Source organism: Gossypium arboreum, chromosome 11, assembly GCF_025698485.1.
Source record: "Gossypium arboreum isolate Shixiya-1 chromosome 11, ASM2569848v2, whole genome shotgun sequence".
NCBI classification, from domain to species: Eukaryota; Viridiplantae; Streptophyta; class Magnoliopsida; order Malvales; family Malvaceae; genus Gossypium; species Gossypium arboreum.
Window position 1 is genome coordinate 20,481,124 of NC_069080.1, and position 72,089 is coordinate 20,553,212.

At 33.8% G+C, this 72,089-nt stretch overlaps 1 protein-coding gene across 1 annotated transcript; it reads right to left on the bottom strand.

Moving 5' to 3' along the window:
- Window positions 1-16,585: 16,585 nt before the first annotated feature.
- On the bottom strand, window positions 16,586-22,335 carry LOC108473927 (cellulose synthase-like protein B4). Its single transcript, XM_017775751.2, has 9 exons — window positions 21,962-22,335; window positions 21,551-21,875; window positions 21,187-21,312; window positions 20,983-21,090; window positions 19,839-20,051; window positions 19,630-19,744; window positions 17,739-17,905; window positions 17,307-17,657; window positions 16,586-17,226 (listed from the first exon to the last, which is right to left on the bottom strand). The coding sequence occupies exons 1-9, from the start codon at window positions 22,216-22,218 to the stop codon at window positions 16,660-16,662; spliced, it is 2,229 nt and encodes a 742-aa protein (XP_017631240.1). The 5' UTR covers window positions 22,219-22,335; the 3' UTR covers window positions 16,586-16,659.
- Window positions 22,336-72,089: the final 49,754 nt, after the last annotated feature.

Genomic DNA, 72,089 nt, shown 5'->3' on the forward strand with positions numbered 1-72,089 from the left:
AGACAGTGAAAATAGGCCCAAGGCCCATATTACGGGCCCACGTGGGCCCACACGCTCGTGTGGCCTACATAGCCCAGAAATGGCCTTAACCGTATGGATTACATAGCTTGGCCCAATATTTTTCACACGTCTGTGTGGTTTACCTGTTTGGGGCCCACACGACCCATTTCGGCCTATTATGGCCCCAAAACAGCCTCAGGCCATAAAATCGCTCATGAGGGCCTTAGCAATCTTACGCCCATATCTAGGCGTTTGTTTTACCATACGAGTGAGCGTACGCTCGTGTTGCATCGACAGTCACTTATTTCGGTTTTTGCCGATTTACGAGTAGGATAGTGTTTTTACACACCTTGATGCGGAAGTGTGCGAATAGACCACAAGCGCTTCAATCCTAAATTCAACATAATACACCATTATTCCCTTAACAACAGGATTTAACAATCCCTTTCTACAACACTTATCAAAGAGGTTCTAATCACCTACCTTGGTCGATCGACTGAATATCTCACACTTAATCTATTACAAGCGATTATCTACAAACCCCTTTAGAGATATCCTGCAATATAACTGAGACTTAATAACCTAATCCATTTATTAATCAACCAAAAGTTTGCACCAACACTTACCGAATGCCCCAAACTCAGAATAGGAGAAACAACAATCGGCCCATACCCCAACGAAACCCGAAAACACACGATTCAACAGGGCAAGGGCTAGCACAACCACACCCCTGAGATGAAGTATATGGCTAACATAGAAGATGAAGAGAGAAGAGAGTCGAGAGAAAGAAAGGAGAGGGAGAGAGCAGGAAAAAAGAATCAAGTACAATAAGGGTAAAAAAAAATAGAGGAAATCGATAAATCAAAAGTAACAATCTGTACCAACAATAATGAACAGTCGACAGAGGATTGTGGGAAATGGGAATCCAAAACAAAATTGAGAACTACCAGTTAAGGTTCGGCTAGAGGACCGAGCCAAACACCAATTACACTTCGGCAGTAAAAGAGATCTTGAGAAAAACGAAAGCTATAAAGTGGAAAGGAAGAAAGGAAGAAACAACAGAGAAGCACATAGTCACCAAAATTTCCAGAGAAAAAGAAAAGAAAACCAGCTAAAGCCGAATTGCCAAAAAAGATTTCGGCTACAGGGGAACAAAGGGGTTTTGCCGTCAGAATTTTGGAAAACTTGGAAGAGGATGCCGAAATTTTGAGAAGGCAGAATTCAAGTCTGGCTCAAACACATCCCACTTCCTCATACTCTCCACCAAATCGACACAACTCTCCTACTAAACTCAAATCCCTTTCTCTTTCTTCCCAAAACGTGATAACATCCTATATCCTACTATTTCCTCCTACAAATTCGGCACTACAATTCCCCATTCAGCACTAATTCTTCTCCAACCACAAATCCCCCATAAATTTCTCCTAAAATCCCTCCATCAATATCTCCTCAATCACCAATTCAAACTCCACTCAACTCAGCAGAGTTTTGGTCAACCTCAACTACTCACTCAGCAAGAGCAGCAAAATAAAACACTTCACTGCCTTCACCGAGATTCGAACCTCAGCCCTCTAGCATAGGTAACACACCATTTACCCCTTAGACCAGCATGCTTTTTATGTCATGCTTCACCCATTTTTATTTAAAAGCCTACTGACTAGAGACAGGGTTTATTCCTTAGAAACAAAATTTTTGTACATACCTAGGTTTGAACCCAAGACTTCTCAGATACTCCCCAGAACACTTAACCACTGAAACAGATATGTACACTTGTGTCATTTTCTTGCACAATTAAACATTTATGTGTAGCCTCATAACTGTTCCCATGCTCAAGACCTAATACTTCTAGGCCCAAATTCAGGGCGTTATAGTTAATACCAGAGCTTTACTTCAAAGCCTAAAAGGAGAAACCCTCTTAATAGAAACAGATGCTTTAAGATCTCACACCATAATCCTAAGAATAATACAATGGCATGAAATAAACCTTCTTAATAGGTGGAAACTTGAGGGTGCTATAAACCCTGTGGCACCAACTCCAATAAGAAACACTTCATTAAGTGAAATTTCTCAACACCAAGATGGCACAGTTGAATTAATATTCAATAGGCCATGAAGAATCCCTCCAACATATTTCTTCGAAATAGGAAGTACTAGCACAACTTTTAGGAGGTTAAAATTAGAAGAACAGTCAAATCCAGAAACACAAACTGAGGATTTTAAGACAGCTAGAGCCTCTGTCTCTTCTATCCCAATAACATTTAGAACCAATTTACAAGGAATAGATAATTCCTCAAATATAGCTCAACCTATCTATGCCAAATAGGAACAGAGTCCCCAAAATTCACCTAATATGTTACCAACATATTCATCAATAACTAATAATGCAAGATAATAAGAAAATTCAGAAATATTTGTTTTAGAAAAAAAAATTTGAGATAAATAAGGAATGGTGTAGAAAACACTTCTATTCTAACAAAATAAGCAAAAAGAGAAGATTAGTTTAAAAATTATAATGATAAAAAGAAATCATTCTTCAAGAATATTATGAATTTATGAATACCCATAAAATTCATATAAATTTCTTTGAATGGTTTGAAAAGAATATGTTAATACAATAAAACATAATACTAGATGGCAGACTATAAAGGAGAAGTTGAATCTCAACATCCCCCTTTAATGGATGTTCAATATCTTCACAAAAATACTGGAATAAATGTAAATCATTTAAGAATGAAAGCTCCTGATACAGGATAATAAATCTCATCAAAAAATAATAAAATGATAGTAGAACAAAACAACTATACAAATATCAATCTTCATACAATAGGAAAATAATTAGATTATATTGAGAATTTGGTAGAAAGTCAACTGATTAGGAAAAAACCAGTAAAAGAGGTAACAGAAAAAAGTTCTAAAGAACCAATATTTACACTTTATGAGATTCCAAAACCTTTCCAAAAATCCCAAAATGATTTCTTAACAGAAATCCAAAATAGACTTGATACTTTGGAAAGTTACAAGTCTGAATTAATTGCACCTGGAACCCCAATGCAAGCCCAACATTCAGTAAATACATTACACCAATCCTCCCAATCTGACTCTGACCAGTCACATGAACAACAAATTAACAAGATGGCTTGGAAAGAACTAAAAAGATTATATTATCCAAAAACCACTACACCTGATCTTAATATAGAAGAAAAACCTATTTTCCAAAATAAATATAATGCTAATACAATTTATTAATGGAATACAGACGGAATGTCTGAATATAATATTCTTAGTTTATTACAACAAATGACAATGGTTTCAAATGTTTATAAAACCCAAAACCAAAATGGATTAATTAGTGATCATGCTGTAGCCAATCTTTTAGTTGCTGGATTTATTGGTCAATTAAAAGGATGGTGGGACCATGCACTCACTAAAACCCAACAAGAAGAAATCTTAAAAGCAATAAAAAAGGATGATTAAGAAAGAATTATTTTAGATGAACAAGGAAGAAAAATCCAAGATGCAGTAGCAACTTTAATTTTATCAATCTCTAAACACTTTATAAGAGATCTTTCTCATCTTAAAGATAGAAATTCAGAATTATTATCAAATTTAAAATGCAAAAAATTAACCAATTTTAAATGGTATAAAGATGTATTTATGACTAGAGTTATGCAAAGATGTGATAACCAGCAACCATTTTAGACAGAAAAGTTTCTATCAGGACTTCTTACTTTACTAGGAGAAAAAGTTAGAAATCAAATAAGAGAAAATTACAGAGGTATTATTCCATATGAAAAACTTACATATGGTGAACTAATTAGTTTCACCCAAAAAGAAGGATTAAAAATTTGCCAAGATTTAAAATTACAAAAACAACTTAAGATATAAAGATATCAATGTAGAAAGGAATTAAGATAATTCTATCACCAATTTGACATTAGGAATGAATATTCTTCTTCAAAAATATGTTTCCTGTAAAACCAAAAATAGGAGAAAGAATATTTCAAAATATTATTAAAACCCAAATATAGAAAATATAGAAAAGAAAAGAAACAACGAAAAACAAAAAATAAAATAGATAAAATAATAAAATGTTATAGATGTGGAAAACAGGACACATCTCAAAATATTGCAAAATTAAAAGAAAAATTAAGAATTTAAATCTAAATGAAGAAATAGAACAAAAATTAAATGAGATTCTCTTAGAAACAACTTCTTCTGAAAATAATACATCTACCAAAACAAATGAATTACAAATAGACGAATTACATACAACATCCCAATCTTCTGATGATGAAAATGAACCCTCAATAATATGTTAACCAAAGACCAAAAATTTATGATTGAAGTTATTGATAAAATTCAAGACGCAGAACTTAAAAGAGAATACCTTTTGAAATTAAAATCCTCATTAAAAGATAAACCAAAAAAAGAAAAAAAATTATTTCTAGTCAATCAATATACAAGATATAATATTTAATAAATATGAAAAAATAAAATCCAGACAAATTACAAATTCTGAATTACAGTTAGAAATAAAACAAATTAAATTAGAACTTTCTCAGCTTAAAATGGAACAACAAGAAATGAAAAAACAAACGCAAACCTTAAAACATAAAATCGCAGAAAATAGTTCGTCAAAAACTGAACCCGAACCTGAAGAAAACACACAGGAATATGTGATGGTTCTAACTGAAATATCTATCCAAAGATATTTAATAAAAATAAATATTGTCATAAATAATAAATTTCAATTAGAAACAATAGCCCTTTTTGATACAGGAGCAGACCAAAATTGTATTAGAGAAGAGATAATTCCAATAAAATATTATGACTAAACATCAGAATCTCTTAAAGCTGCAAATGGTAAAAAAACTAAAAATTGCTTATAAAATTCCCAATGCAGAAATATGCAACAAAGGTATAAAATATCAAACATGTTTTTTAATGGTAAAAGATATTACCCAAAACGTCATATTAGTAACCCCATTCATATCCTTATTCAAACCATATAAAGTAACAAATAATTCTATCTCACCAAAGTTTTAAACACTAAAGCATAATTTCCTTTGTAGAAAAACCAAAAATAAGAAATCTAAACTTATTAAAATCTTTATCCATCCATAATGGGCAAATCAATACTTTAATTAATCATAAACAGAAACAAATCTCTTTTCTAAAAGAAGAAATATGTTTTAAAAAATTGACTGAACAATTAGAAAAAAAGAGAAGTACAAAAAAGGATAAATCAAATCAAAGAAGAAATAGAATCAACAATTTGTTCTGACATTCCTAATGTTTTTTGGAATAGGAAAAAACACGAAGTAACATTACCATGTGAAAATAATTTTGATGAAAGACAAATACCCACAAAAGCAAGACCAATACAAATGAACAAAGTAATGGAAGAATTTATTGAAAAAATTTTCATACAATGAACATTCAAATCATATTCACATCAATAACATACATTTCAAGAATTTAAAAATATAATTCAAGTTACATGAACTTACCTCGATACTTGTTCATATACAAAAATCTAATAATCCTGAACTTTTTTTTCCTCGATCTAGCTTCGTATTTGAATATTCTGGATCTAAATAAATAAATTTAATCATCAATTTATACATTTCATCTTCATATGTAACATTCTCTACAATTCCACTATTATTTATAGTTCATTCAAAGCTGTCTACTTGAGTCATAGTCACTAAATTATTTATATTTTAAGCTACAAAACTCCAAATTAAGATCTACTAATTTTCTTTGAAACTAGACTCATGTATCTTCTTACCATAAAATTTTTAGAATTTTTGGTTTAATCAATAAGTACAGTTTATTCTTTAAATTCACCCCCTGTTCTGCTATCTGATAGTTCCGACCCTTCTTCACTAAAAATTAATTATCTCCTCATACAAGATTCTAATGATCTTCCTATTTTCTTCTATTGAAAAAATACTCATTCATAATTCTAAACATATAAATTTAAGCCCCTAATTATTTTTCTTAAATTTTTGATGATTTTTCAAAGTCAAAATAGGGGAACCCGAATTCATTCTAACCTTATCTCACAAAATTTATTATATCTCATGATTTATAATTCCATTGCTTACACTGTTTCTTCTATGAGAAATTAGACTCAATAAGATTTAATTAAATATTTTTTTCATCCTCTAATTCGATTTCCAAAATTTATGGTGATTTTTCAAAGTTAGTCTACTGCTGCTGTCTAAAACTGTTTTAGTGCAAGATGTTTATTACCATTTTTCCCCTAAGCTTTTAATAAATGATAATTTCGTCTCTATTCAATTAACCTCTCAATTAACACTTTATTCTATCACTTTAAACTACATTATAACCTTTGGGAATCAGAATTTTATCACTAGAATTTAATTCTAAATTTTTTCACAATTAGGTCCTAAAAATCAATTTCTATTGAAATTACCTAATAAAATCATCTCATAAACAAATTAAAGCTTCAACTTCATGCTATTTCATCATAAACTTACAGCACTCAACCATGGTGACTTTCAAATTCATCCATGAAATCAAAAACTAATGAATTTAATAGTAGGACCTAGTTGTAAAAGACTTAAAAACACAAAAATTATAAGAAAAAGGCAAGGATTAACTCCCTTGGTGCAAAATTTATGAAATACCAGCTTAAAGAACCCCTCCTATGGTGTTTTTTCAGATGATAATGAAGAGAAATCACAAGAAATCTAGATATTTCCATACTAGTCCTAATTTTATTTAGTTAATTATGCAATATTTCAATTTTTCCCTTAAATCATCTATTTTCTTGTTGATTTCATGCCCTTGCCATCCAGCTCAAATAAATTTTCAGTCTAATTGCCTTTTAAATCCTTTCTCATTAGACACTTAAGCTATTTAATCATCCCAGCCACTTTTACACCTTTTCCAATTTAGTCCTTTTCATTTAATTAACTACCCAAACATAAAAATTTTCTAACGAAATTTTAATACCACATTACTAACATTTCATAAATATTTATAAAAATATTCCCGACTCGGTTTTACGAGGTCGAGGTCTCGATACATTGTTTTTACCCAATTTCTTCAATAATTTCTTTTTCTAACTAACCACTAAATCGGTAAAATTTTTCTATCGATATTTTCATACGATTTTCCTATCATATCAATATTCATGCTAAAATATTAAAATAGATTTATCTTTAAATCGGATTTGTGGCTATGAAACCGCTATTTCGATAACCTTGAATTTAGGCCATTACAGTTACAGAAACTTTGTGATGCAAATATTTTCTCAAAATTTGACATGAAATCTAGATTTTGGCAAATCCAAATAAAAGAAGAAGAAAGATATAAAACGGCATTTACTGTACCATTTGGACAATATGAATGGAATGTAATGCCTTTTGGATTAAAAAATGGTCTATTCGAATTTCAAAGAATAATGAATGATATTTTTTTTACCAATATTTTCAATTCACAATAGTATACATCGATGATATATTAGTGTTTTCAGAAAATTTAGAAAAATACTTCAAACATTTATCCATCTTTATAAAATTCATAAAAAATAATGGTTTAAAATAGTTTCTAAATCCAAGATAAGTTTGTTCCAAAGCAAAGTAAGGTTTTTAGGTCATTACATTACCCAAGGAACCATTACCCCAATAAAAAGGTCCACGGAGTTTTCTAGCAAATTCCCAGACCAAATCCTTGATAAAGTCCAATTACAAAGATTCTTAGGAAACCTCAATTATGTCATAGACTTTTATCCAAGTCTTAGCAAATTATGTAAATCATTATATGATAGGCTCAAAAAGAATACACAACCTTGGACAAATGGCCACACCAATATTATCACCCAAATTAAAAAACAAATCATTAAGCTTCATTGTTTATATTTAGCTGATCCAAATGCCCCCAAGATTGTAGAAACAGATGCTTCTGAAATAGGATATAGTGGGATCCTAAAACAAGTTAAAGGGGGAAAAGACCAAATAGTCCAGTTTACTTCCAGACATTGGAATCCAACTCAGCAAAATTATAGTACTATTAAAAAAGAATTTTTATTAATTGTTTTATGCATTACAAAATTCCAAATTGATTTATTAAATCAAAAATTTCTTTTACGAATTGATTGCAAATCAGAAAATAAGTTTTACAAAAGGATGTTCAAAATATTGCCTCAAAACAGATTTTTGCAAGATGGTAGACAATTTTGAACATATTTGATTTTGATATTGAATACATCAAAGGAGAAACTAATTCTTTGCCTGATTTTCTCACTGGAGAGTTTCTTCACAAATGCCACCCAAACTCCAAGACAAAGTGTAAAACCCCTTACTTGAGACCGTCGCCGGAGTCGAGCACGAGGCGTTACCAGACTTATCTTACTTGTTCGGGGCATAAAAAAATTTACTTTTAAAAAAAATTAATTCGCTTACAATCATCAAATATATTACTAAAAAGGGCCCTTGAGGCCCTAAAATATGCAATTGGAATGGTTCGGGACCAAACCAGGAACATTAAAAATTTTTCGATTACTTACACAAATCAAAACAATTTATTTCACTATTCATAATAAAACTGTTCATTTGCGTAATAGTCACTGAATTAATTATAACTCGAGTTACGAAACTTGAAATTAAATCCGTAAATTTTCCCTAAAACTAGACTCATATATCTTCTTACCATAATTTTTCCAGAATTTTTGGTTTGGTCAATTAGTACAGTTTATTCATTAAAGTTTCCCCTATTTTGTAGTTCAGCGAACCTGGTCTCTCTTCACTAAAAATCAATTATCTCATTATATAGAAATCAGATAATGTTTTTGTTTGTTTCTAATGAAAATAAACTCACCAAGGAATCTAGAAATATAAACTTTGACTTATGATTCTTTTTGTACAATTTCTAGTGATTTTCCAAATTTGGAACAAGAGATCACAAAGCCACTCTAAACCAGTCTTACAAAAATTTAAATATCTCAGAATATAGACCTCCTTTGCTTACTTTGTTTCTTTCTTATAAAAATAGACTCAATAACCTTTAATTCTATATCTTATTCACCATTTAATTCTATTTCTACAATTTTTAGTGATTTTTAAAATCCACGTCACTGCTGTTGTTTCCTAACTATTCCATGGCCAACTCTTACTCTTTCATAGTTTCTTTGCATCAAACCTCATTTAGGCATACATAATACCAAAACATGTTCTTATTTAGCTATATCATAAGCTAATCATTACCAAGTATTCACATGCCCTTCTTTAATCATATCATAAGGACATACATACAAAATAACCAAGTCTCTATACATGCCATAACTTAAAGTATTTCTAGTCACAAAATACCGAGATAACTCGTTGATAGTGTGAGGCGATCTCCGACGTCCTTACGGTTTTCCGAGTTGGCTTTCCGATACTATAAAAAAGAGAGAAAAGAAAGGAAGTAAGCATAAAGCTTAATAAGTTTGCATGTAAATAAATAATAACATTCTAAATGAATTATCAAGATAACCTGAATCTTTCAAACATGGACTTATCTTACCTTCCCTTTGGCACACTCTTTGAATTTTTCGTTGAACCATTTGGAATACTAAGGATACATGGGTACCTTTCTTTTTTTAAACTTACCATTGTCATGTCTTGACATGGTCTTACGTGGTATCCTTGCCTTATGAACTCACCATGCCATGCCTTGGCATGGTCTTACATGGGATCTTTGTCTTATAGTAGTTTATCAATGTCATGTCTTGAAATGGTCTTAAATGATTTCCTTGCCTTGTAAAACTTACCAATGCCATGCCTTGGCATGGTCTTACTTGGTATCCTTAAACCCTAATGTTATGACATTTGTATCCTACACATTCTTAAGGTTCAATCGGGACTTTTAAGTATCATTTCTCCGTCAATTCTTACTTAAATCATCAAGGAATAAATTTACAAAATAAATATATATATAGATGCTGAAAAATAACATCATTAATTATAAATAATAAAACATTGCATTTATTTACCGCAAACTTACCTCAATCAAAATACGATCAAATATTTTGATTTAATCCTCAACCTTTTTCTTTCCTCAGTCTAACCCTGAATTTCGTTCTTCTTGATCTATAATAGCAAATTTAACTTATTTAATATTCACATTTATCAAAACATTCCTTAACTCTAACTTTGGAAAAATTATAATTTTACCCCTAAACTTTTACATATTTACACTTTTTTCCCAAGGCTCGGAAATGAAACTTTATCCCTAATTCTTATGTTTTATGACATGCTGGTCATTTATTTACCTACGGCAACATCAAATTCCCACTCTAACATGTACTTATGACCATTAGGTATTTTTACCGATTATGTCATTTTACTCGTTTTCGCTTAAAATTACTTAGCTCAAGTCATCTAACATAATTTCAAGCTTCATATTCTACCATAAAATATCAAAATAAACACATTTCATGTAACATCCTGATTTTTGGGCCTAGTCAGAACAGTGGTTTTGGGACCAAAAATCTGATGAGGAAAAATTCATTTTTGTTATATTTTTATGGTCTACGATTTCACGGAATGATTTTGTGAAAATTTCGTTCAAAAATTTCGACGTTTGGGCACTCAATTTGGTCAAAAGGACTAAATTGTAAAAAGTGCAAAAGTTGAGTTCTACATGTTAGAAGTGTCTAATTGTTATGAGTTTTTAAATTAAAGGTCCTTAAATGGTAATTAGACCATTTGAAGTTTGTGGACAAAAATGGACATGGTATGATAGGTTTTTAAAAGTTTTTTCATTAAGGGCATTTTAGTAAATTGGTAATTAAAATGAATTAAAAATGCCAAAATAAGTCAAATTTGCTCATCTTCTTCCTCATGGCCAAATTTTCATGAAAAAAACCATGGCTAGGGTTTTCAAGCATTCCAAGCTCATTTGTAAGTGATCCCGAGTCCCGTTTTTAATGTTCTTTACATTTTTGAAGTCCCGGTAACATGTTCTAGCTATTTCTACCATTATTTTGAGCTAGGATTTGTGTTTAAAAATTTACCCATGAATGATATGCATGTATTTTGATGTTTAATGGTAGAATATGAAGCTTGAAATTGTGTTAAACAACTTTTGCTAAGTGATTTTACGTGAAAACGAGTAAAACGGCATAATCGGTAAAAATACCTAATGTTCATAAGTACATGTTAGAGTGAGAATTTGATGTTACCATAGAAGGGAAAAATGGTCAGCATGTCATAAAACATAAGAAAATAGGATGAAGTTTAATTTTCGAACCTTGGGGCAAAAGTGCAAATATGCAAAAGTTTAGGGGTCAAAATGTAAATTTGTAAAAATATGATTTTTGGACCCGTATGAATAATTTGACTAATTATTAGGCTAAATGTGATATTATAGATGAAGGAAATCGAGATTCGGGCTTAAATCGGGAAAATACAAGGTTATGGACTAAAATGGTAAATTGCCGTTTCTGGATCGATGTAAGTTCGTGTGTTAATAATAATGCAATACCGTGCATGAATTGTAATTCTCTATTGATATGGCATAAATTGTATGAGTTAATATGTTTAAGAGAAGTTGATGGATGGTATGTATGATATGGAAAAATGTAATGCTTGTTGTGACATGTGAAATTGAATGGCAAATTATTGTTACATGAATTGAGTGTTAAATTACTATTACCTGGGTTGTATGAATTGCTACACGGTTGTACCTGATGAGATTTCAACAAGTTTGTACGTAAATAATTTATCGATTCTTTTTATTTTATTATATTTTGTTATCATATGAAATGTGGCTGCCTATAGAATGACTATTTGTTGTAAATTGCAAATTGAAAAAGGACTATGAATAAATTTGTAACATGTTGGAAAGTGAGGAATTTCTCGGTTGAGCCTTCGGAATAGAAACGATACGAATGATTTATTGTGAGGTCGCATGTGTAGTACTAAGTGCAGGCTACTATACGTACCCGATAACTTCGATCACGTATGTAATACTAAGTGCAGGCTACTACGTGTATCAGATGGTTAGGTCAAGTGTGTAGTACTAAGGCAGGCTACTACGTGTACCGGATAATTGGTCGCATGTGTAGTACTAAGTGCAGGCTACTATGGGTACCAAATAGCTTTGGCTATAAGTGCAAAAATATGTGCAGGCATCTGAGTATCAGTTATTATTCTGAAGAGTTCAACGGGAAAATCGATTAAGTAAAAAATACATATGAACATGATTATATGATGAATAAGTGCAAGTATATGTTTAAGAAAAATTTGAGCAATATGATCGATATTTGAGTGAACTTCGATAAGACAAAATGGATAAAGTGAAATTATGTAAGAGTGAATTTTAGTAGTAAAACAGTGTTGGACAGCAGCAATTGTGTGAATTTGAAAATTTACCAAAAATTGTGTAAGTTGAATTAAATTTCAAATAAATTATGGAATTAAATCTTAATGAGTCTATTTTCATATAAAGGAAACAGAGGGAGCAAAAGAGTTGTATATTATGTGATATTCTAATTTTTGTGAGACAGTGTCAGAATGAATTCTAGATCCCCTGTTCTGACTTGGAAAAATTTTTAAAAATTGTAGAAAACTAATTATGGGTTATAATCTATATTATTAGAATCTTTGATGAGTCTAGTTTTAATAGAAACAAACGGGAACATTATCCGAGTCTTTTACTATGAGTTAAAGAAATTTTAGTGAAGAAAGGTCGAAGCTGTTAAACAGAAAAATAGGGGAGACTTTGAATAATAAACTGTACTTATTGACTGGACCAAAAATTTTTAAAATTTTATGGTGGAAAGATATATGAGTCTAGTTTCTGGGAAAATTTACGGATCTTAATTTTGAGTTCCATAACTCTAGATATAAATGATTTAGTGACTATTACTCAAGAAAGTAGCTTAACCAGAACATGTGTAAATGTACAATTGGGTTAGTTTTACTGTGGAAAGCATGTTAGTAAATTGCTTATTATTATTTCAAGTGAGCTTACTAAGCATAAAGCTTACCCCTCCTTTCCATTTCTTTTAGTGTTGTCAGGTTAAGGTTAGCTCAGGGTTGGAGATCGTCGGAGGCAGCATCACACTATCAAGTCAACACCTTGACAGTATATACACATATGCTAGAATTATCAAGTGAGTGGCATGTATAGGGACCTAGTTTTATAACATGTATTATTATAATTTGGCCAAATATATTGGTCTTTAGTGAGCTAATGATCCTGACTTATAAATCTAGCTATTTATGTTATGTTTGATATTGGTGATGTGCATATGCATGGTTGGTAATAAGTTGTTTAAGTTGTTTAATTAATGAATTAAGTCCGTTAATACCTCGTGTTCGACTCCGGAAACAGTCTCGGGTACGGGGCGTTACATTTCACCTATGAGTATTTTTTCAAATATGAACCCTAGGTTAAATTATTGCTAGAATAAGCTAAGTCAAGTAACCTAGACTTAAAAAATGTAAAGAACATTAAAAACGGGGCTTGGAATCACTTACTATGAAGCTTGGAAGCTTGACAAAACCCTAGCTATGAAGAACCCTTGAAATTTCAGCCTAATGAAGAAGATGGGCACATTTTGTCTTTTTCTCTTTTTTAATCTTTTAATTACCAAATGACTAAAATACCCTTCATTAAAACTTTAGATATTTTTATCTATGTATGTCCTTTTGTTTCCATGAAAACCTAATGGTCTAATTACCATTTAAGGACCTCTACTTCAATTTAATTCTTTAGCATCTAAAACTCATATTTATCAACTTTTGCAATTAAGCCCTAGTAGGCAAATTAAGCATGCTATCTATAAAATTTTCCATCGATACTCTAACACATGCATCTAATCACTCGGTAAATTATAAAAATTAATCAGAAAAAATTTTGCTATCTCGAATTCGTGGTTTCGTAACCACTGTTCCGTTAAATCCTTATTTTGGGATGTTACACAAAGGAAAAGGAAAAATAGGAGAGTTATCCAAAACTCAAATTTCCTCAAAACCAATTAAGTCATGGTGTGAAATTTTCCATGAAGAAGAAAATGAAAGATCATCATCCTCATCAAAATCCTCCAAAAACACAATCGTTCAAAATGCACAAGATCCAAATGAAATTGGTTCTCAAATCAAAAAATGGATTGAGTCCCTTTCTCAATCTCTAGAAGTGGCATTGGCCTTTTCTCAAATGAAAGAGAAAACTCCTCTCAAGCAAATTGCTGGTGAAGCAGCAAAGATTTCAAAAAATAAAGAGATTGTTTTACACAAATCAAAATCTCTCAAAAATATTTTAAAAGAGACATCTCTCCAAGATGTTTTTCTAAAAGAAATAGCAGTGTCTTCACAGACTGCTACACAAAAATCCTCATAATATTTTCCAAACAAATATTTTGAAAAAATTCTTGTTATGGAGGAAGAATTTTCAGAAAAATCAACACATATACTTTCAAAAGAACTTTCCAATGGATGGCATTTCAAGCCATTGGATTCTCAAAAACCCCAACAGTATTCTAAAAACATACTAGTTCAAACTGGATCAATACTGTTCAAACACTACACAGACCCAAAAGATCCAAATTTTATTACCCATTCACCAGCCCAAATATTAAAAATTCTTCAACCAAGGGATTGGAGTGAAAACCCAAATTCTCCAAAGAAATTTCCAACCAAATTTACCACCAAAATTGACCACCACCCATATTTCACATATTGGAATTTCCAAATGGCATGGTAAAACGCCTTCTTAATGAAAAACCAACATATGAGACATTCTTGGCTCATATGTTTCAAATAAGGCACCCAATTCAAGTTCCCAAACTGGTTCCAAGAATGGTGGAATTGGTATGGACCATCATCCTTCGAGATCCTACCAGAAAAAAATCAAAATTTATGGCCTAAATTCTTTGACAAATTTCAACCTGAACTAGACCAAAAACATATTTACAAAACAATCCATTTTTTTCTCAAAATTGCGCATTTCTTGGATTGTTTCTTGGAATTATTCCTATGAGCAAGATCAATGTACTGGAATTCCATTACTAGTTCGAAACTACAAAACTAAATGGTGGGACAAGTTTAATGATGAAAAATATGATTCAAAATATTTGGATAATTTTTTCAACAAGAATCCGAGATTATGTAAGTCCACAACCCCAGATCAAATCACAGCAAAATTCCTTCAAGCAAAATCGACAGCTAGTGCGATGTTAGCTCAAGCCAAGACAGAGAAGGAATACAAAAAACTCATGGCTGAAATGCTCAACTCAATGGATTCTGAATCCGAAGATGAGAAATCTTCAGCGTCTTCAATCAAAATGGTGGATCTTGCAGGCGATACCACCTCAGTAACCATTACCAGGACCAAGAAAAATTATGCAAAAGAAAGAAATGAATGAAAAGGAACAGGAAATATTCTCTGGCGTAAACAGTAAATATTCCCTACAAGAAAAGATAAGTGAATAGAAAATATTCTCTAGCGTAAACAGTAAATATTCCCTGGCAAGAACAGTAAGATTCTCTGGCACATGAATAATGAATATTCTCTATAGTTTGTATTTTTGTAACCAGAGAATATATTCTCTAAAAAGTTTCAATTATGTAATCAAAGTTTCAATTATGTAATGATATAAGGGATTAAATTTCCCGATTCAAATGATGTAAAGAGACAATAGCCCTCTATAAAAGACTATTAGATTTAGAATGAAAGGCACGACTTGAAATACCCATTTCAGAGATCAAAAATCGTTTCTCCAAATTTTTAATTTTTCAAAATTTAAGTTTTAAATTATTTTCCTGTTCAAGATTTATCAGATTTTCAATTTCAACTTACAAATTACGATTACGATTATCACATTTCAAATTCTATCCTCAGATCCTCGGAACAATCTAGTATCATTGGCTATAATATTATTTGAATAGTTATAATATTAAATGAATAATTATATATTTTTTAAGACATTATTATTCAGAAAGACACCTATTGAAAGATGTCTCTATGAATAGATATGAAAATTCCTATAAATAGGAATGAGATTTCATTTGGAAATCACACCAACAAGTTCTAAAACTTATTTCTATCCTTCCTCATTTTCTAATATTATTAGATTGTTCTATAAAGAGTTACTGCAGAAATTCTTTATAAAAATTGAGTTTCTTGTGATTCATTGCTCAGTGCTTAGTGGATTATTCTCGTCAGTGCAAAACGCAAATAACCATTGTTTTCATTGTATCATCGAGGTTAATTTGCTTGAAATTCTTTTGCACACTGAATATAGGTGGGGGCGAATATAACCTTAAAGATAGTGGCTTGATACACGTTTTGGAGTCTTATCCTATTTCTTTATTTTCTATTCGAGTTCTGTTCTTGTGTTTGGGATTTTCCTCACTAGAGATTTGTGCTAAAATGTTTTACAATTTATGTTCGGATTTGTAACTACACTCAGACATTTGTTTGTTTGTATTATACCTTAAATATGAATATTTAAGCAACAATACCAAAGTGCAATAGCAACAATCTTTGTCCTCCTCTGTTGCTACAAACAATGATACCAAAATGCATAATGTTAACAATTTAAGCAATATAATAAATAAATTCGTTTATAGTCAAACACGATTTCATACCATCATTTCTTTTACATCATACGCTTTATGATTTTAATAATCCAAAGTCTCAAGCCCATGAGGCTGTACCCAAACAAACTAAAACTAACGCCAAAGAAGTTGACTTGAATATGGTGGAGGAAGGAAGCCCATATTTTCCTATTCTAAACAACCCTTTCATGAATGGTCGAAAGCATAGCACCACCCATAGGCTACACAAAACCTCACCGAGCCCTACCCCTGATCCTTGCCCATCTTTATGAACTAATGGTCGCAACCCTAAGCAAAGGGAAAGCAGTGCCGTGAGGTGCACCAGCAAAAGGGTCGTGCCCGGTACAAAAATCGGTGACTCATCGAATGTAAACTTTGCGGTGCCGTTTATTTCATCGTCATCTTCATCTTCGGAAGCTTCGTCATTTTTTTGCGTAACATCGAAAACTGTATCAGACAAACCTAAGAGTTTAAGAACGATAGTTAGAACTCCAAATAGATACGCCGAAGTCGCTGTAATTCTTGCCATTCTCATGTTATTCCACCATGCTCGGAAAGACAGGTCTACTTTCAAGTATTCCCTGAGCGTCAGCATGTTGTAAGTCACAAAAATGGCCACTGGAATTAATATAGCCGGGTCCTGGACCTGCACTAATCGTCAATATCTTGTTAATGATGAATTGCTGGAAACACACAAACATAGTATCCAACAGATTTTATCCTCACCTTGGGTAAGAAATGCGAGTTAGCAATGATGCAATATGCAGGCAGAGCAGCATAGCATAGCTCAGGAACAGAGGTAAGCCCCCAAGAAAGCAAATAGATGTAGAATAAGTACAACCTGAACTGGAGGTTTCCGGTCAAGGTGAAAACTATGGGGTTGCTTTTGCTAACAAGGATTTCAAGCAGGCCAGTTGCCCACCTTTTCTGTTGAGTCATCGCTGCTGGGCCACCGGTTGGCGCACATCCTAAAAAGGCCGGTGGGTCTAGGAAATGGAAGTTGGATTTCCACCCTTTCTTATGAATATTTAAGCCAGTTAAGACATCTTCTGTCATGGATCCATATATCCATCCAAACTGAAATGTAAAAAGTAATCAAATTAATACACAAAGTTGATGCTCAAATGTAAATATTTTCTTAGGGTTTTTTCGACTAACCTTTGTTCCCCAGCTGGAACCAAATTCATAGTCGCAAGCTGCAACTTGGAACGATGCCTCGAGATAATCTGAAATGCTTTTTCGAATCCCCTTTTCGCCTTTCAGTGCATGAGTTGCTGATTCCAGAAACTCTTCTGATTTCCCGAACTCTTTCATCGCTTCATAATCTGCTTTTTTTTTTTTGTGATAAAACAGAATAAGCCATTATGCATGTTCTTTATAATTTTAATTACCATCGGAGTTTTAAGGCTTTTTTAGTAATATATATATATATATATATTGAAACTTCTTCAAGAGAAGATCGATAATGGTTCGGAACCTATTTCATTTCAGAGTATTCGTAAATAGAAAATATATTGCTAATTAAAAAGATTTGTTGGTAGTTAGGGATTAGTTTTAAAGTTTGTCTCACGCAGTCGATCGAACCACCAACTGATCGTGCACGAGTTTTATCTTTTACCTTCGTCGAGAGCTGTACAATTTGTGGAAGAAAAGTACTTCGAGGGAACTTTAACTTATGACATGTAGTCACGACATGCCATAGGTGAAGGGTTCAAACTCCACCAAGAGTGAGACGCTCATGTCCCCTTAGTGGGTGGTTATGCATCCACGGATTGCCCATTGCCTCGAGGTGTTTCCCCTTCCGTGAACTGTATATGACTTTCAATGTAGGCGAGGGACAAAATCCTAGCATGACCTAAGGACAATTCCTTCGATTGTTGGAGGTCCAATCGATTACTCGACAAATGATACTTCGAAGACTTCTCTCGAAAAAGTTGCTCTCCCCTCGCTTTTTATTTTTGAGGGAGGTCAACTCCTTTAAGAAAAGTCTTCAAAGTATTGTTCATCGTACATGAATGCATGACCCATTGCCTTGAGGTGATCCCCTCCGTACACCATACACGATTTTCGACAGAGGTGGGAACAAAATCCTGACATAACTTGAGAATAATACCTTTGATTGTTGGAAGTCCAACCAACTACCTAACAAACAACAGTTTAAAACTTCACCCGAACAAGTTACCTTTCAACATGATTAAAACAAAATATCTCTACAAATAAATGTTGGTCTAAGGTTCTTTGTAAATAAATTTTGTCTATTTTATTAATTTTAGTTAAAAATAACGAATTATTCTATAAATAATTATAATTTTGTTTTAAATTCAAAACTCAAAGTAAGTTTAGAAAGGAAGAAGTACAATAGCAAATTTGCAAAATTAAAATTAAAAATTAAAAATACTGTGAGACTATTTAGATCTTAATTTTAAAAAAATTATTTATGATGTGAGTGAAAAATTAGGTAAAAATATGCTTATAAAATATTATAGAAAAAAATTTATGAAAAGCTTTAGTTGAAATAATAAAATTTTGAGAACTTATTTTATGTTCAAATATTAACATTATGTAGTTGTTCGAATATGTAGTTGTATTTACATGTTATTTGTACTTGTAAAACTTTTTCCTTTAAAAAAATAAAAGAAGCTCTAACATTTATGGTTTTTTAAATTATTTTAGATGTAAATTATATAATTTTTATTTTATATAAAATAAAAAAATTGTTAATTTTAAATAATTTATTAACTAAATTGATATCAAATTAATATGTGACACCAAACAAAAAATAAAAGAAAATTTATTTACAATTTTATAAAATTTAAAAGAATTTCATAAATTTTGTGATTAATAATTTAAAGAATTAACAACAAAACTATACTCAAAAGTAACTCTCTCTTTTTTTTTGACAGATACTCGAAGTAACTTTCATGTGAGCATAATAGGGAAACAATATCAGTTGTATTGTAAGTCCAAAAAATTTAAAATTTAAATATGTATAATGTATGTGAGCATAATATGAAATAACATAGGATTGAATTAAAAAAAGGAATATTACCGTTTATTGATGCAGCGTTATCAGGCCATACACCATAGATGACTTTTCGTCTATGGAAACATCCTGTTCCGGCATATGGAGGTCCTTGGAGTCCTGCTATTCCACGCCCTATATACTAGTACATATATGCAAAGTTCTCCAGTAATGACAAAAACAAAGTATATATGCATGTAAATGTAAAAGCAAAAGTAAAAGTAATGATGACTTACTTCCATCAAAACCACCATCTGGTTGCCATAGGGATCGTCCTTAGTGGCATTGTAGAAACATTGAGGATACTGGATAAATCCCATGTCCCTTTCGCTCTCACGCCCAACAAGCTGACACAATGCTTGACGAACCACTTGTGGATTGTTCACAAACATATCACAGTCTACGTTCAGCATGAGCGGCGCATTCGTCATCAACCCTGACACTCTACTCTGTTTTTCACATTATTATCAATTCAATCCCATTAAAATAAGTAAGATATATATATATATTTTTAATTTTTAATCCCACTTGACTGTTTTTAGTCAAGGAAAATAAATTCTTTTATATAATAATTAAGATTAAGATTTTATGAGGTATAAAATAATCATCTACAAAATTAACATTAAAACCAATCATTAAGAATATATATATATATATATATATATATATGACAGTTTAGGAGATTTTACTTAAACCGCCGTCTCTAAATAACGTTATTAAAGATTTTTTCACATAATAATTTTAATTAGAGATAAATCTCAAAAAAATAATTAATGTGTTATTTTATATATCAATTTTGATTTTGTATAATTTTATAAATAAAATTTTGATTTGATCTAATTTTACAAATTGTTAACATAATTATTGATATAACGTAATTTTATGTTTATATATTACACATATAAATAATTATATTAATCTAATATAAAATAAATAGAGATATTTATTTATTTAATGTGTATCACTGGATCAAAATTAAAGTTTAATTGTACATTTAAATCATAATCAAAATTTCATATTAAAATTTATGTATTAAATTGCACACTAAATCAAAATTAAAATATAATTTTGAATTTGTTTATAATATTCCTAAATAATTTCAAGAAGAAATTAAATGAAATATGAGTTCATATTTGTTCTTTGAAATATGTCTAGAAATTTGGTGTTTTATTTTTAGATTTTAAAATTTAAGTTGTATTGTTATTTTGTTTACTAAATTTGTTGAAAAAACTCATTTGTTAGCTTTAATTTTAATAAAATAATTTTAAATCAAAATATCTCTAACATTTTATTTTTCTTATTTTTAGGAAATGGAATATTCTGGACGAAAGTTTTTGGGAAGAATGGTCCGACCGAAAGTGTGTGTATTAAAAGAATTACCAGAACGTTCATAGCCCCAGCTTTGAAATGATGTCTATATTTTGGCCGTTTCTCTCTGGAAATATAAATCAAATGCGGCACGTCTTCCTCACAATTCTCGCCTATTATCTACAACAACACAATTCTTAACCATATTATATTTTGTTTCCATTTTAATCATAAAAATATACAACATTTGCCTCTGTTGAAACATAAATGAGTTACCTTTATTATGGTTGGATGGTTGCCGGTTTCAATGTTGGCGAAAACAGCAAAGTCGTGAGTTAGATTACATGGAGCTGATTTTCGGCTTGCTTCCTTTATTTTAAGGCAGAGGTGTTCATACTCGACCTACACCAAATAAAATTGTTGATACAATTTATCAACAGAAATGGAGAGATGGGAAAAGAAATGTCAAGGTAGGACGAGGGTGAAGAAGCAGAGAGATTAGGACCCCCAAATGGTCTGAAGTCTTGTCTTTTTTCATCATGCCAGGTCCGACTCGGGTCGGATCCCGGGTCTGATTATTATATAATAAAAATATAATAATCGTATAACAAAAATATATAAATCCTCCCCCAATACGTACCTTAATCTTTTCCCACTCCTCTTTGAATTCGAAATTCGGAGCGGATATGGATATAGGATCCTCCAAGAAGTATCTAAAGGGAGCTCTAACTTGTACTTTGTACTTCTTACAAAACGGAACCCAAAGCTTAGCAAACTTGGAAGATTCCACCAGAGAATAAAAGGTGAGAGCGGAGCAACCGTCGTCGGATACATAGCAAGCTAGCTTGTCCGCTGGATAGTCGACAGCCAGTAAAGAGAGAACGGTGTTGACGGTCATAATAGGCGGTTCTCGCACCGGATCTGCGGTAGTAACGAACATGTCTACCGCGGGAAGCTCCGGAAACCTGACAACAAATTATATGAACTACGTCTATGAGCCACTTATAAGCAATAATACATAATTAATCTTTGGCTGGTTTGTTTGCAATACCTTGGTTCAAGGTTCTGTGGGTAGGTTTTGATATCCACAGGACTCCATTTGGCGTTAACAATGAGAAACCAATAGAAAGTGAACCATGACTCGCATAAGAAAGCAAGGAGCCAGACAAATCCATGGGTTTTAAGAGACAGGAGACGATAGAAGAGGAGGGAAATGAGAAGGAAGAAGAGTGTGGTATCGAGTGCTCTTTGGATAGTGTTTTTACTAGCATTTTTGTGATACAAGGGGAAGGGGATTTCATTCGCCATTCATATACCTACAAGCACTTATGGGTGTTATCTGCTCGCTTCCTACCTTTCTTCTCCTGTTATAAACTGAGTGAGGCCGGCCAAGCTTGGATATGCTTTTCTTTTTAATTTGTTTTGTCCTTAATTTAATAATATAAATCTGACTTTATCTATAAAATATATAAAAACATTAATAAAAATATTTGTCTGGTGTGAAATTATAAAGTAAAATTAAAGGTTAAAATATATTATGTTTCTATACATAGTGTATATTTGAAACTTGATATTTTTACTTTTATTTTTAAAATTTTAGTCCCTCTAATTTTTGATATAAAAATTAAGTCTAATTATTATCACCTTTAAAATTATTCTAGTAAATTCTCTAGTGTTACATTTTAAAATTTAAAAAAATTTTAAAATTCAAAAATAAACTTGATAGTCATATACTAATAAAAATAGGGTTCAAAATATTAATTAAGATTTTTTCTTAAAACACTCATTCAAATTTGTCATGATAATTTTTTTTCTATTGAGTAATGTTCTTAAGAAAAGTTAACATCAACTTTTTAAATGAAATAGCTAACAATAGTAACTTTTGAGACTAACTAATGACATTAAAAAAGTAAATGGATCAAATTATGTCAATAATAGATTAAATCACGAATTTCAACATAGTTTAAGGGCCAATATTGAAATTTGACTATTATCTTATAATGTTATTTTTCTTAAAAAAAACAAACTTAAAAGAAATAAGAAGTCTTGTGTCAATCTCTAAAATTTTAGGTCATTCAAATTGTCGAAACCATTTTTAAATCGAGTTTTGAAAAATGGGAATTGACTTTAAAAAACGAAAACGGGAGTCACCACCAATCTTTTTAGGTGTGATTGGATCACCTTTAAAACATTTTGTTTTAAAATCATTAGTTTTGGTCTACGAAATAAAAGAGCGGGTTCGGGAGTCGGTTACGTACGAGGAAGGATTAGCACCCTCGTAACGCCCAAAAATTGGTACCTAATTAATTATCAAATGTCTTTAAGGTCGAAAATTTAAGAATTTTAAGATACAATCCTCTTTAAAACATTTTGATTTTGAAAGTTGGGGATCACTTGTATCAAAATATTGACACTAGGTTAGTATTTTGGAAATCCCTATCTCGAAAACAACAAAACGCCATATCCAGTAAGTTAGGACACAACGCTTTGAAATTTCTAAGACAATTGCTCGTATTTTGAAAATCTTTAAAAACTTAGAAGGGTACCTGACTATTCGAACTCAACAAGAAAAGTTGCAACCCAATAAGTTAGGGCACTACTTTTCTCGATGCTTCCAAATACCAAGCATTGCCTTTTTATTTTTTGAGAACTTTGAAGTCTCTTTTTTAAAACCGATGCATAAAGGAGCATATTAACATAACATACGAGATAACATATAATTCAACATAAAACATAATACATAATACATATTTAAAAAGAATAGGTAAAAATTCCTAAACACATAATTCAACATATATTTAAACACAAATGATGTATGATATACAAAATATATAAAAGAAAAAATAGTAATATAATATCAATGTACATGTTCATAAAATATAACATCAAATAATAATTATAAATTAACATTTAATACATAAATGATATACAAACTATATAAAAGAATTAGTATATATAAAAATATATAAAATAAAGTGAGTAATTGTTAACTAAATATACTTATAATACAAATATAATATTTAATAATAATTTTAAAATAGTATTTAATATACAATACATAATATGTAATAACAAAAAAAAATTCACAAAAGAATAATAATTATATATAAAATAAAAATATATTGGTTTGAAAAAAAATAATATATAAAATAAAAAGTATGTAAAAGAATTTATAAAAGAATTATATAATATATAAAAATATCAATTTAAAATGAAATAACACATAATAAATAAATAATTAATTAATATGTGAAATATGTATATAATATGAGTTACAAATATAATTTAATAATAATTTACAAATTTTAAAATTATAAATAATATAATGGATAATATAAAACATAAATAATATAATAGATAATATATGATAAAACATATAATATAAAAAAGGTAATATATAATAAAAATATAATAAAATATAATATAAATATATGTGATAAAATTTTTATATAAATATATAAATAGTATTTTTAATAATGACATATATATAGTTTTTTTTTAAATAAATAAATTATATATATAAAATAACAAAATTTAAAATAATAAAGAAAAGGCTAAAATTAAACTTAAATAAAATTATAAAGCTAATTTGCAAAAGAATAAAAATTCTGGGCCTGATTTGCAAGAATTAAAAAACGACAAAGGACTCACTGGGCAATTACCCTAATCCTAAAAAACAACGTCGTTTCCCAGAATAAATTCTACTGGCCATTGGGATTAAATTGAATTAAACAGAAAAAGTCAGGGCCAATTTGAATAAACATAAAATGAAATTGTAAATATTAAAAAAAAAAGAAGGATCAATTGGGAAATTTGCCCATTTATCAAAAACACGCGGATCTTCCCCAGGTTATCAGGTCAACGCGCGGATCCTCTGTTGAAACGACGTCGTTTAAATGCTTATTGAATTAAACCGAAACGACGTCGCATTAAAGGGGCTATATAAGTCAAATTTCAGCCCAAAATTCATTTGAAACCCGAGTTTTAAAAAAAAAAGTTTAAAAACCCTCTGAAATAGGAGAGAGGAGAGGCCCTCCAGGCTCTGGACTCCTTAGGCCACGCTCAGGTCATCAGTCCTACACGCGCCCACGCGCCATCGTACACGGTGGACTGAGGGTCTAAAACATTCGTCCTTCCACATGTAACTCTTTTTCTTTTGAACATCAACAGTTTTTGCTAAAACAATTCATATACATGCGTTCAAAAATAAAGAACAAGATACACGATTAAATCACCTTTTTAGAAACTGTTTGTATTTCTCTGAATGAATATATGTAAGTGTGTTTTCTATTCTGTCAAAATCCGGTCCCTTTACATTGTTTTGATTTGGGCTTTTATAGCCACTGTTACTATAACATTTTGGGAAATAAATCTTTTCTTTCCATATCTATTTCGTTCGTTTGCTGCTGCTTCTTTCCTTCTTTTGCAGGTAACACCGAAAAATTCGGTGGTGATGGAGGCTCGACGATGGTGGTGACGAACCAGGTACTGACTACGCACTGACTTTCGGCGCTGATGGAGGGTTGCTGGAACGATGGGAACTGAAGTGGCATGACTCTTGGGCTGATTGCGATGCTGCGGTGCAAGGGCTTCCCAGGAAACCCTAAGTCTCCTGATTCTTCAAGTTTGGCCTTTGTTGGGCTACTGCTTATTGGGTTTGGGTGTAAACGGGTTTTGGGTAGTTTTGCTGGGTTAAGGGTTAATAGGTTAGTGGGCTATAGTATTGGGTATAAGGTTTAAACAAGTTAATTTTGGGCCTGCAGGCTGTTGTAAATGGACTGTTTTATAAAATAAACATTCATTTATTATTATTACTTTTTAAGGCCCGGGTAGATTTGGGCTATTACAGCTGCCCCTCTTTGCTCATTGCTGTGTAACAGGAATCGAGCAAAGACTCATAGAAAAACCAAATTTGACCGGTCTTATCATGGTTCTCAATCTGCTCAATGTAAACTCAAGATTGTCATGTTGATATCTTTGATCTGCCCTCCGCCGAACACAGAGACACCAAATCTGCTTCTTCGATTTGTTCTCTGACAATACAGAGATGCCAAATCATCTTAGATTTTCTCCAGCGTAAGCACGCGAAAACCAAATCAGCTATGTCTTCGATTTGTTCCTTGTAAGCACAAGGATGCCAAATTATCTTGGATCTACTTCAGTATAAACATCTGAAGGTGAGATCTACTATGTATCTGCTCCCCGTCGAAGTGGAGATGCCAGACTTCGATTTGTTCTCTGACAATACAGAGATGCCAAATCATCTTAGATTTGCTTCATCGTAAACACGTAAAAGCCAAATTAGCTATGTCTTCGATTCGCTCCTTGTAAGCACAAGGATGCCAAACCATCTTGGATCTGCTTCAGTATAAACATCTAAAGGCCAGATCTGCTATACTGCGGCCTATTACCCTACTGTTTAGGGGATTAAGGTGCGTCGTCTTTGATAACCTGTAGAATGATTATGCCTGATAATTAGGATGCTATGATCGAAGTGAATTGAATGTTCCTAATGTTATAATGCAAAATGTTAACATGACCCCTATCTTAGACGTCACCACTCATTCCTTCATTTGTCTTTTCAAAGTATTATTCTTACTCAGCCTGTAGGCTTGTACCCTTCCTCCAATACTACGATCCACTGAGGATGTCTGTAAGAATTGAATCGTTGGTTTTGTCCATTTTCCTTTTGGACTGGAAGAAAGAAATTCCTCGAGTTCCTTCATCCCTTACTTACGTGAATTTCTCGAACAATTGTCATGTTTTAGTTTCTTGTATTATCTAGAAATTCTAGAGTAATGCGCAAAACTTCGTTTGTGAACATATTTAATTCATCTATCATTATTTTAATGCAACATACTTAAAGAATAATGGAAGATGAATAAACTTTTAAGAATAATTGTATTTGAATAAATTATCAAAAAAGATACAAAGAAAATTAATCTGAAAGCCTATCTTTAAGAAGAAATAGAATCTAAAGATAGCAGACAGGATAAAAGTTAGAGGCCCAAGATATCGCCACTTGAGTGTCCATACACCAACTCCATGAAGTCTTTCTTGAGCTCAACATGTGTTTTAAAAGATCCAAAGTACTTTGTTGATGCCCCAATATGTAACATGCTTCTTTATTAAATCAAATATAGCGAGATTACTGTGAACTCTTCAAAATTTGAGCTGCCCTTTCAGGTTTTCAACTCAAAACCCCTTTGGTCATAAGGTGCACTTTGCGGGTTTTCACCTTGGCCTCTCCGTTTTTTTTTTAAACCTCAAGGTGCCCTTTGCGGGTTTTCACCTTGGATTCTCTTCTCCTTTAGACAAAGTATTTTTTAACTGAGTCTGAGTTCACTGGATTGGGTAAACTTTTCCCATACATTTCTGTTAAGATCAATGCACCGCCAGAGAAAGCTTTCTTCACGACATACGGCCCCTCCCAATTCGGCATCCATTTCCCCCTAAAGTCTTTTTGAATAGGAAGGATCTTTTTCAGTACAAGGTCTCCCTCATGGAATCCTCTTGGTCGAACTTTCTTATCATAAGCTCGCATCATTCACTTCTGATACATCTGACCATGTCGAATGGCTCTTAGCCTTTTCTCCTCAATCAAATTCAACTGATCATATTGCGATTGAACCCATTCAGCTTCATCTAACCTTATCTCCGTCAAAATTCGAAGAGAAGGTATTTCTACTTCAATAGGTAACACTGCTTCCATCCCATAAACTAACAAGAATGGGGTTGCCCCAGTAGAGGTTCTAACAGATGTTCGATAGGCCAGGAGTGCAAACGGTAACTTCTCATGCCAATCTCTATAAGTCTTAGTCATCTTCCCCACTATTTTCTTAATGTTCTTGTTGGCGGCCTCCACTGCCCCATTCATTTTTGGGCGATAAGGAGAAGAATTGTGATGCTTGATCTTGAACTGGTCACAAACCTCTGCTATTATTTTGTTGTCCAAGTTCAATGCATTGTCGGATATGATCTTTTTAGGCATTCCATACCGACAAATGATCTCTTTCTTTAAAAATCGACTCACAGCTGACATAGTAACATTCGCGTAAGAAGCGGCCTCTACCCATTTTTGTAAAGTAGTCAATTACCACGAATATAAACCGATGTCCATTCGAAGCTTTCGGTGATATTGGTCCAATGAAATCCATGCCCCACATGGAAAAGGGCCATGGAGAAGTCATAACATGCAAAGGTGAAGGTGGTACATGAATTTTGTCCCCATCAATCTGACACTTATGGCATTTCTTGGTATAGTTGATACAGTCCCCTTCCATAGTGGCCCAATAATAGCCAAACCTCATGATTTGCCTTGCCATCGTGAACCCATTTGCATGCATCCCACATACACCTTTATGACCTTCTTCTAAAATAAGCTTAGCTTCCACAGCATCGACACATCTCAAAAGTACTTGGTCTTTCCTTCTCTTATACAGGATATCCCCGTCCAAGACATAGTCGCAAGCTAACCTTCTCAAAGTTCATTTTTCATTTTTATTGGCCTGTTCAGGGTATTTACGATCTCTTACATATCGTAATATATCCTGATACCAAGGGTTATCATCATTTTCTTCCTTCTCAATGTTGTAACAATGAGTTGGAGCCTCGTAAATGCTCATTTGAATTGGTCTCATCTCTTCCTCTTTATTCGCCTTGATCATTGAGGCCAAGGTTGCTAAAGGATCTGCCATCCGATTTTTGGCTCGTGGGAGATAATTGAAGGTGATGTCATCAAACTCCTCAAGTAACCCCAAAACTACCTTTCGATAATTGATCAATTTAGGGTCTCTTGTCTCCCATTCACCTCTAAACTGATAAACTACCAACGCAGAATCTCCATATACTTCTAGGGTTTTTATACCTCGCTCTATAACTGCTTGAAGTCCCATGATGCATGTTTCATACTCAGCCATATTGTTCGTGCAATCAAAGTCCAACTTGCACGTGAACGGGTAATGATCGCCATTCGGGGATACCAAAACTGCTCCAATTCTATTTCTGACTGCATTAGAAGCCCCATCAAAATTTAGCTTCCAAGGAGAATCTTCGGACGTTGCTATACACATTAACTCCTAATTTGGAAAATCAAAGTTCAATGGCTCATAATCCTCTAGAGCCCTACTGGCCAAGAAGTCTGCTGCCGCACTTCCTTTTATAGCCTTCTGACTTATGTAGACTATATCAAACTCTGAAAGTAAAATTTGCCATCTCGCCAGTCTCCCATTTAGAGCCGTTGACTCCATCATGTATTTTAATGGATCAAGCTTTGAGATGAGCCAAGTAGTATGGTATTGTATGTACTGTCTTAATCTCCGAGTTGCACAGCACAACTTTTCAATCGGTGAATATCTCATCTCACAGTCAGTGAATTTCTTACTGAGATAATAAATTGCCTTCTCCCTTTTCCCTGACTCGCCATGCTGACCAAGCACACATCCCATAGAATTACTGAACACTGACAAGTACAGTATTAATGGTTTGTCTAGGCTTGGTAGAGATAATACCGGAGCATTCAACAAATACTGCTTGACCTTTTCAAAAGCATTCTGACACTCCTCATCCCAAGTACCTTGATTGTGCTTTCTGAGGAAGCGAAAGATAGGATCGCATTTCTCGGTCAGTTGTGAAATAAACCGAGTGATGTAATTCAACCTTCCTAAGAATCCTCGAACTTCATTCTAAGTACGTAGTGGAGGTAAATCTTGTATTACCCTGACTTTATCTGAATCCACTTCTATTCCCTTTTCACTGACTACGAAACCCAATAGTTTTCCCGAGCTAGCTCTAAAGGTACACTTTGCTAGATTGAGCTTCAATTGAAATTTTCTCAATCTCAAGAACAATCTTCTCAATACTTCAATATGCTCTTTCTCTGTTCGCGACTTGGCAATCATATCATCAACGTATACCTCAATATCCTTATGCACCATGTCGTGGAATAAGTTTACCATGGCTCGTTGGTATGTTGCCCCTGCGTTCTTCAGTCCAAATGGCATTACTTTGTAACAAAAGGTGCCCCACAAGGTTATGAAGGTGGTTTTATCCATGTCCTCTGGATGCATCTTTATCTGATTGTATCTTGAGAAACCATCCATGAAGGAAAACAACGAATATCCTGCTGTTTTGTCTACCAAAGTGTCGATGTGCGGCAAAGGAAAATTGTCTTTTGGGCTAGCTTTATTCAAATCTCTGTAATCAACACATATTCGTACCTTCCCATCCTTCTTAGGAACAAGCACAATGTTAGCTACCCATTCGGAGTACTTCACTTCTTGCAACAATCCTGCATCGAACTACTTCTTGACTTCATCCTTTATTTTTAGAACAATGTCTAGCCGCATTCTCCGCAACTTCTGTTGGACTGGCTTACAATCCTGTCTTATCAGAAGACGATGTACTACAATGTCAGTACTCAATCCGGGCATATCCTGATATGACCAGGCAAAGATATCCTTGAACTCTCGAAGCAATTCGACCAGACCATGCCTTATGTCCTCGGTAATCAGTGTTCCAATTTTCAACTCCTTCCCTTCCTCTAGGGCTATATTCTCTATTGCCTCTTTCTCATGTGGCATGATTTGTTTCTCCTCCTGCTTTACCATTCTTAACAGATCAAGTGATATGTCACAATCTTGAACATCCTCAAAATCCTGAGGTTCCTCTAAACACATGTCTTGCTCGCAAGAGAAATCAGGAGCTGCAGTATCAGTGCTCATATCATTGATATCTAGGGAACTGTGGGGGTATAAAAGAATATACAAGGAATGAATAAATCTAAGAATGGTTGTTTATGTGCTATGAATAAAAGAATAAGAATTGCCACAATTTAAAGGAATATTGGTTGGTAAAAAATGAAACAACACTCGTTTAAACTGATAAAAGTTATGTTTTATTTAAATAATAATAGATGAACATAAGCCTATTTTCACAAATGTAATCTTACTACTCCTAGGCCCTAGAGTAACAGACATGCTTCGAGAATTACTCTAAAAAATTCCTAAAGACTACAGGAAGATCCTCCGCAGTCCAATTGTTCAGAGAGCTCCCCGGTTCGTAAGGGCGAATGCCCTCGAGGCTTCCTTGCTCCACTCCCTCATTGTGTACAGCATTAATTTGATGACTTTCTTCTACCAGTAATCCACCTGACTTAAAGGATTTGGATATAGGTGGGAATGTCATCGGTTTCCACTCTACTTCTCATCCGTTCAAACACGTCTTTCTTCTCGCTTGACGATTCTCAATCTCTTGCCTCTTGTGCTTATGGTCTGGCTTGAAACCCAAACCAAAGCGATCTTTCTTCTCAATCATTTTTGGGATCTGATCCCCTCCTTGCAACTGTCTTCCTAGTCCTTTTCCTGGCAATGCTCCCTTCCTCATCGTTATTTACAGGGCCATCCTTATGGCTCTAGACATTTTGGGTACCGGTACCTCACTTCCTTCCAAAATGAAGGTTGCATTAATAATTTCTAAAGAGCGAAAAGAACACTCAATAGCCTCTTCATTCACCTCGACATAAGGGGCCTTACTAGTGACTGTTGCTATAATGTCCTATTCCGTATTGATGGTTATTAACCGTCCGTCTGTCACTAACTTCAATTTTTGGTGCAATGAGGAGGGCACCGCTCCTGCCGAGTGTATCCATGGTCTTCCCAATAAAAAATTATAGGAGGGCTTGATGTCCATCACCAAGAAATCAATTTCATATGTATTTGGCCCAATTTCCAAAGGGATGTCGATTCGTCCAATCACTTTCCTTTCAGTTCCATCAAAAGCTCTTACCACGTTGTGACATGTTTTCATATGTGAACTGTCAATGGGTAATCTGTTCAATGTGGATAATGGAAGGACGTTTAAAGCAGACCCATTATCAACAAGTACGCTTGGCAGTGTGTATCCTTTGCATCGAGTAGTTATGTGCAAGGCTTTGGTTGACCCTAGGCCCCCAGGTGGAATTTCATCGTCATTTAAGTAGATGAAATTGTCAGCACTGATATTATTTACCAATCGGTCCAACTTGTTAACGGATATGTCGTGGGTGGCATATGTTTTGTTAAGTACCTTCAACAATGCATCCCGATACACCTCAGTACTCAAAAGTAAGGTTAATACTGATATACGTGCCGGCTGCCTATGCAACTGATCAACCACACTGTACTCGCTATGCTTAAGGAATTTTAGAAACTCCTTAGCCTCATTTTCCTTTACCGGCTCCTTGATAGGCACTTCAACTTCTTTCTTCTTTTCAATGTCAACATCCTTTGTTTTTATGGGCTCCACTCTGATGCCCCCCCATCATAACGCTTCCCACTTCGCGTATGAGAACCTTCATTTTGCTCGCTCCTAGACGTACTGGTTATGCTCTCTCCCTCAGGTACTGTTACACTGCAGTCATAGCTCCATGGCACCCTTTTGTCATCCTTGTAAGGGAAAGAAGTGGGTTAATGGATGATGACCTTGGGCCCGGTTCGCGCCCCCACTTCATTTTTCCCCAGTAAGGAAATAATAATTCTTGGTCGACTGGTTCCTTGTTGTTCATTTTCCAGCACGCATATTTGTCTTTCGCAAGAACTACCTTAAAAAATCTGTAGCTCTTTGTTAAACATAAGGCCTTGCACCATGGCCTTGAACTTCTCACAATTTTGGATCATATGACCCATCTTTCCATGGAATTCACAATAATTCTCTATTCCTTTTCTACCTTTCCCAGAGGTCAACATACCTCTCTTTACCATCTCCTCCCATATTGCTTTCATGAGTGTCTTCACCTCAGCAATATCTTCCTTGATTTTTCCTTCCCTGGTTTCATCAATGGCATTCACTCCTTGATTGCCTTGATTGCCCCATTTTGATAAGCCCTTCCACGACTTTCTTGAATTCGGTGCAGTTTTCAATCGAATGCCTCGGTATTCCCGCGTGATATTCGTATTTAGCATTTGCATCATACCATTTGGGGTACTGTGGCTGTAGTAGTTTCAAGTGAAATGGAGCAATGGCATGTGCATCATATAAGCTTTGATAAAGCTCATGATACGTCACAGGGATAGGCGTGAATTGCATCCTCTCCGAATTCTGTCTTGTACCCGATTCCTGACTTCGAGTACTTTGTTGCTCGACCGCAGCTGCTTTGGGTTGACCAACTGTGATGGTCCTCGAGTTGAGGCTATTCATATTATTCACCTCGTTGTCTATTCTCCTTGGGGCCGATCTTTTAGCCATTTCCCCCTCAATTTTACTGCCCCTTACAGCGTTCTCAATCATCTCTCCTACCATAACTATATCTGCGAAACTTTTTGTGGTGTTTACAATCATGTGAGTGATGAATGGAGCCTTCAGAGTGTTGATAAATAATATGGTAGTCTTCTTTTCTAATAGTGGTGGTTATACTTGCATTGCCACCTCCCTCTATCGTTGTGCATATTGCCTAAAACTTTCATTAGGCTTTTTCTCCATGTTTTGAAGTGTGATCCTGTCTGGCATCATATCAGTCACATAGTTGTACTGTTGCATGAAGGCTTGCGCTAGATCTCTCCATGAATCGATTCTTGCGCGGCTCAACTGATTGTACCATCTAGCCGCTGCTTCCACTAAGCTGTCTTGAAAAAAATGGATCAATAATTGATTATTGTTCACATGCCCAGTCATTCTCCTACAAAATAATGTTATATGTGCCTCTGGGCAAGTAGTCCCGTTGTACTTTTCAAACTTTGGCATCTTAAATTTATGAGGAAGCACTAAATCTGGGACCAAACTTAAGTCTTTGGCATCAATCCCATGATGATTACCAGCGCCTTCCAAAACCCTAAACTTCTCCTCCAACCACTTGCAATGATCCTCCAATTATTTCGCGGATCCGATTGCCATTCTTTCCTTCTCCATCAGATCTAGATCAGGAGTGATAGGGTTGATCAGGTTATCATCCAAATTATTTCCCAACCCAGATGGGAAATTCACGGGGATTCCAGCATCAACTGGCCCGTGTTGAGACCTCACAGTGACAGATAGCCTTCTAGGAGGTGCCTCAGTTTGCAGTGGTATATGAGGCAGATTAAATCCCGGAAGAGGACCTTCATTCTCCTCTTCAGTGATTGCCATGGGAGCTTTTCCTTTATCATTGGCCCTCAACAGCTGAGCCATTTCAGCCATCATATTCCTCTGAGCCTCTAGCATTTGCTCCCTCATTTCATTCTGCATTTTGGCCAACTGCTCTTGCAATTGGTCTTGCATATCCTTTTGTAATTGCTCGAACCTTTGATCCATACTCTTAGTTTTAGTGCGAGTGCCGTAGGGATATGTGATTTCTAGATTTTCTTTTCTACCTTCGGAAGTAAACTTTAACTAATTAGGGTCTTTCTATAACTTTGAATGCAAACGATGCGATGAAATGCTATGAGATGCAAATGCATGAATGCAAAAGGATATCGATTCTGGTTCAACTTCATTTAGAAAACTTTATTTAGAAAAATAATATCTTTACATATAAGAGGATTACCAATACGCTTTCACCTTAATGCCCAAAGTTTTAACTCTATCTAATAAAAGGGCTAACTCTCGGCCTATATCCGACGACGATGAATACATCAGACTCAATATATCAGCTCGTATTGCCAAGTCTTGTACATATTCAGCAACCTCTCGAATTTGGGCTACGACTTCACCAATGACATGATCCCTTTCTCTGACCTGTCCTCTAGACTGATGAAGCTCTCCCTTCAGATAATCTTCTCGTGCCTTGAGCTGCTCAACCCGAAGTTTACCATCATGTAATGCCATTTCCAAATCCTCAACCTTACTTTTTAACTCCTTTAACTCAACCGTAGAATTATGGTTTTGATGCCAACGAATGGATCTTCCAAGCTCAGTTACCTTGGTCTTCAACCCTTTATTCTCTTCCTCTAATGTTGAATTCTGCAACTGCATTTCTTGGAACTTCCTCTCCCAATACTCGGCTCTAGCCTTTTCCTCTTGGACCTCTTTCTGCAACTGATCTGAAGATCCTCCTACCCTCGCTCTCCTTAAGGATATTTGTGCCTTTTTGTAATGCTAATTTAGATCATCTCGATCTTCCTCAATTTTCCTCTTTTCTTTCCTCTCTTTCTCGACCTCCATCTTTTGAACGTCGATGTCCAAGCTCAAGTACATTTTCTCTTCTTCGAGCTTTGCTACCCTCTTCTTGAACTCCAAGTTCTTTCTCTCGAACTCTTGCTTCATAATTTCTAACTCTGAGGGCATTACTTACAAATATTCCTCTATCGGTCGAGCTCCTTCCACGCTTGGCTTAGGGATATTATCATTAACCCTTCTGTCTCTCTATTCGACGTATTCTGGTGTCGTAGCAGGGCTAATAGCTACTACTTTCAACCAACAAGTCTTTTTCCAAGCACTAGAAACTTCGCTAACCTTCCTCTTGTAATCGGCTCCTCTATATACAAACTCACTTTGAGCTAAACCCTGAGTCGCTGGTACGAACTGTCTCAATCCATGCTGCATCAGCACGAGCAAAGGGGCATAACCAATGGCACCCCTAATTCCCAACAGAGGGACCCAATTAAAACTGCCGCATCGGTAAAGAATCTCACCAGGAATCATCCACGGAGCCCTCCACTCAACATCTTTCAACTGAAGGTTCTGAAGTAGCGCTATCCAATTCTCTCTGGAACATCAACTCTCCTAGTTGAAGCTACTATGTCCTTCAACGGTGAATAATCCTCGAAGAAGACCCGACAAACCACTCTATCTATCAATCGAAAATGATTGTAGAACCAAGCTAAAGTAACTGAGCACAATCATCAAACCTCCCTGCACCAGCCCTCTTACATGCGCCTAAGGACCTGAATGTCTCCTCCAAAATCGTAAGGACGGAAGTGACCCTTTTACTGAGTCGATGAAAAAGATCCGATGTTGCCTCGTCTACATATCCCAAAGCCCTAGGAAAAACCATCAGTCTATACAAACTTAAAGTAAAAACATCTACCTTCTTCGTCTCATCCGGGTGTGTCAGAATCAGATCTTTCAAAGCGTCTCACAAAATGCACTTGCACTCACCCTTCTCTTTAATTCTGGCCGTGATCCACTACTTGCTCATCCCTGTAATAGTCATCAATTTCTTCCAAAAGGTAGGGACACAAGCAGCTCGAGAATAGATCCTATCATTCTGAAACCTGGGACAACGAAGTAAGATAGCGTACTCCTCCACAGTAGGTACCAAGTCTGCTTCCCCAAAAGTGAAACAACTGTACGCCGGGTTCCAAAACTGAGCAAGGGCTCGGAATAAGTGCTCGTCTGCCTGAACATCGAGCAAGAAAGGTAAGTCTTCGTAATTATTGTAGAATAACTGCTTGGTCTTTTTACCCCACTGATCCCAAATTTCCTTAAGCTCTTGGAGATTATTCTGTGTGACACTAATACGAGTGTAATCTGACAGCTCCGACACATATTCCACAGCTATACTATCTCCCTTTTCTAGTTGAGTTTGCTCAGACCATCTATGGACGTTGGCATTGCCCTCCACTCTATCAAGAGGTCCGTTCTCCATAATAAAACTTCCTAACTTAGAAACTGACCGTGAATCGATACCTTTTAAATGCAAAATGACATGCACAAAACAAAAGAAAAGAAATAGTTAGTATCACATGATATCATAAATCTCAACAATAATTTATAAGGGTAATACCTAAAGTTTTACTCTAACTAAGTTGGGCTCTTACGGTTTTTCTATATGAGGTCGGTTCTAAAGTTTGAGGTACCCGAACCAACAGATTCCTCGATTCTCACCCATTATAGGCTCATTTGAAACGAGTTCAGTTCAGGGGAATACATTTCTCTATGGCTACACGGAGATGAAAATCTCACGAAACCATAAGTACGGATGTATCCCGGAAGTGATCCACTATCCTGCACAGAGGCGAAAACCTCACGAAGGCGTAGTTTCTCACTCCCACTTAAGGGTGTAACCACAATGGTCATGCAAATGCAATGCGTATCAAAATATATAACATATGCAATAATACAAACACATGTAATGCAAAGAGGATTGAATTTTAAAATTTTTCAAATTTTCGACATTAAGACAAAAGGTAATCAACTATACGGCTTGACTCTCTTATTAATCCCTAGTGGAGTCGCCAAGCTGTCGAAACCATTTTTAAATCGAGTTTTGGAAAATGGGAATCGACTTTAAAAAACGAAAACGAGAGTCGCCACCAATCTTTTTAGGTGTGATTGGATCACCTTTAAAATATTTTGTTTTAAAATCATTAGTTTTGGTCTACGAAATAAAACAGCGGGTTCGGGAGTCGGTTACGTACGAGGAAGGATTAGCACCCTCGTAACGCCCAAAAATTGGTACCTAATTAATTATCAAATGTCTTTAAGGTCGGAAATTTAAGAATTTTAAGATACAATCCTCTTAAAACATTTTGATTTTGAAAGTTGGGGTTCACTTGTATCAAAATATTGACACTAAGTTAGCATTTTGGAAATCCCTATCTCGAAAACAACAAAACGCCATATCCAGTAAGTTAGGACACAACGCTTTGAAATTTCCAAGACAATTGCTCGTATTTTGAAAATCTATAAAAACTTAGAAGGGTGCCTGACTATTCGACTCAACGAAAAAAGTTGCAACCCAAAAAGTTAGGGCACTACTTTTCTCGATGCTTCCAAATATCAAGCATAGCCTTTTTATTTTTTGAGAACTTTGAAGTCTCTTTTTTAAAACCGATGCATAAAGGAGCATATTAACATAACATACGAGATAACATATAATTCAACATAAAACATAATACATATTTAAAAAGAATAGATAAAATTCCTAAACACATAATTCAACATATATTTAAACACAAATGATGTATGATATACAAAATATATAAAAGAAAAATAGTAATATAATATCAATGTACATGTTCATAAAATATAACATCAAATAATAATTATAAATTAACATTTAATAAATAAATGATATACAAAATATATAAAAGAATTAGTATATATAAAAATATATAAAATAAAGTGAGTAATTGTTAACGAAATATACTTATAATACAAATATGATATTTAATAATAATTTTAAAATAGTATTTAATATACAATACATAATATGTAATAACAAAAAAATTCACAAAAGAATAATAATTATATATAAAATAAAAATATATTGGTTTGAAAAAAATAATATATAAAATAAAAAGTATGTAAAAGAATTTATAAAATAATTATATAATATATAAAATATCAATTTAAAATGAAATAACACATAATAAATAAATAATTAATTAATATGTGAAATATGTATATAATATGAGTTACAAATATAATTTAATAATAATAATTTACAAATTTTAAAATTATAAATAATATAATGGATAATATAAAACATAAATAATATAATAGGTAATATATGATATAACATATAATATAAAAAATAATAGGTAATATATAATAAAAATATAATAAAATATAATATAAATATATGTGATAAAATTTTTATATAAATATATAAATAGTATTTTTAATAATGCCATATATATAGTTTTTTAAAATAAATAAATTATATATATAAAATAAAAAATTTAAAATAATAAAGAAAGGGCTAAAATTAAATTTAAATAAAATTATAAAGCTAATTTGCAAAAGAATAAAAATTTTGGGCCTGATTTGCAAGAATTAAAAAAAGACAAAGGACTCACTGGGCAATTAGCCCTAATCCTAAAAAACGACATCGTTTCCCAGAATAAAGTCTACTGGCCATTGGGATTAAATTGAATTAAACAGAAAAAGTCAGGGCCAATTTGAATAAACATAAAATGAAATTGTAAATATTAAAAAAAAAGAAGGATCAATTGGGCAATTTGCCCATTTATCAAAAACACGTGGATCCTCCTCGGGTTATCAAGTCAATGAGCGGATCCTCTGTTGAAACGACGTTGTTTAAATGCTTATTGAATTAAACCGAAACGACGTCGCATTAAAGGGGCTATATAAGTCAAATTTCAGCCCAAAATTCATTTGAAACCCGAGTTTTTTTAAAAAAAAAGTTTAAAAACCCTCTGAAAAAGGGGAGAGGAGAGGCCTTCCAGGCTCTGGCCTCCGTAGGCCACGCTCCGGTCATCAGTCCTACACGCACCCACGCGCCATCGTACACGGTGGTCTGAGGGTCTAAAACCTTCATCCTTCCACAGGTAACTCTTTTTCTTTTGAACATCAACAGTTTTTGTTAAAACAATTCATATATATGCGTTCAAAAATAAAGAACAAGATACACGATTAAATCACCTTTTTAGAAACTGTTTGTGTTTCTCTGAATGAATATATGTAAGTGAGTTTTCTATTCTGTCAAAATCCGGTCCCTTTACATTGTTTTGATGTGGGCTTTTATAGCCACTGTTTCTATTACATTTTGGGAAAGAAATCTTTTCTTTCCATATCTATTTCGTTCGTTTGCTGCTGCTTCTTTCCTTCTTTTGCAGGTAATGTCGAAAAATCCGACGATGATGGAGGCTCGACGATGGTGGTGACGAACTGTCTCGATCGCGCATCGACTTTCGGTACGATGGAGGGTTTTGGAACGATGGGAACTGAAGTGGCGTGACTCTTGGGCTGATTGCGATGCTGCGGTGCGAGGGTTTCCCAGGAAACCCTAAGTCTCCTGATTCTTCAAGTTTGGCCTTTGTTGGGCTACTGCTTATTGGGTTTGGGTGTAAACGGGTTTTGGGTAGTTTTGCTGGGTTAAGGGTTAATGGGTTAGTGGGCTATAATATTGGGTATAAGGTTTAAACAAGTTAATTTTGGGCCTGCGGGCTGTTGTAAATGGACTGTTTTATAAAATAAACATTCATTTATTATTATTACTTTTTAAGGCCCGGGCAGATTTGGGCTATTACACAAATGATATATAATCATATAATATTTTAATAAAAATTAACGATATTAACTATTTAAACTAATTAATAATATTATAAAAATATAAAGACTAAATTATGTTAGAATTTAAAATATACAAGTTAAATTTCAAATTTAAATATAATAGAATTCAATTATTTATTCAAATGTTAAAAAGAAAAAAAAGTGGAACGTAACAGGTGTACAACATGGACACTATTTTTATATAGGTATATAAATAGGAACAATATATATTTCTCAAAAACGAAAAAAGTCATGTATAAACACATCTTTACTTGGATACAAGAGGTAAACTCAAAATCTACTTGAAAAGATTGAAAACAGGACTCAAAATTTAATTGAAAAGAGGTAGTTAAATCAATCTAAACTCAAAATCTACTTAAAAATTGAAGACTAACGTATCAAAGAGTATAAATTTTCAAATTTAGAATATATGAATTCGAAGTACTTGAAAATTAAAATGGATCTAACTTTAAACAATGCTCTAACTTAACAAAAAAATTCCAAACATTAAAAAACTCAAATCTAATATTAATCTAAACTTCAACCCTAAATTAATATTTAAAAAATTAATCAAAATTTAGTAAAAATTAAATTGATTCAGGGTGGTGCAGAGCCGGAATGGTTGTATCCAACAACCCATGAAAGTGGTAGCGATTTTCAAGATTACACATCTATAGTGGAGCGAGATAGGTGATGTAGCAAAACATGCCAACTTTGGAGTGGTAGTGATCTCGCAACATCCACCCTATTCTACTTCATTGTCATCCCCAATTTTATTCAAATTATTTTTGCTTTTGTTTTTTGATTACTCTTATATTTAGAGTTATTTTAGTATAGGTTTTATAGTATTTTAAGAGGTAATTTTAGCATTTAGATTAGTTTTATTTCATTCTATAATTTTTGAATTAATTATACTTTATTTGAATTTTGCTTGTTTTTATCATTTTTAGTGTTAGTTCACTTGCTATTTCTTTTCTCTATTGTAAATAGGGTAAGCAAAACTCGATTCTATTGAAAAAATTAAAAAATTTAAAATTCCGAGTTAATTGAATTGAATTATTCAATTATTTGAGTCAACTAGAATAAGTAATTTGAGTTTCAAGTTCGAATTAAGTTAAATTTTACAATTTGAATAATTTGAATAACAGATTGGTGTAAATACTCTTTTGGTCCATGTCAAGTTTGAAAATGAGCAAATCGGTCTCTCTCAATAAAAATTATAAAAAATTCAAAACAAACATTAAAATTCAAAAAATTTATAAAAAATTTCAAAATTTATATTTTTAAAAAACATATATAAATGTAACATCCCAAAAACTGGGTTAGAAGAAATTGAGTTAACGAAACCAAAAGTGGTTATATCTTGATTTTGAGTTAGGATTTTGAAAATTTTGTAAAACAATTTGATTTGATTCAGTGGTTAAGTGTTTTGAATATGTGCTTGAGGTATTATGTTCAAATCTCTTCTTTGGAATTTTTGTTAATTTTGTCTTAACCTCTATCCCTAATCGTCTGGTATAAGTAATATTTTCGACCAATTAATGTTAACAATAAGTCTAATGGTTTAGTGGTTAAGTTTTTGTGTACTCTTTACTCTCGTGTTCTAGTCCTTCCGAAAGCCATAAGAAAAATATTTTTAATGGTACCGTGTGAAATTGTTTTATTTTATTCTAGTTGTTTTCTTCTAAAATAACTAAACTCCTTTTCAAAACTTCTTTTTTTAAAGCGTTTGTTCTTTTTCTTCTTCCGTTTGTTCTTTTTCTTATTCTTCTTCTTTTTGCTCTTTTTATTTTTTCTTTCTAATAACTCCGCAACTGACTTTGTCTAAGAGATTGCATCTTTCATTGTTTTGACAGAAAGGTTAACAACATAAGTTTGTTGTCAAATTTTTGCTAATGTTCACTCTCCTTCATTATTTGTTAAAATTGAAATTATTTTGCTTGTTTTGTCCAATTTTGTTTTTGAAGGTTCAGTTGGTTCTCTTTCTTAGGTGAGGGGATTGCATATCAAGATTCTTTACTGATTTAAGTACTTGTATTGCAGGATATGAGCGAGGGTAAGCGTTCAAGTTTCAATTTGGGGTTTGTGTCGAATTTTTAAGTTGCCCTACACACCCGTGTGCCAAGCCGTATGATAGGTCGTGTAACTCACTGACTTGTATACAAAGGAACTCTCATATGACACACGACCGTGTCGCCAGGCTGTGTGCTCCACACGGCTAAGTCACATGTTCGTGTCTCAAGCTGTATGGACCCAAATTTGCCTAAAATCAATCCATTTCCTATACCATTTCATGCATGAACATTTAGGTCTTTTGTGCACATTTTCAAGGCACCAAAACCCTCTTAAAACATACATATATTGCCATTCCAAAAGTCCTAACTTAACTAACCAATATGCCATCCAAAGGTACCTCAAACGCAATCATCAACACTTACCTAAACATGTCAATTTTACCAAATTTCAACGATCAAATTCTAGGTCAATACTATCTAAAACATTCCATAACTTGACATAATCATACCAATTCAAAACATACCATATAAGCCATTCAAAACATGCATCATAAGATAACCAAAATGACACCATCTAGCACGACATCAAATAATGCCAACAAAGTTAACTTACACATGCCAATTCACCAACTAATCATTTAATTACAATTCAACCTATACATGTCATTATAACATTGGCCAAAACATTCAAAAACTACTGATATTTATGCTGGATAGTATGATAGATCTTCAACGAGCTTCTAAACTGATCGAGCTTCCGATAATCTATAAAACATAGGAAAGAAACTACGTAAGCAATTAATGCTTAGTAAGCTCGTATAACTTAAACACAACTTACCATTTCATTTGCATAATGTAAATAGCATAAGTGTAATACCAACTAAAACCATAAGTTTGGCATAATGTGTAATGACCCGATAGTCACGGGTATCAGAAAGTCTATTTTTGGGTCTTCATTTTTGTAAAACGAATTCATAAATATTTATTAAAAATATTTACGGAGTTAGTAGTGTGGTTGATTAAGTTTTGGTTAGATGAATTAGCTTGAATTATTGGTAATTAGGTATAAGTACTAGATTGTATATAGGGTAAAAGTTAAAATATAGAATAGAGAAAAGTGAAGGGACTAAATAAGCGATTAAGCCAAAAGTTGACAAGTGGATGGTGATGATGAAGACATGTGTAAAATTTATATATATTTATTAAATACTTACTTAACATTTAAGCATAAGTATTTATACATATTATTTCATATTATATTATATTATATTAGTTTATATTAGTTTATATTAGTTTAATAATAATAAAACAAATAAAGAAAGAAAAAGAAGGCCAAATTGAAACGAAAAACAGAAAAGAAAAAGAAGGAAAGAAAGAAAAGAAAGAAAGAAGGAGAAATTAGGGTTTAAGGTTCAAAGTTTAATTGGTAAGTCAATTTAGTCATTTTCTTGTAATTTTTATGTTTTTGAAATTCAAGTATTAAATACTACTTAACCTATGTTAAAATTCTTGAAATTATTGTTCGTGTTGAATAATTTGTGTAACACCCCAAACCCGGCCGGGACGTTATGGCCAGATCGGGCGATGTCACATGGTAGTGTGTTTGAAAACTGTAACTTTGCTTACAATAATTTTCGTTTAGAAACTTTTTATTATTACTCATTAGTTTGAAAATCGTGATATTTTATCAGTCGAAAGTTTTCAAAATGTTTCTTCAATGCGGAAGCTTTTAAAACGGTTTGCATACTTGTGAGTATCTTGTTAAAACATTCATTTCTTTTGAAAACCCGAGTTTTCCTAATAGTTGCAGTTATAAACCATAACCAATAAAAATCTCAAATCAAAATAAAAATCTGTAGAGGCCATATTTACAAAAAAATACCCAAATAAAATCTAAAAGCGTAAATAAGTGCAAAACAGTGTAAAAGAGGTCGTGTGGCCACCATCGAGTCCTCCGCTGCACCGATCCGTCAAATCTAGGGGTTAACTATATAGATTAAATCGAAAGGGTAAGTTTACTTCAACTCAATGAGTAATCCCCATGCAAATAAACAGGCAAACACAGTCTAGGCTTAAGCCCTTTTCCAGTATCGGTATCACTCCGGTTTGGGCCTTATCCCGTCTCAGTACAGAATCAGTCATGCAGTAAGGCCTTAGCCCATTATAGTAATAGTAGCAGTATCAGATATGCAGTCACAAAATCCTACCCAACCAGCCTCTACACAGCATCTCCATCCAACCCTATACTCCATGTGGGGATATAATCAACCCACCCATCTCAACACTCCAAATAGTACCGAATTCAGCACTAGACAGTAATATGCAACTGTGTTGCCAGTAATTTAGGCTCGAAGCCCTTCAGTACACTTCCTCCGATCAATACAACCCATCCCCATGTAATGCATCATACAGTAATGTCATGCCAAATCATGGTATCTTGCATATATTTAGTACAGTATTAACAGCATGCTCAGTTTACATCATACATATATACACATATCATATATGGATACTTCAATCATTCAGTTATTTCATTCAGTTAGGGGTTTAGGTAAGTTTACTGACCCTACAAAAAGTTCACAGTCATCTCAGGCGACCCGTGCAACCTTAGCTACAAATCAGTGGAAATGGGCTCACACGCCTATGTTATATGTTTGTGTGGACTTACACACTCGTACGAACCTCACGACCCAAATTAGCCTTCACCGCGTGGATCACATTTCCTGGCCCAAAATCTCACACGCCCGTGTAATTTACCCATGTGGACCCACACGCCTGTGTGGCCCATACAGCCCAATAGGTCGAGCCTGTGTGTCGCACAAAGCCTCACCAGACCATTACACGGCAGTGTTATACGCACGTATCATACGCGCACGGCTTGGTTTGTCGAACACACACCCGTGTTTCGTCACACGGCCTACCACACAAACGAGCACACGCCCGTGTGTCGTCGATAGAGAGCTTTTTCTGCATTTCAGTTACACACCTGGTTCAATTTTGATGCATAAACACTCTCGAGTACTCTAGAACCTATACTCAACAATAGAAAGCCCAATTTCAGTCACTTAATCCAAATTGCTACGAACAGACAATTCTTAAAAACCATCGACAACCTTACCTCGCTTAAGCAACCCTAATTTCGCATAACCATAGCATTAATTGAGACCCACCAACCCCTTAATTTGTGCCTAAACAGCAAATGACTCTCGTCAAATGAATATTCATTGAATAAACTGAAAAGAACTCACTTATCACTTACCGAATAACACACGAAAAGTAGAGACATGAAACAACGACGGAAACAAGGTAAAGATTGAGTCTGGAAAATAAGAAAATAGTGTGAAAACAGGAAAAAAATGGCAACAATAGGGAATTTTGGCTACAGCAAAAAGAAAAAATGAAAGAAAAGGCATCAGTCCAATTGAACGGTACACCCTTATGTAGCAGCTTAATCAAGGGTGTCGCAATTAACGAAAACCCTTATACAAAACGTCGATAATACCCTGCCAATCCTAGAAAACTTCTAATCTTAGATATAGTCTTAGGCTGCTTCTAATCCAAGACAGCCTTAATCTTTCGAGAATCGACTCTAATCCCCTTAGTAGAAACCACATGTCCTAGAAACACTACTTCACGTAACCAGAACTCACATTTACTGAACTTGGCGTACAGTTGGTTCTCTCACAGAATCTGTAGAACCACTCTGAAATGTTCATCATGTTCATTATCAGTCTTCGAATATACTAGTATGTCGTCAAAAAATACCACCATGAACTGATCTAGATAGGCTGGAACACTATATTCATCAGATTCATAAAAGTTACCGGTGCATTAGTCTGTCCAAATGGCATTACTAAGGACTCGTAGTGTCCATAACGAGTTCTAAAAGTCATCTTATGCACATCAGTCTCCTTAAATCTCAACTTGTGATACCCTGATCGGGTATCAATCTCAGAAAAAACTGAAGCTCCTCGGAACTGGTCGAATAGATCATCAATCCTCGGTGGGGGGTACTTATTATTTATGGTCAACTTGTTCAATTGTCGGTAATTAATACACATATGCATAGATCCATCCTTCTCTTTCATGAATAGAACCGGTGCTCCCCACAGAGATACACTAGAATGGATGAACCCACGATCCAATAATTCTTGAATCTGAGCCTTAAGCTCCACGAGCAACTTTGGTGCCATTCTATAAGGGGCGATGGACACTAGGACTGTACTAGGAAGGAGCTCAATTCCAAATTCTACTTAACAATTCAAAGGTAAACTAGGTAGCTCTTTAGGAAAAATGTCTAGAAAGTCCTTAACCGTTCTGATATCTTTAACCAAAGAATCTTTAGAATCTAAAACTTACGAACCAACTTTTCTGCCCTCAATACAAAAATTACATTCGACAAGTAGTTTTGATGTTCCCTAATTACGAATACCTCATTATCCTCCTCAGTTCTCAATACAACCCTTTTTGTGGCACAATCTAAGCTCACTCTGTGTTTTACTAACCAGCCTATCTCCAGTATCATGTCAAATTCTCCAAATTACAGTTCTATCAGATCAGCCGGAAAAATAACCCGTTGAACCTCTAGAGGAACGTCTCTAAATAACTTATCTACCCTTACTGATTGTACCAACAAACTCAGTACAGTCACCTCACTTGCAGTACTCTTAACCAAGATATCCAAGTTCTCAGACACAGTACAAGCTATATAGGAGTGAGTGGATCCTATATCTATCAGTGTAGTATAGGGTATATTATAAATGAAGGACATACCCGTGATAACGTCCGGAGTATCTCCATCCTCTCGGCGATATGCAGTATAAACTAGAGTCGGCTGCCTCACCTCAATATGCCCAGCACCTATGCCCAGTGCTCTCTGACCACTGTCCAAACCATTCCCACCTCTGGCCTGACCACGGCTTTTCGATGGCTGATGAACTGCTCTCGATGGTGGTGCGGTATCAGTACCCGAAGCTTGCATCTGATCGAACCCTTGTGGACACTCTCTAATACGGTGCTCTAATAAACCGCACCTCAAACAAGCCCCAGTTCTTTTTTAACACTCGTCCTGGTGGCGTTTACCACAGTCAGTACATGGCAGTTGTCCAGTAGCGGTAATAGAAGCCCCAACTCTGACCAGCCCATCCACTCTAGCATTTTTCTTAGGCCTCTGAACGGAATTCGAGGGCTCCGAATCCCTCTTGCTCCTACCTCTCTCTCGATTCTGGCGCTCAGTGCGCTTCACTTTCTTAGTGATCTTCATTTTATCAACCAGTGCAGCAAAGTCTTGCTCTCTCTGTGGAGCTATCAGAACTCTCAGATTATCCCTAAGGCTATCCTCGAGGTGAACACATCGCTTATACTCAATCGCCATTATACCTTGCGCATAGTGGTTCAGTCTCAAAAATTCGGCCTCATACCCGGCCACTAATCTATCCCCCTAAGTCAAACTCAAGAACTCTCTCCTACGGGCATCCACATAACAAGCCCCCACATATTTCCCCTAAAAGGAGATCTTAAAGAACTCACAGGTCAGTCGATCGGGATGAGTGCCATCCTTAGCAGTGAGCCATCACTGATATGGTTTATCACAAAGCAACAATATAACACCCTTTAATTTTTGCTCGGGGGTGCAGTCTAAATCGTCCATAATTCTCTCTGTGGCTTCAATATAGTATTCAACCACATTAGAGGTGACTCCAGCAATACCCCTAAAAAGCTCAGCTTCGTTAGACCGTAGTCGTTCCGTAGCTGACCCTTAGCCTCCAGCTCCAGTATTGGGCTCAGCGACCTCTCTAGAATCCGTAGCATGGCTTGGGACAGAGCGTAGTCCCCAGCCACTTAATCATGAGACCTAACCCCAAACCTAGTCTTTGTAACAGGTGACACTGGTGTTTTGCTAGTGCCTAAATTTGGCATACCGCCTAGTGAAGAGGACTCAGCTTGAGCCCCTCTACGGCCTCTACCACGACTTCTTGTACCATTTTCGTGAGTACCTCGTGTGCTCATTATCTTATCGTGTTTATCTGTGTTAATAATTTTATGTATCAGTTTACAATTTCAGTAATTATTAACAAAATTTTTATACAGAATAGTATTAATAATTTGGAGTTTGTTTTCGTACAACGCAGTGTCTATCAGTTTAACTACAGTCTGAATGTACACTATTTTAGGTGTTTTCAGTACAGACTATCTATAGTAGTCTACGCATATACTACCTGTAGCAGTTTCAGGATATACTATCAAAAACAGTTTCAGAAAATTTAATGGATCAGAGCCGAAAACTCGATGTACCACACTTCCAGTAACAACATTTAGAAATCAGTTCTCAGAAAATCACATCTTAAAAACCCACATCCACAGCTGAGTTTTGTAACCTAGCTCTGATACCATTAAATGTAACACCCTAAACCCGATCGGGATGTTATGGCCGGATCGGGCGATGTCACATGGTAGGGTGTTTGAAAATCGTAACTTTGCTTAAAATAATTTCCGTTTAGAAACTTTTTATTATTACTCATTAATTTTAAAATCGTGATATTTTATCAATCGAAAGTTTTCAAAACATTTCTTCAATACGGAAGCTTTTAAAACGGTTTGCATATTTGTGAGTATCTTGTTAAAACATTCGTTTCTTTTGAAAACTGGAGTTTTCTTAATACTAGCAGTTATAAACCGTAACCAATAAAAATCCTAAATCAAAATAAAAATCCGTAGAGGCCATATTTACAATAAAACACCCAAATAAAATCTAAAAGCGTAAATAAGTGTGAAACAGTATAAAAGAGGTCGTGTGGCCACCATCGAGTCCTCGTTGCACTGCTTTGTCAAATCTGGGGATTATCTGTACAGATTAAACCGAAAGGGTGAGTTTACATAAACTCAGTGAGTAATCCCCATGCAAATAAATAGGCAAACACAGTCTAGGCTTAAACCCTTTTCCAATATCAGTATCAATCTGGTTTGGGCCTTAACCCGTCTCAGTACAGAATCAGTCATGTAGTAGAGCCTTAGCCCATCAGAGTAACAGTAGTAGTATCAGATATGCAGTCACAAAATCTTACCCAATCAGTCTCTACACACCATCTCCGTCCAACCCTACACTCTATGTGGGGATATAATCAACCCACTCATCTCTACACTCCAAAGAGTATCGAATTCGAAACTAGACAGTAATATGCAGTTGTGCTACCAGCAATTTAGGCTCAAAGCCTTTCAGTACACTTCCTCCGATCAATACAACCCATCCCCATGCAATGCATCATACAGTAATGTTATGCCAAATCATGGTATCATGCATATATTCAATACAGTATTAACAGCATGTTCAGTATACAGTCATACATATATACACATATCATATATGGATATTTTAGTCATTCAGTTATTTCATTCAGTTATGGGTTTAAGTAAGTTACCGACCCTACAAAAGGTTCACAGTCGTCTCGGGCAACCTGTGCAACCTTAGCTACAAATCAGTGGAAATGAGCTCACACGCCCATGTTGTATGCCTGTGTGGGCCCATAGGTCCGTGTGGCCCACACGCCCATACGGCCCACACGGCCTGGCCTAAAATCTCACAGGCCCGTATGATTTACCCGTGTGGTACCACACCCTAGTGCGGACTACACGGCCTAATAGGTCGAGCCCGTATGTAGCACACGACCGTGTTATAGGCCCGTGTCATGTGCGCACGGCCTGGTTCGTCTAACACACGCCCATGTTCAGTCACACGGCCTACAACACTGGTGATCACACGCCTGTATGGCGTCGATAGAGAGCTTTTTTGGCTTTTCACCGAGTCATGTTTTCTGCATTTCAGTTACACAACTGGTTTGATTTCGACGCGTAAACACTTCTGAGAACTCCAGAACCTATACTCAACAATAGAAAGCCCAATTTTAGTCACTTAATCCGAATTACACGAATAGACAATTCTCAAAAACCATCGACAACCTTACCTCGCTTAAGCAACCCCAATTTCGCACAACCACAATGTCAATTGGGATCCACCAACCCCTTAATCTATGCCTAAATAACAAGTAACTCTCGTCAAACAAATATTCATTGAATAAATAAAAAAGAACTCACTTATCACTTACCGAATAACATACAAAAAGAAGAGATGTGAAACGACGACGGGAACAAGGTAAAGATCGAGTTTGGAGAATAAGAAAATAGTGTGAAAACAGGAAAAAAAGGCAGCAATGGGGAATTTCGGCTACAGCAAATAGAAAAAATGGAAGAAAATGTGTCAATTTCTTTCTCCAGAGAGAATTTTGGTACTCCCGTGTTTCCACAAACCTCTACTATTTCCAAAACCCTTAATTTTCTCTACCAAATTCTACTAACCACCCACCATTCGGAGTCTACGAATAGCACAACTCTAGCCGAACCTTGAGCAGAAATAATACTACTTGCCATCACAGAGAATCAAACACAAGACCTCTAGCATGCTAACACTCACTTAACCACTAGACCAGCAGGCCCATTCTGTTATATTTTCACACACTTATCCTTATAAGCCTACTGGTTAGAGATAGGGATTATTCATATAAAAACAAAAATTTATTCAAGACAAGGCTTGAACCCAAGACTTCTCAGACACTCCTAGACTCATAACCACTGATGCAGATGGTATTTTGTGACACAAACATACAGAAATAAATATAAGGTATTTTTGGGGGCTTTACAATTTGAGTATTAGGGTTAAAGTGATAGAATTTTAGGCTAGAAATAAAAAGGGGATTGAATTGTAGAATAAATTATAAGTTTTGAGTATTAGGGACTAAATTGTAAAAAATTTGAAATTTGAGGATTCAAGTGAAATTAGAAGTTGAATTTAGTCTAAAGTGGATATTGAATGAAAATATGGAATTAGTTCTTAAGAAATAAAGTTAGTCTCGATTTAGGGACTAAATTGAAATTTGGGCAAAAGTTGAATAAAAAATTGAAATATTCAATGTGAAATGTGTTGTATTGAGGATTTTTAATTTTTTAATTTCCGTAGCTAACATTGTGTCGGAAACTTCGGCTAAGAAAAGAAAGGAAAAAGTCGACGAGGAGTAGCCCGTAAATTCTGGTTTGTATTTCTATAATCTGAATTTAATTATTAATTGTTGTATTTTGATTTAAATGTTTATGGTAATTAAATAAGGTAAGTGTTAGCATTTTTTATATTGAATTGGATGTATGTGAATTTGTGATTAATGTGATGATTGAATATTGAATAATTGTGGCATTTGAAAAGTGAATTGAAACCTATTAACTGTATCGGGCTGAGTCAGATATAATTGACATCCCATAGGATTGGAAGAGTTTAGGGATACTTTGACTTCAAGTCGATGAGACACTGAGTGTCAAATTATTACTTCGGATAAATTCGATGAGGTGCTAGGTACCAATTTACTTCGACATTGTCGATGAGACACTGTGTGTCAACTTATTTCTTCGAATTATCTAATAAGGCACTAGGTGCTAAACTGGTGTGTTTTGGTTGGATCCGTATATCCGTCCAAATTCAAGTCATATTAATAGAGATAATTGAATGAAATGATATTACGATTGGAAATGGAAAGAATTGAAAATGAAATGCAAATTGTGATATATGTATTTTGGTAAGTAATAATATTGTGTATAAACATATAGATTAATATTATAAGATATATCATACAAAATTAAATGTTTATTAAACTTTTATCTATATTTTTATAAAAGAAACATTCAACATTATAATTATTTTATTTATAAAAAACATTATAATTATTTTTAATTGGTAAAATTTAATAAAATTAAAAATAAGCAATTAAAATAAGATAAAATTGAATAATAATTAAAGAAGCTTTGCCTGTTAAAAGAACAGAGGAATTATAGGCTGCATTTGTTGTGTTGGTTTTATTTTTATTTCCCATTTTCTATGATAAAAGAGATTAAAGAAATGAGATAAGCAGTGATGTTTTCTGCGATTGACGTTTCAGACAAAATACGACAAATACTAAAATAATAAAAATTGGCACAGTCTAAGATGTGTGTCGAGATTACTTTAGCCAACTTGGGCCTACCCCGCATCTTTGTTCTACTTATTTTAGCAATTCCATTCTTAGGAGTTTGAGTATACTTAAATATTAAGATAGGTTTGAAATTGGTTGATTGTGGTTGTAGTAGATGGTTTAATCAATTGATTTTATTAATTGATTTGATTAATTATTTATTTAAAATTATTAATGAAAATTTAGTTGATAGTTGAAAGTTGATATGTGTAAAATGATAAATAAGGGCATCACACATTTTATTGTTAAATATTTATTTGTTTATAATATTTTAATCTTTATTGAGTGAAATTATTGAAATAAAATATTATTTTCAGGGAATTAAAACATCCATTATGAAATTAATTAGTGAATACTTTTGAAATTTTAAATAAAAAATTTCTTAAGTTCCTTATTTGTAAATATTAACATTGTGAAAATGATAAATATTAATAGTATATCATTATAATTGTAAACTATATTCTTGGTGATAATTATGTCTTGTTCTTAGCATGTAAATTAGTGATAATTATGTCACACTCTGAATAAATCTGTCAAGTAGCATATTTCAATTAATGTAAAGTTGCATAAGAAATCATTTTACACAAGTAAATTGAAAATAAATTAAGAGTACATAAATATTTAAGAAATAGATAAATATTAGGTTTGAGAGCATGAGACAAATGGAGTAATCTTTTAGCAAGCATGGTCAGATATGCCATTACACATATCTCATTTACAATCAAATGTGAAAAAAAATTGTACATCTCTGCCTTTTTTTGTTTTGGAGGTTTTAGCTCAACAAGCTCTTACAAACCTCCATTTACTAAACACTACAATTAGAGGGTTTGACTACCCAATCCTTAATTTGTGCCCAAATCAGCTAAAAAAGACCTAAAACTCTGTTTACCAAACACTCCCTAATATTTTTAATATTAGACTACATTTAATGTCATTAAATTATAGTAAATATACATTTTGGTTACTTAACTTCAAAAAGTTACAAAATGATCATTGAACTATTCAAAAGTTTTCATTTAAGTCATTGGACTGTTAAAATCACCTACACTAATTGAACACACTCCTTCGCCTTCACTTCTACAAGTTAAGTGTTTTTTTTCCCATAAAACAGTTTTGAACATTGTGAATTTGCAAATCAAAATCCAAATAACTTTCTTTTCTAATCTTCGACATTAATTGTTAGACTAACTTAGATCCAAGATATGTTCTTCTATTCGTCAATAGACACTGATCCATCACACCGATCATCAAATTGTTGCTTTGAATTCACTAGTCAGAGTTTTAAAAGAAAAAGTTAACAGCCCAATGACTTAAATAACAACTTTTGAATAACTCGGTGACTTAAGTGTAAGCTTTTGAATGATTTAATGACTATTTTGTAACTTTTTGAAATTAGGTGACCAAAACATAAACTTACTATTAGTTTAGTAACCTTATGCATAGTTTATCCATTCTTTAATTTCATTAGTTAAAGTTTAAAAATACTTTATTCTATAAATTGATACTTAAATTATATCATTTTTCAATTTTAGTATTTAAACATTTTTTTACTAAAGGTGGTACCTTATTAGTTCAACTATTAAGTATATTTAAAATAACCAATTAAAATCGGGCAAGAAAAGACAAAATGTATTATTTTTCTTTATATATATATATACACATATATATATATATTTTTTTCTTTTCTTTTCTTCCTTCTTCCTCTTATATTTTTGCTTCTTCTACAAGTTTGAGCATTTTGGCTTCATGGTTTTGATTAAGTTTTTTAGACCTTGACTGATGACTAAACTAGTATGGCCACCAATTTCTGGTTTGATTAATTCATTTAGTTTGATCAAATAAATTATTAAAAAATCATAAAAATATTTTAAAATAGAGAAAATTGATTCAATTGATTTTTTAGCTTGGTTCAATTGGTTTTTATCGGTTCACGTTCAACCCTCTATCTTCGAACCAGTACCTCAATTGATTCTTGATCCAAGCGGTTGGTCTAGTCTGATTTTGAAAACACTAGATTTGATCAATGAAAGAACTTTTTCAATCCTGTCAGGTTGAGAAAGCAAGCATTGAAGTTTAGGTACTAATTTGAGGGTTAAGCCTTTAAATTCTATGAGTAATTTAAGAAATTTATAAAAGAATCTTAAAAAAAATTATTTTGTCTAAAGGGTCAAAATAATCTTCAGTAACATATCAAAAAATTAATTCCATGAAAAGCTAACTTATGCTACATCACATGGATAAGTATACTGATTACCAAAAATTTAAAATTAAAAATCTAAAATATTATTTAACAAATTAATAAAATTCATAATAAAGGTAGACAAATGGAGGTCCAAGTTTATTTAAAGTCGGAGATATATTTGTCTAGATTCATTATGGGTGATAAAATATTAAAATAATTATTGAAAACTTTTAACAATTATATACATCATTATTTTATTTTTAAAATATGAAATAAATAATTTAACTAATTTTTCGTTTATAAATTAAATTATCATATAGATTTTTCTACCATATCATTTTGGGTGTGTTTGGTTCATCAAAAATTAAATTACGTTCTGTAATAGGATTATTAGAATGTAAGATTACGGATGAAATGTGGGCCTTGTTTGGTTCATTTGGTTGGAATGTAAGATTCACGGTTGACTGGATCTAAGTGTAGCATCTTGAATTTCTAATTAAAAAAGTTGTAAAATTATAGCAAAAATGATTTATTGGTCTAATGATTAAGATTTAGTGAATTTGACATTGAAACCCAAGTTCAATTCCCCATTCTTGTTTAATTTTTATTTACTAAACTTTTGCCCACAAAACCCTAGGTTCCGCCCCCTAGTTTAACCTAGCTATAAATATTATTTTTACTCATTTGTCAAAATTTTCCCACTTTCTGCTTCCCCTTGTTGTCCCCTGCATTTTCCCTTACTGTTTCTCTAAATTTTTCTTCCTTTTCTTCCTCTTTGTGTTGCCCCATTAATCATCAACTTCCCTTGCCTCGTATTTTATTTTGCTGCTATCTTTTTATTGCCATTATCTCACCCTTGTAGCCTATTTTCTCCTCCATTTTTGTCGTCCCAGTAAGCCACCATCTTTGCCACCCTTTTGATTCTCTTCCTCTACTCTTCGTTATTTCTTTTGTCGTCACGGTTCTGAACAAGTGAAGTGAGTGTAGAATTTTCACTTTAATTCTTTTAGATCTAAGTTTTTTTTTTTCCTTCTTTTCATATTCTAATATGGCTGATTGATTTTTGGCATGGCCGAATCTTTCAAGTTACTTTTTCTTTGGTGTTTGAATGTTCAAGATCTAGATCCAAACCATATGGATCAGCCATAACGTTGGGAAGACTGTTTGCAAACTCATCGTAAGTCAGTTAAGGTAAGCATTAATTTTCCACTTCAAATCTGAAGTTTTCAATTAAAATTTGTTGCTTGGTCAAACCCTATGGGGGCAATAGGGGGCTGGTTGTTAATGATTAAAACTTTATTGGGTACAGATCTGAGTGGGAGCTATTTAGATCTCAAGCCTAAGAGTTGTGAGAAAGCGATAGAATTCAGATTAGCGTTAAAACGTGTGAGTTTTCCCCTATGCCTAATTAACTTGAAAATCATATAATATATATTGAAATGGTAAATTTGCTTGCTGGTTTTGGTTTGTCCGAATGGCTTAAGTGCAAATAAGTGAGGTGCCGAGCAAGGTACGTAAACAATTAGAAAGTCTATTTCTTAAAGGTCCTGTTTGGGTGATGAAATTGTGAATTGAATGTATGTATAGCATGCTAGATTTTGAAGCACTGATTGAGGTGCATGTTTTATGCCATGATTGACATTAACTGTATGAAACCATGTTAGCATGCCATCGTTACCGTTAAATGAAAAGTATGTGAAGCACATATTTACATTGAATATTGACTTGCATGTTAAACATGCTATTGTACTAAAACAATTACTGAAAGCATGATGTGCTTACTGATTATATGACATGTTTCATCTGTATAGGGTGGGTATTTTTGGTTGATGGAGGAGTTTCGTGGAGTACTGGCAGCATTTAAAGTCTGCAATATTGTTATCAATGCACTGCACCGGAGTACCGATGATATTGGGTGATTTATAGCATTTTACTGGCAGTTTTATCTACGTACTATCACCGGTGGTTTTAACCACACCGAACTTTGGCTTTTACAGTTTTGGAGTTCGGATGATGGGTTATGGGGAACTCGTGGTTTGTAGAGGATGGTTGGGTAGGATTATTGCACTATATCATTGAGCATGCCATATTCATATGTTGTAATGCCATGATATTTGAAATGTTATAATAATTGTGTGCCTATTTGACTAATTAAATGCTTATATTGCTTAGACTCGCCCCTAATTTACTCCTTACAAATAACCATCAAAACTAGGGTCATATTCGGCGTATAAGTCCTTATATAAGATTTTTACCTAATAAAGTTTATTTCGGATTTGAAAGGTTACATTTGGTGGTATTAGAGCCCGATTTTTAGTAACTTAGCCTGAAAGAAACTGAATCTGCATGCATATTTTTTAAAGGGGTGTAACAGGCCATTTTTACTTGGGCCCAAACCAAACCAAATAAAAAAAAAATTAACTGTCCAAGTCCAATTACAAAAGAAGCCCAAATGACCCAAAATAAAAGAAAACCTTAACGGCCCAGTGGCCCAAAACACTTAAACATTTTCAGTAAAACAAAAAACCCTAGACCCTTTGGCGCTGTTCCTTAGGCCATATCAGCATGCTTCTCGTCTTGAGGCCTGACGCACGTCTGCCGCCTTGTACCAAAACGGCAAAGGGCGCATCTTCTCTCCCATTCGTTGACTCTAGAGATGCCTACAAACACAGAAAAACAAGAACAACAAACACACAATGCCAGCAAGAACAGTAGAAAAAAATAAAAAAATAACATTGTAAAACGGCTATAAAAAGCCTAAAAAAACAGATTGTAACCCCTCTCTTTTTTTTTCTAAAAAATTGAAATTAAAAAAAAAACAAAGCAATAAAAAAATTCAAAGGTGATCTCTTTTTATTTTTCTTTTTTTTCTTTGAATCTATTATTATATATACAAAAAATAAAATAAAAAGAAAAGAAAACTCACATGGTGTTCATTTTCTGCCGTCAGAATCCGAAGGGCTCTTTTCCTTTTTGGCGATTTTTTGGCCAGCTTCTAAAAAACCGACCCTAGATTCTGGCTCAGGGAGCCGAAACAACCAAAATGGAGGTTTTTTTATGTTTTTTCGGCCACCATGGACAGCAAAGCCGTCGCCAGAGACCGGTGACAGTCATGGCGGTGACTCACTGGAACCGAGGCTGACCGAAGAAGGCTGGAGAGAAAAAAAAGAGAATGAAGAGAATTTTTTTTTAAAACTGGTGTGAAATGATTTTTTTTTTGGATTTTTTTTTACTTATATAGGCTTCCAAAACGACACCGTTTTGGGAGTGATCTTAGACGCCCAAAATAACGTCGTTTTGGTGCGACCCTTGGCCTGACTCGATCCACCTCTGGGATCCGCATGTTTTTCTTAAGAGGGGATATTTGTAGTTTTAATCCTTTTGCTTTTTAAATACCCTTCAATTTAGTCCTATTTTCAACCTTTTTTTTCTCTTTTAAATTTATCTACTTAATTTTTTTTTATTTTAATTTTTTTTTATTTTAGTCCCCTAGAATTGTGCGTTTAGAGAATAAGGGGATAATTTTCTAGTTAGTCCCTCCTCCTTTTCTCGCATTTCACTTTGGTCCTTTATTTTTTTACTATTTAGTTTATTTATTTCATTATGATTTATACTTGCAATTCAGGTCCTTATTTATTTAATCTTAGCCTTTCATGAAATTTATTATTATTCTTATTATTTACTTATTTATTTATTATTGCAATTTCAGTCATGCATTTTTTTATTTGCTATTATTTACTTATTTATTTATTATTGTCTTACTTTTTATTTTAAAATTTATGTTGTTCATATTTTTATATATTTTCACTCACTATTTATATTTTTACTTTTTTTGCTCGTTATTTATTTATATTTTTTACATATATACATATTATTTATATTTACATTCGTTATTAAGCATCTTTCATTTTTATTTTTACTTGTTTTAAATCACTTTATTTAGCTTATTATTATTACGATTTGATTAATAATAATAATAATAATAATATTATTATTATTATTATTATTATTATTATTATTATTATTATTATAGTATTCCCTTATTCATTTATTATATATCATTGTAATATTCTACCCATATAGCCATTTTATATTATCTCATCATCACTACATCGTACATTATGTTTAAATATAATTGGCCGTTTTTATATTATACCCCAAATAAAATAAATACATATTGTTTTAAATGTTACATTTGTTATTACTTAATGAAGGAAATTTTAAAATTAAGTCAATGTCTCGTATTTGGAGATTCGAGAAGTCGTGCCCTAACTTACAGGGTTCGACTTTCTCCTTGAATCTAGATAACTAGACATCCCTTTTAAAATTAAAACACATGAGATTTAAATAGTAATTAAATAAAGAGCAAGCTTATTTTCGAGGATTCGAGATGTCGTGTCCTAACTTAATGGATATGACTTTTTTGGTACTTCGAGATAAGAGGCCTTTTACACATGTTTAGATTTATTCAAGTGATTTTAATTAAAAATAACGTTATGCAAAATGAGATAATGCTTTTTTATTTTTTTTTTAAATTCACTTCAAATTTTCAATTCCTGACACTAAGACATCAAGTAATCAACTAGGTACCAAGTTTGGGTGTCATGAGGCTGCTAATCCTTCCTCGTGCATAACCAACTCTTGAACCTATTTTCTAAATTTTGTAGACCAAAAATTATTATTTTAGTCAGTCAAAGCTTTTATTAAAACGATCAAATTACAAGGTGATCTGATCACACCTCATAAAAAAGGATTGGTAGTGACTCCATTTTCGTTTGTTTCAAAATAAAAGTCGACTTTCAAAAAAGGGTTTCGACAAGGGGTATTTCGGGGAAAAACTTGTCACAGTGTTTTATTTGAAAAGTTTTCCAAAAAAAAATTTCTTAAACTCCGAGACTCCGATGCCAACTTCATTAAATACTATTAATATCACACTGTAGACAAACACTAGGATTGAATTGCATAAAATTTTAAGACTTTAAAAATTGAAAATATCTAGTGTTTATGTCTCTATGAAACTGTAGATGATATCTAAAAAACGTAAACTGAGATGGTATAATGAGTACCCACGGAGCACGAGCTTGTGGAATGTGAGGTTGTGGGGGCGTCATCGAGTGGTTCAAGCTGAGTCACCCTCTCTGGGAAACATGCCCAATCTTGAGACTAGTGAAACTACTGAAATGTCTGTCAGTGAGGGTAATAATCAGGAAATTGGGGATGATATTGTATCCTAAGCGATGTTAAGGATATTACAGAGGGTTATTAGGTCCCAAACTGGTACTGGGAATCATGGGCCCACTATTGAAAGGCTCCGATCTAATGGGGCTGAGTTGTTTAGGGGTGTTTCTAGAACAACCCCTACAGTGGCCAAATATTGGATGGAAACTAACGAGAGAATTCTGAAGGATATGAATTGCACTCCAGAACAAAAGCTTGAGGGTGTTGTGCCCTTATTGAGGGATGAAGCTTATCATTGGTGGAAACCGTTAGTTAGGGTTACCATGGCTGAGCACATTACTTGGACTTATTTTCAAGAGGCCTTTTAAAAGAAATATGTGGGTATTAGGTATATGGAGGCCCATCGGTTAGATTTTTATGAACTCAATAGACATGTCTGTGTCTAAATATGAGGTAGAATTTCTGAGGTTGAATCGCTATGCTCTAGGTATGGTGGCAACTCAAAAGGACAAGAGTCTACATTTTGAGGAGGGCCTTAGGTATTTTTTTCAAGTTGCCCCGTATCAAGAGAGAGTATTTGAGAACTTAGTTGAGAAGGCTAAAATCATTGAAGAGGTTAAGCGTGGAAAGAGGGATAAAGCAAAGGTTTAGAATAAGAGGGAGTATGGTTCCACTGGCCTAAATTTGCGACCTGTGAAGTAGGCTAGAGAACTCAGGCCATAACAGAGTGATGTAATAGTAGGTATTGGGGTTCGTGGGATTCTGTTGTGCAGGTTCTGTGGTAAGCACCATTCGGGCGAGTGTTAGAAGAGGTTGGGTGCATGTTTGAGTTGTGGTTCAATAGAGCACTGAGTAAATGATTGTTTTCACCAAGTTAATTAGATGCAAGCTCTGGTACAGAATAAGTTACAAAAATTGAGGGTTGGGTCGATACCTCAGAGGTGCCGTGATTCGAATAAGAATGGTAATGATGGGTAGGACTAGCGAGCACCGGTTCAGGGTACAAACAAAAAAGAGGCTAGCCAGCCTATTCTAATTTATGCTGTAAGGTGCAGAGAGGACTGAGATACGACCGAGGTCATAACAGGTACCTTTACTATCCATTCTCTACCTTACTTTACTTTAGTTGACATTGGATCTATACGCTCCTATATTGCATGTAATGTATCTAAAAAACTGGAATTGGGGTAGAAAATACTACTAGTACTGTTACTATAGTAATCCCTTTAGCACAATTTGTGGTAGTAGATATGATTTATAAAAGGTGCTCGTTGGAAGTTCAAGAGGCTATTTTTTGCGCTAATTTGATGGAACTGTCGTTTGACGAATTTGACTTGATATTGGGTATGGACTGGTTGGTTGAATATCAAGTCAAATTGGACTGTACTACTAAGAAGGTAACATTGAAGACTTTTGATGGTAAATAGATCATCATGGTTGGGGAGCATCGAGATTATCTATCAAATTTGATCTTTGTTATGGTAGTAGAGAAATTGGTCTAAAAATGGTGTGAGGTATTTTTGGCCTATGTTCGAAATGAAAGTGTTATTGGTCTAGTTGTGGAGAATATACGAACTATTAATGAGTTTTCAGACGTTTTTGTCAAGGAACTTCTAAGGTTACCTCCGGTCGTGAGGTTTAGTTTGGAATTGAATTGTTACTTGAAACAACACCGATGTACATTGCTCCCTACTGTATGGCACCAGAAGAACTCAAAGAGTTAAAGATCTAACTACGAGAGCTTTTGGATCGCAATTTTATAAGACCTAATATTTCGCCATAGGATACTCCGGTTATTTTTGTTAAGAAGAATGATAGTTCTCAGAGATTGTGCATCAATTATAGGCAGATGAATAAGTTGATAGTGAAGAATAATATCCTCTGCCTAAGATTGATGATTTGTTTGATTAGTTTCGAGGGATAACAATTTTCTCTAAGATAAACTTGAGATCTGGGTATTACCAGTTTAAATTGAAAGAATCAGATGTGCTTAAAACTACATTTAGAACTCGGTATGACCATTTCAAATTCCTGGTTATGCCTTTCGGCTTTACAAATGCTTCATATGCAAATTCTTCGTGAGAAGAAGTTTTTTGCTAAATTGAGTAAATACGAGTTTTGGCTAAAAGAGGTAATATTTTTGGGTCATGTGGTATATGCTGAGGGTATTCGTGTAGATCTAGAAAAGATAGAAGACATTCTGGAATGAAAGCAGCCTAAGAATGTTTCAGAGATTCGAATCTTCTTTGGTTTAGCAGGGTACTATCAGAGGTTTGTTGAGGGTTTCTCCTTGATAGCTGCTCCCTTAACTAAGCTATTAAGGAAGAACATATCTTTTAAGTGGTCAGATGATCAGTAAGCAATCTTTGAGAAGTTAAAATTCATGTTGGCTCAAGCTCTAGTTTAATTTAGTCGGAATCTAGGAAAGACTATGTTGTATACAATGATGCATCTCACACCAATCTCAATTGTGTATTGATGCAAGATGGAAAAATATTAGCTTATACTTCGAGACAACTTAAGCTACATGAGTGCAATTATTTGACTCATGATATAGAGTTGGCGACTGTGGTGTTTTCTTTGAAGATATAGAGACATTACCTTTATGGTGAGAAGTGTACTATCTACATGGATCATAAAAGTATCAAATATCTCCTTACCTAGAAGGAGTTAAATTTAAGACAAAGGAGATGGATTGAGCTGTTGAAGGACAATGACTATACTATAGAATACTATCCTGGTAAATCTAATGTTATCACTGATGCTCTAAGTAGAAGATCAATGATTAAGCTTAAGCCTATGTTTGCAAGATTGAGTTCGTATGAGGATGGCGATTTTTCAACTGAGTTGCAAGTTAAGCTTAAGTGGGTAAGTGAGATTAAGATTAAGCAACCTTTAGTGTATCCTTGTTGCCTCGGTTTAAACAAATTGAATACGGTAAGCTTGAGGATTTCAGGTTGATGTCTCAGGGTATTATGTGTTTCAAAGAAAGATAATGTGTGTCGAATGATCTAGATTTTAGACAGTCAATCCTTCGGGAAGTGCATAATAGCCCTTTATGCTATATATCCTGAGGGTAATAAAGTGTATCGTGACTTGAGGAAGTTGTATTGGTGGCCCAGACTGAAGCAGGAGGTGATATATTTTGTATTTAAGTGCTTAACTTGTCAGTAGGTAAAGGCTGAGTATTGGTTTCCTTTTGGGTTTTTGTAACCAATTAAAATTTCGTAGGGGAATTAAGAGAGAGTCACTATGGACTTTATTAGTGGGTTGCCCTTAACACTTACTAAGAATGATTCGATATGGGTTATGGTTGATAAATTGACAAAGTTGGCTCACTTCCTACCGATTCACACTAACTATTTCCTAAAGAAGCTAGCTAAGCTTTATATATTCGAAATAGTAAGATTGTATAGGGTTCATGTGTCAATTATTTCAAATCGAGATCCACGTTTCACATCTCGATTCTGGAAGAAGCTTTATGAGGTACTGGGTATTCAGTTAGATTTTAGTACGGCATTTCATCCATAGACAGACGGACAGTCCTGTAGGGTTATCCAGGTTTTGGAGAATATGTTAAGGAGTTATGTGATTGAATTTCAGGGTAGTTGGAAAGAGCATCTATCGTTAGTAGTATTCGCTTGCAACAACAATTTTCAATCTAGTATATAGATGGAACCTTACGAGGCTTTGTATAGTTGTAGGTGTCACACTCCTTTATGTTGGACTGAGTTGGGTGAAATAAAAGTTTGGAGTTTGGAGTTGGTTTAAGAGACCGAGGGTAATGTCAAACTAATTTGGGATAGATTGAAAGCAGCCTAGGATAGGTAAAAGTCCTATGCCGATCTGAAGCGAAAGGTAATTGAGTTGAGTGTCTGCTATCAGGTTTTCTTAAAAGTATCTTCGTGAGAAAAGGTATTGAGGTTTGGGTGAAAGGTCAAATTGAGCCTTAGGTTTATTGGATCATATTGAATTCTTAAGAGAATTGATTGGTGACTTATCGGCTTGAGTTGCCTCCCGAGCTGGATCGTATTCATGGAGTGTTCCATGTATCGATGTTGAGATAATATTGATCAGACCCTTTTTACATTATCCCGATTGAGGAGATTGAGGTTAGACCAGACTTGTCCTTTGAGGAGAAGCCTATGCAGATTTTGGATAGGGGGTAAAATTTCTTAGAAGAAAACATATCCCATTAGTTGAAGTTATTTGGCGGAACTATGGCACCAAGAAAGCCACTTGGGAGCCAGAAGAGTCGATTCGTCAACAGTATCTTCACCAGTTCAAATCAGGTAAATTTCGAGGCTGAAATTTCTTTTAAGGGGGTAAAGTTGTCACATCCGAAATTTCTAATTGAAAATGTTGTAAAATTATAAAAAAACATGAGTTATTGGTTAGGAGTTAATGAATTTGAACTTGAAACCCAAATTTGGTTCTCCTCTTTCGTATAAATTTTATTTACTGATTTTATGCCAAAAAACCCTAGCCGTCGCCTCCTAGTTTAACCTAGCTATAAATATTATTTTTACTCTCATTTGTCAAAAATTTTCCCAACTTTCTGATTCCCCTTGTCATCCCCTGCCTTTTCCCTCACTATTTCTCTGTAATTTTTTTTCTTTCTTTTCTTCCTCTTTGTGCCACCCCTTTAATCATCAACTTTCCTTGCCTCCTATTTTACTTTGTTATTTTTCTATTGCCACTACTGCACCTCTACAACCCCTTTTTCTCGTCTATTATCGTTGTCCTAGTAAGCCACTATCTTTTTCACTACCACCATTTTGGTTCTTTTCCTCTACTCTTCGTTATTTTTTCTATCGTCACAGATCTAAGCAAGTAAAGTAAGTGCAGAAATTTTACTTTAATTCTTTCAGATCTAAGTTTTTTCTCTTATTTTCATATTTCGATATGGCTAATTGATTTTTGGCATGACCAAATCATACAAGTTACCTTTTCTTTGGTGTTTGAATGTTCAAGGTCTAGATCCAAACCTTACGGATCAGCCGTAGCATTGGGAAGACTATTTGCAAAGTCATCATAAGTCAGTTAAGGTAAGCATTAATTTTCTACTTCAGATCTGACATTTTCGGTTAAAATTTATTGCTTGGCCAAACCCTGTGAGGGTAAAAGGGGGCTGATTATTAATGATTAAAACTTTATTGGGTACAGATTTGAGTGGGAGCTATCTAAATCTCAAACATAAGAGTTGTGAGAAAGTGATAGAGTTTAGATTAGCACTAATAGGTGTGAGTCTTCCTATATGTCTAATTAACTTGAAAATCATATAATTTATATTTAAATGATAAATTTTCTTGCTAGTTTTGGTTTGGCCTAATTGCCTAAGTGCAAATAAGTGGTGTGGTGAGCAAGTTACGTAATTAATTAGAAAGGCTGTTTATTAAAGGTCTTATTTAGGTGATGAAATTTTGAATTTAGTGCATTTATAGCTTGCTAGATTTTGAAACACTGATTAAGATGCATGTCTTATGCCATGATTGATATTGACTATATGATACCATGGGAGCATGCAATCATTACCATTAAATGAAAAACATGCAAAGCATACATTGACACCGAATATTGACTTGCATGTTAAACATGCCATTGTACTGAAATAGTTATTAAAAGCATGATGTGCTTACCGATTGTATGACATATTGCATCTGCATAGAGTGGGTATTTGTGGTTGACAGAGGTGTTCCATGGAGTACCGACGACATTTAAAGTCAACAATATTGTTTTCAATACACTACACTAGAGTACTGAGGAGATTGGATGATTTATTGCATTTTACTGGCAGCTTTATTTGCATACTGTTATTGGTAGTTTTAACCACATTGAGCTTCGGTTCTTACTGTTTTAGAGTTCGGATGACGATTTATGGGGAACTCATGGCGTGTAGAGGATGGTTGGGTAGGATTATTGTACTGTATTATTAAGAATGCCTTTTCATATGTTGTAATGCCATGATAAATTGTTTGATATGTTATAATAATTGTGTGCCTGTTTGACAGATTGAATGTTTATATTGCTTAGCTCACCCCATTAATTTACTCCTTACAGATAACCCTCAAGACTAGGGTCGGGTTCGACGTATAGAGGTTTCATCTCGTATTTTTACCTAATAAAGTATTCTGAATTTTGCTTTATTTATTCTGGTATTATTATTTTGGGACTGTAATTTTTATTTAAGTATGGACTGTGGTATGATACATTTTTAACTTGGATTTTGCTTGCATGAGTTTTTTAATGAAAATTGAACAAATTTTAAAACTGACTTATATGACTTAAAAATATGGATTTTTCTATGAAAATCAAATGCAATACTTTTTTTGCCGTGTAATGGTAAAACAAAGGTTTTAAAAGAGTTTTCCAATGAAATCAACTAAGTTTTATTTCAAATGACACGGCCTTTTAATAAATTAAAGTTAACAATAGATGACAGCTTTATTTGCATGATGTGCTTACCGATTGTATGAGTACTTACCGATTTTATGACATATTGCATCTGCATAGGGTGGGTATTTGTGGTTGACAGAGGTGTTCCATGGAGTACCGACGACATTTAAAGTCAACAATATTGATTTCAATACACTACACTAGAGTATTGAGGAGATTGGATGATTTATTGCATTTTACTGGCAGCTTTATTTGCATACTGTTATTGGTAGTTTTAACCACATTGAGCTTCGGTTCTTACTGTTTTAGAGTTCGGATGACGATTTATGGGGAACTCATGGCGTGTAGAGGATGGTTGGGTAGGATTATTGTACTGTATTATTAAGAATGCCTTTTCATATGTTGTAATGCCATGATAAATTGTTTGATATGTTATAATAATTGTGCGCCTATTTGACATATTGAATGTTTATATTGCTTAGCTCACCCCATTAATTTACTCCTTACAGATAACCCTCAAGACTAGGGTCGGGTTTTTCAATTAGACCCTTATGCGACCAAGCTAAGTTTTCTAAAAAATCAAACAAAATAATGGTTTTTCAATTAGACGTTTTTACTTAGCCACTTTGGTGGCTAATATAACCTTCGGAATTTGGTTATAACATTTAAGCCGGGTTTGGAAGGTTACACTAAGATTACTTAAGGCACATTTGACTTAATTTTCCTTGTTATAGAATTTTTTTAATAGGTTTAATTTCTTTAATATTTTTAGTCTCAATTTTCGTAATTTTTTTACAATTTTTACTTTTTATTACAATTTATATATTAATAAATAAATGTATGAGGTTGAAATAAAATTATAAATCATAATTATAATAATTCATGAAAAGTAATTATAACATCAACCATAATTATAATTGTACCCATGATGAATATATTAATAAATAAATTATTAAATAAAATATAATAATTGTAATGGTTTACTATTAAGAATAAATATTTTTTTATTTTAATTAGTCTTAAACTTTATTTAAAAAATTAACTTAATTAAAATAATAAAACAAAAAGTAAATTTAATCAAAATTTAAAATTACGCTTGTAATTTAAAATAACTTAAGAAATGAACCGTAATAAAATTACAATTTATATTAAACCATCTTAATACTATTTTATAATGTGAGCTTATGGATAATTGAAATCTAAATAATGCATCTTGATGATATTTAAGTTGAATTCAATGTCTTTTTTAACCACACAAATAACAAAAGAAAAAGCCAAATAGCCAAACCGTAGCCATCGGAGATGAGATGAGATGAGACAGTCTTTTTCATCATTTGATTGGTGGACGTGATCTTTGTGGGCTAATTACACTTTCCAAAGCACTAAGGTTGATTTGTGACTTGTCTTTTTCATACCGATAGCATTTGAGTTGATTGGCTACTACAAAATTTGTTTTTTTTCTTTAACGGAAAACTTACGTAACTTTTCCTATTTGTCTTTTCCGTAGCACTTAGGTTGATTGACTATATATAGAAAATCAACTTTTTGTTGATGTGGTGAGCGAGTCACCCAACCATTCAAAAACACATGCGGTGAAGGTGTCACCTAGTCATTTAAACAACAACCTACACAATCTAGACCAAAATGACCCAAAAAAATAATTATACAAATTATGCAAGTTAAAAAAAACTAACCTAAATAACTTGAAATAAATAGTAAATTTGGGTGAGGGACTTAAATGGCCGGTACTACATCAATTTTTGTCTCAATCATTACTAGATAATTTGTCAGGTATTAAAATAATATTTTTTGGGGTTGGGGGACCCAAATGGTCGGCACCCTCGTATTTTTTCCACTTGTATCATATTGATATACTTTACACCAGTATTTGAAAAAAAATTGGGCTGGAGGACCTTGATGGCCAACACCACTTTTACAAATAAAAGAATAATTTTTTTTGGGTGTTGGCCAACTAATGGCCGGTAGGCCAACTGATGGCCGGCACCCACTTTATCAGATAAAAAAATTTAGGCTGGGGGTACTAGATGATCGGCTTCAGCTTTTTCGTGGATTGAAATTTTTTTTCGTGTGCTGGGACATTGATGGTCGGCTTCCTTGTACCAGATTTGAGAAAAAAATTTGGTGCTAGGACACTGATGGCCGGCACCCTTGTACCAAATTTGAAAAAAAAAAATTGGATGCTGGGACACTAATGGCCGGCACCCACTTAGTTGGGATGTGATATTGTAGTTGGTTAGAAAAAAATTTGTTAAGTGTACCACAAAATGAGAGTTTACTATCAAATGTGGATATTGATTTTGGTAGTTTATCATCAAATCGGTGTGATGTGCCGGGTTGCAGATGGAGTGTTTGGGAGTGTACAACTGAATTTCGGGGTTGAATTATATACTGTCATTTTTCAATGGAGTTGAATTATATACTGTCATGTGAACCACAAAAGTTATGTCGTTAAGGGTCAGATGACTTCTTCCGCCATAAATGTAATTGTAGACATAATTCAAGCAAAATACGACTAACTATGGAGAAACTACTATTTAAAATGTTTGTATTATTTTTGTATTCGTAAATTAATTTTAGTCTGTATTATTTGTTAGCTGAATTTTATATTTTCGTAAATAAATTATTCTAAAATGTTTATATTATTTTGGGGTGTGTAAAATATTTTAATTCTTATTTGTTGGTCAAATTTTATATTTTCGTATATAAATTTTATATTTTCGTAAATAAATTATTCTAAAATATTTGAATTATTTTGGGGTGTGTAAAAATATTTTAATCCGTATTTGTTGGTCAAATTTTATATTTTCGTATATAAATTTTATATTTTCATAAATAAATTATTCTAAAATGTTTGAATTATTTTGGGATGTCAGTAAAAATATTTTAATCCGTATTTGTTGGTCGAATTTTATATTTTCGTATATAAATTTTATATTTTCGTATATAAATTATATATTTTTCATAAATTAGTTTTGGAGAATGTTTGTATTTTATTATATTGTTATCCGCTTAATATTATTTGTTTCAATTATATATTTTTGACTTAATATTTTGTACTATGCCAACTTGATAATTACGATAAAAATTCCAAATTTTTCATGTTTGTAGAAAAATTACGAATAAATATTTAAAAAATCAAAACTGTGTAGATCTCGATGACGTCTCCGGCGCCGACAAATAACGTTTGGGGTGCCTCACGCGACGGCATGCAGTTTGTTGAGGCGCTTGATAGTTGCTCGGGCTGATCTCCGGTGTCCTTTCCAGTGTATTGAAGAAAGATGTATAATTGTATATGCCATCAGCGGGGGTGATGGGGTATTGCGATATTAGAGGTGTCGAGCCAAAAATATCCTCAATGTTAGGTGTAGGTGATTGCTGATGGAGCTCCGAGTGGTATGAGGACGATCCGAAGTGTATCGAATGTTGAAGCTCAGGGTTTTTGCCAAATATCTCTTCGAACGAAGGAGGATTCGAATGGGGGGTATGCGAGGTTTCCTTGGATGCTTCATAGTCTGGCTTGGGGTCGGTGTTGGAGACAGAATCTGTGTTCTCAAATGGTATAACTCGGTTACGAGGTGTTTGTATTCTGGTCCTACGCCATCGGGTAGATTCTGGTTGCGCGTGTTTCGAGACCAACATGTATTGACCTTGGTAAATATAAGGCAACCTGTTTTCGAAATACCATTTTGCGTACTCGCGTGAAGGAGTGAACCTTGTGTTCGACACAAACAAGGAGGCCACCTCTTATATCAGGCGTTCCATAAAATGATATACAAAGCGTGTTGGTTTGCCCAATTTATGTGGTGCCTCCCCTTTTTGTCAATCATGTGTATTTCTCCTAATATATGTGGAGGGTCCAAGATGGATTGCATGCAACTGAACTGTCTTAAAACCTGATCCGCGACATACCACTCGGTCATATGAAAATTAATCAATGGCACGTTTGTTATAAACAAAGTTTGTTGGTCGTGTACACATGATGGTATGAGTGGCATAAATTTTAGGTCTAAATATGACATCTATAGAAACTGCACATTAAAGAGCAAACGTTTTTAGCTAAGTTTAATTTATTTTGCAAAAAAAAAAAGTATTTAAATGAGAAGGTCAGAAGCGTATTTTACCTAATCCTCAGAGTGAGTCTCTATCATTTGGCGGTATACAAGCATGATGTATGACCGTCTAATTTCCGGTACTGTCGCCTATATGAAATACATGTGAATATTTTCTATTATTATTTTTTTCATGCAAAAGTACTATACTATAAAATGAAGAAATAGAAGATATAGTCGAATGTTAAATCACAAATGTACAAGTGGTCAGGAAAACGATTGGTGGCTCACATCCGCCAAAAATGGCATCCGGTATAAGGCCCACGACTGCAGTAACAGGCAGAAACCGCACCATAGTCTTCGTAGATGGCTTTTTCGCTCTACAAAGCTTGCAATACAAACAAGCCAGTATTGCGGAGCCCCAACTATAGTTACCGGCTTGGGCCGGGTCTTTTAGTAGGGGGAGGTACATTATGTGGACCTTATTTTAATTTATGTTTGGCATCAATATCCCCCATATGAGTTGCAGAATGAACACTCTAACATATTAGATAATGTCCATCTATGTTGGATTGTTCCAGAGATGCTCGAACTTAGCTCTTAACTAAACGAATTTCAGCTCGGTTAGTTTTCCTCCCTCATCATCAAGGGGCACTCTTCCTAATAATCAGCTGCAAGTACCCCACGGATCGAACACTTTTCTAGGCCTGGTTAAAACTTCTCCATTGATAGACAATCCTAGCTAGACTGCTACGTCTTCCAGTGTGATTGTTGCCTCCCCACACGGGAGGTGGAACGTGTGTGTCTCGAGGCACCATCATTTAACCAGAGTTGATATTAAATCGGCCCATAGGTCAACAATCTGAACGTAAGTGGCTACCCCGAACCCCACAAAATCCAAATACGATAGCACCCTTCGATTCGAAAAATATCCTAGATCATGAAGTCGAGGTTTGACAACCTGATATCGTTCCTGAGGAAATAGTTAAAATAATAAGTTTTAATTATAGTTTAAACAACAAGATATTATCAATTAGTGAATATTTGTAAAAATTAGTGAATATTTGACTGCATTGTGAACAAATTTAGCAATATGGTTATCATTCTTCAAAAAAGAATTATCTGCCATTCCGGTATCTGTGACAAAATCGAAAAAATTATCAGGAGCGATATTAAACATAAAATAATAATTGAAAAACCTTTAATTTTGATGGAAATGTTTTAGTTATTTACATATTTAAAGCACTGAAAAAAATTGGGGAAAAGATCTGGTGACAGGCGGTGGTCGTTGGAGTTCAGTGGTGGTCAGCGATAGAACTTGCGATGGTGGGAAGGTTAGGGTCCAAAAAGGGATTTATAATGGGGGAACCATTGGAGGGTGAGGGAAATAATTATGAAGAAAAAATGAAAAAAAAAAGATATGACAGCACCGTGACCTGTGCCCGTCGAGTCACATCAATGCGGGCCTGATACCAACCACCAATGGATCGCGGCCCTGTTGGCACATCAGGCTTGAAGCCGGCCATCTAATGGCCATTTTAGCTAGGCCTGAAGTCGGCCATTACTTGGCCAATCTAGTCCGATTCTATGCCTGGGCCTTACATAGCTGGCTTATCAGGCCTGACACCGGCCATTGCCTTCCCATTTTCTTTTTTTTTTTCTTTTTTCAATTAAATATTAAATTTATTTCTATTAATTAAAAATAAAAAATTCAATTAATTTTTAATTTAAACTATAATTATTAAGTTAAACTTTAATTATTTAATTTTAAAATTGATTTTTAAATTAAAATTAAGAATTTCATTTCATTTTAGTTTATACTTTAATTATCAAGTTAAACTTTATGTAATTAATTTATTTACTTAATTGAAATGTATTAAATTATAATAATTGAATAATTTATTTATTTAATTTATTTACTTTACACTATATAATAACTTAACAATTTATTTATTTAAAACATTTATTTTGCACTATATAATAATTGAATAATTTATTTATTTATTTTACTTTACACTATATAATAATTTAATAATTTATTTATTTAAAACATTTATTTTACACTATATAATAACTTAATAATTTTTTTTAATTTGTTTACTTTACACTATATAATAATTGAATAATTTATTTATTTAATAATTGGATATTTGAATAATTTATTTATTTATTTCACACTATTTTTTAATAATTCTTTTTTTTTACAATAATCATGAAATAAAAAAAAAGACTTGTCTTATTCGTTGTCTTCCAATCCGACATTATGGGAAGATTGATCGCGAACATAAACACGATGTGGGCAAGTTGATCTGTTGTAGTCGGATGTTCGTAAGACCGTACACTATTTAGGCTCGTCTGTTTTTCTGGTATCCATGTCATT

Coding starts and splice junctions, on each gene's coding strand:
- LOC108473927 (XM_017775751.2), bottom strand. CDS start 22,218: ATGGCGAATGAAATCCCCTTCCCCTTGTATCACAAAAATGCTAGTAAA. Junction 19,745..19,838: donor AGATGGTGGTTTTGATGGAA/GTAAGTCATCAT, acceptor TATATGTACTAG/TATATAGGGCGTGGAATAGC. Junction 17,658..17,738: donor GTTCCAGCTGGGGAACAAAG/GTTAGTCGAAAA, acceptor TTTACATTTCAG/TTTGGATGGATATATGGATC.